Source organism: Ranitomeya imitator, chromosome 3 (assembly GCF_032444005.1).
Source record: "Ranitomeya imitator isolate aRanImi1 chromosome 3, aRanImi1.pri, whole genome shotgun sequence".
Taxonomy (NCBI): Eukaryota; Metazoa; Chordata; class Amphibia; order Anura; family Dendrobatidae; genus Ranitomeya; species Ranitomeya imitator.
The window spans coordinates 394,625,018-394,697,106 of record NC_091284.1 but is presented as its reverse complement, the minus strand read 5'-3'; positions in this window follow the sequence as shown (position 1 = coordinate 394,697,106).

Here is a 72,089-nt window from a genome sequence, read left to right as displayed (position 1 = left end):
AAATAACTAATAAACAAAGTATTTACACAACATACACATGGACAACCGTACATGTACATGGCAATAAGGGTGTTACTGTGGTGCGCATATTATAATGGAGAGTTATAGATACATGGTGGCACAGTGGGTGAGAGAGAGACAGAAGAAAGGGTACGTACCAGATACTGGGATAGAGGATGGATACTTATGGCTATATGCGCTGCCTCTAAAATAGAAATAGTGGCAAACCCGGTGAGATCCGGAAGTGTGGTGATATAGTAGGAACTAGAGGTATGTAAGAGCCTACCGATAAAGTCCCGGTTACAGCGCTAGTTCCAAAGGAAAGGGAATGTATCCTGGTGCAGCCTAGGATGGGATAGGGCAATCTTGTAGGAAACAGCATACAGGTATAGAGTCACAAAAGTGTAATATATAAGATGGTTTACCTTACAGATGGCCGGTTCCGCGGTATCCACCGCTGTGTAAGTGAGGAATATGGGGAGAAGGGCCAATTTAAATACCTGTGGGCGGGAAATCCGCCGGTGGTGTGAGTACCATGTGTGCTGCGGCGCGTCCACGAGGGGAGGCGGAAGTGACGCGCTGTAATGGACAGTGCATCTTAGCACTGTGCACCACGAGGGGATGGTGCAGAACGGGGGCTGGATGTGACGTACCGGAAGTGGGGCACCGGACGCGAACAGAAGGAGTCCCGTCGCCATGATTGATGAGGCAGGCTGCACTACATAGGAGCGCTGGGAGTATGGGGGAGAAAAAAAAAGAGGGACAAATATGCCATATGCTATAAGAAGATCGGACAAAACCGGATATGATGCACCGGAAGTGGGGCGCCGGGTGACAGAGAAAATAGTTCGGTCACCATATTGAGAGAGGCATACCATGATAAAAATGTCTTCTGTCAAATGTAGGGGATAGCATGGAGACAGGGGCATATAGTGCAATGCGGTGCGTGAGCACTAAGGGCCGAAATTCACTAACCCTAAACAAGATAGAAGCATTGGCAATATGTAAAGAAAAGGAAAGGGGAAAAAAGGGAGACAAGGAAGAATAATGATGAGTACGTAATCCCTAAGAACAATGATAACAGTAAAGCAGAAAAATATTTTAATGAGATATAGGCACGTGACAATAAGTGACCAGCTGTAAAATAAAAGAAAAGAAAAGGAGACAATGGGGGTGGACGTGATTAATCCGGAGCACAGTGACAATAGGTGGATAAGATGGTGCTCGTTATCCGTGGTGCCAATAAATCAATATAGACGGCTCTAAAAAGACAGAGAAAAGCAAATTAGTAACCATACATAGCAACAAATGTCAAACAAATGCTATAAGTTCATAATCACGATTAAGGCCTTTGGGGGCCAATGTTTCCAAAGTGTGAATCCAGAAGGCCTCTTTCCTGTGAAGTGAAGCGACTCTGTCACCACCCCTCCTCGGAGGTGGTGCACTATCAATAACCTGGTATCGCAATTGAGAAACTGAATGGCCTAATGAATGAAAGTGGTGTGGTATTGGCAAGAGTAGATTCTTACATCGAATTGTAGATTTATGGTTCGAAATCCTATCTCTTACTGACTGTGTAGTCTCACCCACGTATAACAACCCACACGGGCACTTGATCAGGTACACAACGTAAGAGGACTCACACATGAAAAACTGATTAATCCTAAAAGTCTTGCCTGATCTGGAGTGTTGGAAAGTATTTCCTTTAAGTACATTGTGACACTGTGCACAATGGAGGCATGGAAATGTGCCATTCTTTGGGCATGATAGAAACAATTGTCTACGCTGATCTGCCGACCCGATATCGGCTTTGACTAAACTGTCCCTAAAATTGGGTGGCCTTCTGAAACATGGTAGAAAAGGTGACCTGAACTCAGGTATATCCGGATGGGCTGTGGACAAGAGATGCCAATGTTGTCTGATGGCCTTGTGAAGGATGAAAGAGAAGGGGTGGTATGAGTGCACAAAGGGAATACGTTTACCCTGATCTCTGGTGGGGGGCCTAGTTGGAGGATCCCTAGATTGTGCTAGAACCCTTGGTGGATAACCCCTCTCTATGAATTTAGTGGTCATATTTTGGAGTCGTTTGTCACATAAGGTTCTGTCTGGTACTATACGCTTCACTCGTTGAAACTGTGAGATTGGTATGGAGCGTTTGGTAGATGGTGGGTGAAAGCTATGGTAATGTAACAAGCTATTTCTGTCCGTTGGTTTAGAAAAGAGGTCTGTAGTCAAGAAACCAGCTTGGTCTTTGAGTACCATGGTGTCCAAGAAATTAATAGAATGTGAATCATGACTAATCGTGAACTTGATGCCTGGCCAGGCTCCGTTAAGGAATTGGAAAAACTCCTGCAAGGACTCCAATGTGCCACCCCAAATGCAAAAAATATCATCTATAAAGCGTTTCCATAGGGAGACATTTCGGAACAAGGGATGTCTATAGATGATCGAAGTTTCAAATTCTGTCATATATGTATTAGCATACGGGGGTGCCACATTGGAGCCCATTGCGGTACCCCGCTTCTGTAGATAGAAGGTATCCTGGAAAAGGAAAAAGTTATTGTACAGAACAATAGTTAGTAATTCCACACATAGGTCGATCCACCGACTCAATCCTCTCTCCTCTTTCGATATACCTTGAAAAAATCTTGACTCCCATCACTCAGACATCACCCTCCTTCATTTTGGATACAGGGGAATTCTTAAAGTGTATTAGGGAGCTACAGAGGGTACCCGCGGACACCATTTTGGTCACATTAGACGTCAAGGACCTGTATACATCCATCCCCCATCTCAACGGCATTAACGCAGTGCACCATTCTCTTACCACTGCAGGCCTTACCACCAATCAGATCGACCTATGTGTGGAATTACTAACTATTGTTCTGTACAATAACTTTGTACATTTGACAGAGGACATTTTTATCATAGTATGCCTCTCTCAATATGGCGACCGAACTATTTTCTCCGTCACCCGGCGCCCCACTTCCGGTGCGTCACATCCGGTTTTGTCCGATCTTCTTATAGCATATGGCATATTTGTCCCTCTTTTTTTTCTCCCCCATACTCCCAGCGCTCCTATGTAGTGCAGCCTGCCTCCTCCATCATGGCGACGGGACTCCTTCTGTTCGCGTCCGGTGCCCCACTTCCGGTACGTCACATCCGGCCCCCGTTCTGCACCATCCCCTCGTGGTGCACAGTGCTAAGATGCACTGTCCATTACAGCGCGTCACTTCCGCCTCCCCTCGTGGCTAGGACGCGCCGCAGCACACATGGTACTCACACCACTGGCAGATTTCCCGCCCACAGGTATTTAAATTGGCCCTTCTCCCCATATTCCTCACTTACACAGCGGTGGATACCGCGGAACCGGCCATCTGTAAGGTAAACCATCTTATATATTACACTTTTGTGACTCTATACCTGTATGCTGTTTCCTACAAGATTGCCCTATCCCATCCTAGGCTGCACCAGGATACATTCCCTTTCCTTTGGAACTAGCGCTGTAGCCGGGACTTTATCGGTAGGCTCTTACATACCTCTAGTTCCTACTATATCACCACACTTCCGGATCTCACCGGGTTTGCCACTATTTCTTTTTTAGAGGCAGCGCATATAGCCATAAGTATCCATCCTCTATCCCAGTATCTGGTACGTACCCTTCCTTCTGTCTCTCTCTCACCCACTGTGCCACCATGTATCTATAACTCTCCATTATCATATGCGCACCACAGTAACACCCTTATTGCCATGTACATGTACGGTTGTCCATGTGTATGTTGTGTAAATACTTTGTTTATTAGTTATTTGTGTTGATGTTATCCTTATTACATGAATTGTTTTGATATATGTAATTTTCAGTTACTGACGAAGGTCCCTTTTGTGACCGAAACGTTTTTTGCTTGGGATACAATAAACTACCCATTTTCTTCTCACCACAAAGATGAGTGCTGGGTTTCTTACTTACTTGGTATTACGGTTTGGGAACCTGTTGTGAATTCTGTTGTCGGGCTCCCTCCTGTGGTCATGAATGGTACTTCGGCTGGTTCTGTCCATGGACTTCCTCTGGTGGGTGTTTCTGAGTTTCCTTCCACAGGTGATGAGGTTAATTCGTTAGCTGGCTGCTCTATTTAACTCCACTTAGATCTTTGCTCCATGCCACCTGTCAATGTTCCAGTATTGGTCTAGTTCACTCCTGGATCGTTCTTGTGACCTGTCTTCCCAGCAGAAGCTAAGTTCCTGCTTGTATTTTCTTTGGTTTGCTATTTTTCTGTCCAGCTTGCTATTTTTATTTTTGTCTTGCTTGCTGGAAGCTCTGGGACGCAGAGGGAGCGCCTCCGCACCGTGAGTCGGTGCGGAGGGTCTTTTTGCGCCCTCTGCGTGGTCTTTTTGTAGGTTTTTGTGCTGACCGCAAAGCAACCTTTCCTATCCTCAGTCTGTTCAGTAAGTTGGGCCTCACTTTGCTAAATCTATTTAATCTCTGTGTTTGTATTTTCATCTTATAATAATAATAATAATAATAATTTTTATTTATATAGCGCCAACATATTCCGCAGCGCTTTACAAATTATAGAGGGGACTTGTACAGACAATAGAAATTACAGCATAACAGAAATACAGTTCAAAACAGATACCAGGAGGAGTGAGGGCCCTGCTCGCAAGCTTACAAACTATGGGGAAAAGGGGAGACACGAGAGGTGGATGGTAACAATTGCTTTAGTTATTCGGACCAGCTATAGTGTAAGGCTCAGGTGTTCATGTAAAGCTGCAAAGTCCAATAGTAGAGAAAACACACATCCGCACTGCTCAAAGGTCCAACTCAGTGACCGTATTATAATATCGGTCTAGCACCACAGAAAGTGATACTGGCTGTATGAATCCTTTACACCTGAATCAACGGGGTGCTGCTGCCAGGAAAAATGTGTGCAGAATCCAAATGGCAAAAAAGAAAAAGTAGGCGCGCACTTACCCTGTTGCGGTGAATATCACTTTATTAGGACATATAAACAAACGGATAGCAGGGAGGGATAGAGTCAGCCACGGACAACGATCGTTTCGTGCTCTACGGCACTTCAACGGGTCCTCCCCGTTGAAGTGCCGTAGAGCACGAAACGATCGTTGTCCGTGGCTGACTCTATCCCTCCCTGCTATCCGTTTGTTTATATGTCCTAATAAAGTGATATTCACCGCAACAGGGTAAGTGCGCGCCTACTTTTTCTTTTTTGTTCATGTAAAGCTGCATGAACCAGTATGCAGCAGTACAGACACAGAGGGCTAATACTGCATAAAGTGTATGAGAACATGATGCGAGGAACCTTTTTTTTTATTATAAATAGGCCACACAGGGATCGTTAGGTTAATGCATTGAGGCGGTAGGCCAGTCTGAACAAATGAGTTTTTAGGGTACGCTTAAAACTGTGGGGATTGGGGATTAATCGTATTAACCTAGGTAGTGCATTCCAAAGAATCGGCGCAGCACATGTAAAGTCTTGGAGACGGGAGTGGGAGGTTCTGATTATTGAGGATGCTAACCTGAGGTCATTAGCGGAGCGGAGGGCACGGGTAGGGTGGTAGACTGATACCAGGGAGGAGATGTAGGGTGGTGCTGAGCCATGGAGTGCTTTGTGGATGAGGGTAGTAGTTTTGTACTGGATTCTGGAGTGGATGGGTAGCCAGTGTAATGACTGGCACAGGGTAGAGGCATCGGTGTAACGGTTGGTGAGGAATATGATCCTGGCTGCAGCATTCAGGACAGATTGGAGCGGGGAGAGTTTTGCAAGAGGGAGGCCGATTAGTAGAGAGTTACAATAGTCCAGACGAGAATGAATAAGTGAAACAGTCAGAGTTTTTGCAGAGTCGAAAGTAAGAAAAGGGCGAATTCTAGAAATGTTTTTGAGATGCAGGTAAGAAGAGCGAGCCAGTGATCGGATGTAGGGGGTGAATGAAAGGTCAGAATCAAGGATGACCCCAAGGCAGCGGGCATGTTGCTTTGGAGTAATGGTGGAACCGCACACGGAGATGGCAATGTCAGGCAAAGGTAGGTTAGTAGAGGGAGAGAACACGAGGAGTTCAGTTTTTGACAGGTTTAGTTTCAGATAGAGGGAGGACATGATGTTAGAGACGGCGGTAAGACAATCACTGGTGTTTTCTAAAAAGGTCGGTGTGATATCAGGAGCAGAAGTGTATAATTGGGTGTCGTCAGCATAGAGATGGTACTGGAAACCAAATCTACTGATTGTTTGTCCAATAGGGGCAGTATACAACGAGAAGAGTAGGGGGCCTAGGACTGATCCTTGAGGAACCCCAACAGTAAGGGGAAGGTGAGAGGAGGAGGAATCTTTACTCACAGTCATTATATGTGGGGGGCTGCCTTTTCCTTTGGGGAATTTCTCTGAGGCAAGGTAGGCTTTATTTTTCTATCTTCAGGGCTAGCTAGTTCCTTAGGCTGTGCCGAGTTGCATAGGGAGCGTTAGGAGCAATCCACGGCTATTTCTAGTGTGTGTGATAGGATTAGGGATTGCGGTCAGCAGAGTTCCCACGTCCAAGAGCTCGTCCTTATTATCAGTAACTATCAGGTCATTCCGTGTGCTCTTAACCACCAGGTCCATTATTGTCCTGACCACCAGGTCATAATAGTACAGGTGGCCCAAAGTACTAATGCATCTCAATAGAGGGATAAGAGAAGTTCTGAGACCATTTTTTTTTCTTTGCAGTGTGTTTTGTCTCTCTTTTCCCCTTTACCTCTGGGTGGTTCAGGACACAGGTGTAAATATGGACATTCAAGGTCTGTCCTCTTGGATGGATAATCTCACTACAAGGGTACAAAACATTCAAGATTTTTGGGTTCAGAATCTGATGTCAGAGCCTAGGATTCCAATTCCTGATTTGCTTTTTGGTGATAGATCTAAGTTCTTGAATTTGAAAAATAATTGTAAATTGTTTCTTGCCTTGAAACCTCGCTCCTCAGGTGACCCTGTTCAACAAGTAAAGATCATTATTTCTTTGTTACGTGGTGACCCTCAAGACTGGGCATTTTCCCTTGCGCCAGGAGATCCGGCATTGCGTGATGTTGATGCGTTTTTCCTGGTGCTTGGATTGCTTTATGACGAACCTAATTCAGTGGATCAGGCAGAGAAAATCTTGCTGGCTCTGTGTTAGGGTCAGGATGAAGCGGAGATATATTGTCAGAAGTTTAGAAAGTGGTCTGTGCTCACTCAGTGGAATGAATGTGCCCTGGCAGCAATTTTCAGAAAGGGTCTCTCAGAAGCCCTTAAGGATGTCATGGTGGGATTTCCCATGCCTGCTGGTCTGAATGAGTCTATGTCTTTGGCCATTCAGATCGATCGACGCTTGCGTGAGCGTAAAGCTGTGCACCATTTGGCGGTACTATCTGAGCATGGGCCTGAGCCTATGCAATGTGATAGGACTTTGACCAGAGCTGAACGGTAAGAACACAGACGTCGGAATGGGCTATGTTTTTACTGTGGTGATTCCACTCATGTTATCTCCGATTGTCCTAAGCGCACTAAGCGGTTCGCTAGGTCTGCCACCATTGGTACGGTACAGTCTAAATTTCTATTGTCCGTTACTCTGATTTGCTCTTTGTCATCCTATTCTGTTATGGCATTTGTGGATTCAGGCGCTGCCCTGAATTTGATGGACTTGGAGTATGCTAGGCACTGTGGTTTTTTCTTGGAGCCCTTGCAGTATCCTATTCCATTGAGAGGAATTTATGCTACGCCTTGGGCCAAGAATAAGCCTCAGTACTGGACCCAATTGACCATGTGCATGGCTCCTGCACATCAGGAGGATATCCGCTTTCTGGTGTTGCATAATCTGCATGATGTGGTCGTTTTGGGGTTGCCATGGCTACAGGTTCATAATCCAGTATAGGACTGGAAATCTATGTCTGTGTCCAGCTGGGGTTGCCAGGGGGTACATGGTGATGTTCCATTTTTGTCTATTTCGTCATCCACTCCTTCTGAAGTTCCAGAGTTTTTGTCGGATTATCGGGATGTATTTGATGAGCCCAAAGCCAGTGCCCTACCTCCTCATATGGATTGCGATTGTGCAATTAATTTGATTCCTGGTAGTAACTTTCCTAAGGGCCGATTGTTCAATTTATCTGTGCCAGAACACGCCGCTATGCGGAGTTATATAAAGGAATCCTTGGAGAAAGGCCATATTCACCCGTCGTCATCACCGATAGGAGCAGGGTTCTTTTTTGTGGCCAAGAAGGATGGTTCTTTGAGACCTTGTATTGATTACCGCCTTCTTAATAAAATTGTCTGATTTGTTTGCTTGTATTAAAGGGGCTAGTTGGTTCACCAGGATAGATCTTCGAGGGGCGTATAATCTTGTGCGTATTAAACAAGGCGATGAATGGAAAGCAGCATTTAATACGCCCGAGGGCCATTTTGAGTACCTGGTTATGCCATTCGGGCTTCCCAATGCTCCATCAGTATTTCAGTCCTTTATGCATGACATCTTCCGAGAGTACCTGGATAAATTCCTGATTGTGTATTTGGATGATATTTTGGTCTTTTCGGATGATTGGGAGTCTCATGTGAAGCAGGTCAGAATGGTGTTCCAGGTCCTTCGTGCGAATTCCTTGTTTGTGAAGGGGTCAAAGCGTCTCTTTGGAGTTCAGAAGGTTTCATTTTTGGGGTTCATTTTTTCCCCTTCTACTATCGAGATGGAGCCTGTTAAAGTCCAGGCCATTTACGATTGGACTCAGCCGACATCTGTGAAGAGCCTGCAAAAGTTCCTGGGCTTTGCTAATTTTTATCGGCACTTCATCGCTAATTTTTCTAGTGTTGCTAAACCGTTGACTGATTTGACCAAGAAGGGTGCTGATGTGGTCAATTGGTCTTCTGCAGCTGTAGAGGCTTTTCAGGAGTTGAAGCGTCGTTTTTCTTCTGCCCCTGTGTTGTGCCAGCCAGATGTTTCACTCCCGTTTCAGGTTGAGGTTGATGCTTCTGAGATTGGAGCAGGGGCTGTTTTGTCGCAAAGAAGTTCTGATGGCTCGGTGATGAAGCCATGTGCTTTCTTTTCTAGAAAGTTTTCGCCTGCTGAGCGTAATTATGATGTTGGTAATCGAGAGTTGTTGGCCATGAAGTGGGCATTCGAGGAGTGGCGTCATTGGCTTGAAGGAGCCAAGCATCGCGTGGTGGTCTTGACAGATCACAAGAATTTGACTTATCTTGAGTCTGCCAAATGGTTGAAACTGAGACAGGCTCGATGGTCGTTATTTTTCTCCCGTTTTGATTTTGTGGTTTCGTACCTTCCGGGCTCTAAGAATTGGAAGGCTGATGCCCTGTCAAGGAGTTTTGTGCCTGACTCTCCGGGTGTTCCTGAGCCGGCGGGTATTCTCAAAGAGGGGGTAATTTTGTCTGCCATCTCCCCTGATTTGCGGCGGGTGCTGCAAAAATTTCAGGCTGATAGACCTGACCGTTGCCCAGCGGAGAAACTGTTTGTCCCTGATAGATGGACTAGTAGAGTTATCTCTGAGATTCATTGTTCAGTGTTGGCTGGGCATCCGGGAATCTTTGGTACCAGAGATTTGGTGGCTAGATCCTTTTGGTGGCCGTCTTTGTCACGGGATGTGCGTTCTTTTGTGCAGTCCTGTGGGACTTGTGCTTGGGCTAAGCCCTGCTGTTCTCGTGCCAGTGGGTTGCTTTTGCCCTTGCCGGTCCCGAAGAGGCCCTGGACACATATTTCTATGGATTTTATTTCGGATCTCCCCGTCTCTCAAAAGATGTCGGTCATTTGGGTGGTTTGTGATCGCTTTTCTAAGATGGTCCATTTGGTACCTTTGTCTAAATTGCCTTCCTCCTCTGATTTGGTGCCATTTTTTTTCCAGCATGTGGTTCGTTTACATGGTATCCCGGAGAACATCGATTCTGACAGAGGTTCCCAGTTTGTTTCGAAGTTTTGGCGAGCCTTTTGTGCTAGGATGGGCATTGATTTGTCTTTTTCCTCGGCTTTTCATCCTCAGACAAATGGCCAAACCGAACGAACTAATCAAACTTTGGAAACATATCTGAGATGCTTTGTTTCTGCTGATCAGGATGATTGGGTGTCCTTTTTGCCGTTGGCTGAGTTCGCCCTTAATAATCGGGCCAGCTCGGCTACTTTGGTTTCGCCGTTTTTCTGCAATTCTGGTTTCCATCCTCGTTTCTCTTCAGGGCAGGTTGAGTCTTCGGACTGTCCTGGTGTAGATACTGTGGTGGATAGATTGCAGCAGATTTGGACTCATGTGGTGGACAATTTGACATTGTCCCAGGAGAAGGCTCAACGTTTCGCTAACCGCCGGCGCTGTGTGGGTCCCTGACTTCGTGTTGGGGATTTGGTTTGGTTGTCATCTCGTTATGTTCCTATGAAGGTTTCCTCTCCTAAGTTTAAGCCTCGTTTCATTGGTCCATATAAGATTTCTGAGGTTACCAATCCTGTGTCATTTCGTTTGGCCCTTCCTGCTTCTTTTGCCATCCATAATGTGTTCCATAGGTCGTTATTGCGGAGATACGTGGCGCCTGTGGTTCCATCCGTTGATCCTCCTGCCCCGGTGTTGGTTGAGGGGGAGTTGGAGTATGTGGTGGAGAAGATTTTGGATTCTCGTATTTCGAGACGGAAACTCCAGTACCTGGTCAAGTGGAAGGGTTATGGTCAGGAAGATAATTCCTGGGTTTTTGCCTCTGATGTTCATGCTGCCGATCTGGTTCGTGCCTTTCATTTGGCTCATCCTGGTCGGCCTGGGGGCTCTGGTGAGGGTTTGGTGACCCCTCCTCAAGGGGGGGGTACTGTTGTGAATTCTGTTGTCGGGCTCCCTCCTGTGGTCATGAATGGTACTTTGGCTGGTTCTGTCCATGGACTTCCTCTGGTGTTTCTGAGTTTCCTTCCACAGGTGACGAGGTTAATTCGTTAGCTGGCTGCTCTATTTAACTCCACTTACATCTTTGCTCCATGCCACCTGTCAATGTTCCAGTATTGGTCTAGTTCACTCCTGGATCGTTCTTGTGACCTGTCTTCCCAGCAGAAGCTAAGTTCCTGCTTGTATTTTCTTTGGTTTGCTATTTTTCTGTCCAGCTTGCTATTTTAATTTTTGTCTTGCTTGCTGGAAGCTCTGGGACGCAGAGGGAGCGCCTCCGCACCATGAGTCGGTGCGGAGGGTCTTTTTGCGCCCTCTGCGTGGTCTTTTTGTAGGTTTTTGTGCTGACCGCAAAGCAACCTTTCCTATCCTCAGTCTGTTCAGTAAGTCAGGCCTCACTTTGCTAAATCTATTTAATCTCTGTGTTTGTATTTTCATCTTTACTCACAGTCATTATATGTGGGGGGCTGCCTTTTCCTTTGGGGAATTTCTCTGAGGCAAGGTAGGCTTTATTTTTCTATCTTCAGGGCTAGCTAGTTCCTTAGGCTGTGCCGAGTTGCATAGGGAGCGTTAGGAGCAATCCACGGCTATTTCTAGTGTGTGTGATAGGATTAGGGATTGCGGTCAGCAGAGTTCCCACGTCCCAGAGCTCGTCCTTATTATCAGTAACTATCAGGTCATTCCGTGTGCTCTTAACCACCAGGTCCATTATTGTCCTGGCCACCAGGTCATAACAGGAACCTACCCATGCACCTCCGTAGGTTGTGCACACGTTGATTTATCATTCCCCTTTTTTGACAAGCTGCCAAGCTAAAGCAGACAATTGGGGGCTGGTATTCTCAGGCTGGTAAGAAGCTATAAATTTTGACCCCCCCAGCCTAAAATTACCAGTCTGCATCCTCCCATAAAAGGTGCATCTATTTGATGCACCAATTCTGGCGCTTTGCTGAGCAATTCTAACTTGCCTTGTGGGGGTGGCAAGTGGGGTTCATATGTGTATAGTTGATGTCAGCTTTGTATTGTCTGGTGACATCAAGCCCATGATGTAGTTACTTAGTTAGTGTTTGCCATAATGTCATCTGCATGAGAGCATGGCAAACACTTCTTATGATGGGTGGTAAAATTATTGCTGATGGACAAACAGCCACGGTTCCCACCCTGTCAAATGACAGCATGAGCCTGCAGCTGTGATTGGAGGTAAAAAGTTTACCACAGGTCACTGGCATTGTCTGATGGTACTACTGTTCCCTACACCAGCTGTAGCTAATAACAGTGAAAGCAGGTTGCGGCTGATGGGAGTATTCATTCAGCTGGGGCCTGCGATCTAATTAAATAATTTTTAAAAAAGGCATGGCTTCACCTGTAGTGATGAGCGAATATACTCACTACTCGAGATTTCCTGAGCATGCTCGTGCGACCTCCGAGTATTTTTTAGTGCACTAAAAAATACTCGGAGGTCACCAGAGCGTGCTCGGGAAATCTCTAGTAACAAGTATATTCGCTCATCACTACTCACTTGTATTTTTGATAACCAGCCAGGCAAAACTCACAGCTGGAGGCTGCAACCCTTAGCTGTCAGCTTTAGCAAGGCTGGTTATCAAGAATAAATAATTTAAAAAAATGGCATGTGCCTCCCCCATTTTTGACAACCAACCAAACTAAAGCAGACAGGTGGGGGCTGGTATTCTGAGGTTGGTAAGGGGCCACGGACATTGCCCCCCAGCCTAACCAGAGAAAGCACATCTATACTGGCGCTTTGTCCAGCTCTTCCTACTTGCACTGTAGTGGTGGCAAGTGGGGTTCATATTTGTGGGGTTGATGTCTCATTTGTATTGTCTTGTGACAGCAAGGCCATGGCTAAGTGATGAAGGAGCATTTATACAACACCTATCTATTACTCATCCTATAGTTACATGGTAAATAAACACACAGCAAGTATGAAATCTTTTATTTGAAATAAATCAAAACACACTCTTCCATTTTTATTTAAAAATAACAAACACAGTTAAACTCACCTAACGCCCATTCCAATGAAGCCCTCATCTTCTGCAATATAAAAAAATAAAAAACAACCATATCACTCACCTGTCCGAAATTCTGTCTCACACCATAATCCATGTCTGGGAATAAACAGTTTTCAACCTGGGTGGTACCAAGATGCTCTCTCATCAGTCAACACCTTTGACCTGAGATAAACTTTTTACCACTGGTAACAGTTGCTGGCTCATGCTGTCATCTGACAGCATGGGAACCGCAGCTCTCTTACCGCCGATCCAAGCCTGTGTTTGCTGCACTTTCATTCAAATGACTGGCAAACAACAGATGTTCAGACCCTCCATTCCTCTGAATGGAGTTCAGGTAGCGTTCTGGTACCCGAACCAAACTTCTTTTAGATGTTCGGCTGAATCAGCTGGACCCGGACATCCACTGGTTCTCCTATTTTTTACACACTGCAAGGCTGCGGTAGCACTGTACGTAGTGAAGAGGCAGTCACTTTAATGTGTTACTTCACACATAAAGGTGCATAGCATTTTACAGTACACGTCATCAAAGTTCAATACACACAGTTGCATCTCGTCTCAGGGCCCGTTTCATAGCACTACACATCATATAGCTTTAAGATTGCAGTCCCTAAGCTCAGCCGCCATTATGTGTGACCATGTTGCTTCATTCAATCCTAAAATCATCAGAGAAACAGGAGCCTCAGTAATCAGACATTTATTAACTATCCTGCAGATATCTGATAAATCTCTTTAGAGGGAACCTGTCATCAGATTCATTCTGCCTGAACTAATGCTGCTCAATTGCAGCCAGATATACACTACCGCTCCAATTTTTGGCGTCACCCAGACAATTTTTTGTTTTCCATGAAAACCCATACTTTTATTTATCAAATGAGTTGCCAAATGAATTTAAAATCTCGTCCAGACATTGACAAGGTTCAAAAAAAAAGATTTTTATTTGAAAGGATAATTTTCTCCATCAAAATTTGCTTTCGTCAAAGAATGCTCCCCTTGCAGCAATTATAGCATTGCAGACCTTTGGCATTCTAGTAGTTAATTTGCTGAGGTAATCTGGGGAAATTTTACCCCATGCTTCCAGAAGCCCCTCCCACAAGTTGGTTTGGCTTGTTGGGCCCTTTTTGTGTACCATACAGTCAAGCTGCTACCACAACAGCTCAATGGGGTTGAGATCTGGTCACTGCCCTGGCCACTCCATTACAGATAGAATACCAGCTGCCTGCTTCTTCCCTAAATAGTTCATGCATAATTTGGAGGTGTGCTTTGGGTCACTGTCCTGTTGTAGGAGGAAATTGGCTCCAATCAAGCGCTGTCCACAGGGTATGGCATGGCGCTGCAAAATGGAGTATTAGCCTTCTTTATTCAAAATCCCTTTTACCTTGTACAAATTTCTCACTTTACCAGCACCAAAGCAACCCCAGACCATCACATTACCTCCACCATGCTTGACAGATGGCATCAGGCACTCTTCCAGCAGCTTTTCAATTGTTCTGCATCTCACAAATGTTCTTTTGTGTGAACCAAACACCTCAAACTTGGATTTGTCTGTCCATAACACACCATTGTAGGAAAGTTCAGTTTCTTGGCAATTTCCCACATGGAATAGTCTTCATTTCTAAGAGCAAAAATAGACTGTCGAGTTTCACATGAAAGTTCTTTTTTTCTGGCCATTTTGAGAGTTTAATGGAACCAACAAATGTAATGATCCAGATTCTAGCTCAAAGGAAGGTCAGGTTTATAGATTCTCTAATCAGCCAAACTGTTCACTGCTGTGCTAACATAATTGCACAAGGGTTTTCAAGGGTATTCTAAACACCCATTAGCCTTCTTACATAATTAGCAAACACAAACTACCATAAGAACACTGGAGTGATGGTTGTTGGAAATGGGCCTCTATACACCTATGAAGATATTGCATTACAAACCAGACATTTGCAACTAGAATAGCCATTTCTGACATTAACAATGTATAGAGTATATTTCTGAATCATTGAATGTTAGCTTCATTGGAAAAAACTGTGTTTTTCTTTCGAACATAAGGAAATTTCTAAGTGATCCTAAACTTTTCCATGGTAATGTATTATACTTTAAAATGTTGCCACATTTCAACATAATTTAGGAAGCCAGCCAGGGGTTCTGTGCCTCTGCTGATTAGTCTGAGACAGGTCCCCGGCCAGATGACAGGTTTCCCCTTATTTGTGTACATAGGGGGAGACCTGTCATTCACAGGAATGGGGTATGGGAAAATACATCTGAAGAAATTTTTTTAAACTTTACTATTTGATGACTGACCCTTATTTTAATGCAGGATGTAAAGCCACATCTTAGGTTGCATAAATACTAATCTAATAATCTAATAATTGATTCTGATAGTCTCTACAGATATGACATATTAGGGTTATGCCTATTTTTGCTCTCAGTACAGATTGAAAGAACATGTTGAAGGTGAGTTTTTTAGCTCCTTTCACTTGGTGTTGATGCTGTTTGGCGGTCATTGTAGCGATGGTGCTGTGCCTGTGGGTCATAGGGGACTCCGCCTTGCATCGTGGGTGCTGTGTGGTACCAGGTTGGTCACCCTGTTGGTACATTACTGCAGGGGCAGTGGATGGTGCATGGCATTGAACCTTTAAGGTCAAGGACTCACTGAGAAGGTTGCAGTAATGTGGCAGTGGTTTTCAAACATTCTGATCAGAATATTAAAATAAAAACCACATGTTCATCTTCATAGATTTTTGCCTTGCCACAAGAAATTAATGTATTCATTTTGGATGTGAGAGCCATGTATTTCTCTTCAGCATAATATAACAATGATTATGATGTTTCTATGAAATAATAATTGGGATTACACACTGGCATATTAATATTCTTCCCCAAGGACTCGCTCACACGAGCGTATAAATTGGACGAGTGCAATGCAGGAAAGCATCGCATTGCTCCCTGACCAATGCTAGTGAAGGAGTTAGTGCTCATCTGTGAGTTTTTCCTCAGCTCTAATTTGACTGAGGAAAAGATAGCAGCATGCTGTGAGTGGATGTGAAAATCGGATCGCACTCTCCAATGCAAGTCAATGGGTGCGAGAAAAAATCAGACGGCACATAGACTCAAATAAAACCCGACATTTCATCTTCCAAGTATAGTAAATTCACAGACCAAATTGTCAGAATGGAATAGATAGAATAGATAGATAAATAGAATAGATACAGTGGCATGTGAAAGTATTCACTCTCCTTGGCATTTTTCATGTTTTGCTACCTCACAACCAAAAATGTCACAGTTTTTTTTAGGGTTTGCATCAGTTAATGTAAAGAACATGAAATTATCAACCAATATAGTCCAAAATAAGCTTGTGGTATATAATAAACATCTAGAATCCAAAAATATGCCCCCAAACTAACACATAGTAGGGGACATATAGCAATAACCACTATTATCAATGTGTTATAAAATTCACAAATTCAACAAGGTGCCTTTTTGTGTGAGGGAAGCAGTATCAGTCACTGCAGATATAACATCAACAACAAGTGTGCAAATAGTTTTAGCTGGATAGTGTCCAGTCATAAACAGCAGGTTTATCCACCATGGAAGTATATGGATTAAATTGCCACACTACCTGGTCCAATTTAAGGCAAGATGCCAGAAGACCAAAAGGTATAATTGCCTATGTTAAATATTTAGAATTGAGAGTCCTCGGTGGTTGGTACCTTTTAATGGCTAACTGAAAAGATGGTAACAAAGGAACTTGCCCCTCAGACTATGAAGGGTCATCACCACAGAACCAGACCCCAATCAGAGGACAATAGAACATTCCTTATCTAAGAACTGGTCCAATATTTATGGACATAACTGTTTATCACTTATGGTAATTCTGCTTCATGTCACCTGTCTTATCCATGTTGTTTTTTTTCTGTGCTATGTTGTGCATAAATATGTAATTTTTCAGAATTTCTTTTAGTCTTTGCCTGATGAAGAGACCTGTGTAGTCTTGAAAGCTTGCAATTTGTTACCATCTTTTCAGTTAGCCATTAAATGGTATCAACCACTGAGGACTCTCAATTCTAAATATTTTTCTATCTACTGGCTAACACGGTACAAAGATATATATCTTTCCTGTATGTTAAATGAATAATAAAGACCATAACATAACGTAGTGCAGGTAAAAGTTTGTAAAGAAGGCAGATTTACCTATAGCAGTAAGTGTTCAGGTGTGGAATCCAGCTTATTAATGCGGAGGTGATGGTGTTTCCCTCCACCCCAACGCACGTTTCTTGTATTCTTCTTCAGGGGTTGTGTACAAGGAAGGGGAAGTGACGATCCTGTTATGCCGCTGTCAGCCAATCAGAGTCTACAAGTTTGAACACAGAATCTTAATCGAATTAGGGTCTGGGCTTTGACTTTGACTCCAAAACATTTACACCTTTCTTCATAAATCCCATTAGTGTTGCTTTAGCAGTATGCTTTGAGTCATTGTCTTGTTGGATGGTGAACCTTTGTCCCAGCGTCAAATCACTGAGAGACTGAAATAGATTTTGCCTCAAGAATATCCCTGTATTTCGCTCTAATCTGCCTTCCCATGGATTACTCCATTTTCCCTGTTGCTGCTGCCGAAAAACATCCCCACAGCATGATGCTGCCACCACCATGTTTCACTGTGCGGATGGTGATGTCATGATGTTACAGCAAGGTATAAGATGCAGAGACAATTCAATCATATACTCATCATTGCTAAATAGATACAATATACAGTAGATAGACAAGGGTGCTCATCAATGTACAAAAAATACCCCTATATCCAGATAGATAGTGTGGTGTCATAGCCTGTTAAAGTGCATGTGCAGATGTAAATGGATTCCACTCAATGGAGCAGTGACTCCAAATGGAGCACATTGATGGCAATTACCGCAAGTATAATTGCATTTATTTACACTGTTCACAGCAAGGTTCCGGTAAACCGTGGCATGCACATATTACCTAGGTCAGTGCCGCTTCGATAGTGGAGTGCCGAGTGGCACGCCATCCCTCTTGAACCCCTGAATCCCTGTAGTGTGAGATCTATTTAGCAATGATGAGTATATGATTGAATTGTCTCTGCATCTTATACCTTGCTGTTTGGGTCTTGGTGTTTAGTTCTCAGTAAGTCATAACTGCACACTAACCAAATTAGGAAACCTGTTTGACATGTGAACATGACATATGTAGCCATGCATTATTAGTTGGCCGTGTATTTATGTACACTGCTTCAGTTGCCTTCCCTTTGTGTTTTTGTGGTTTGAGGCACCTTTTTATTTTAATTTCTTAATTTTAATTTTTTTGTAATTGTAAACACTTCTTGGTCCTTATGCTGTATTTTTACCGCAAGATCAGTATGGTTAAGAAAATTGTTGTGCATCTAATTCTCATCAAACTCATATAAGCTATGTTTCCCAGTTTCACCTTATCTAAAGGTTAGAAAGGAAATTTAACTTTTTCACTTTTCAATCACAGGAGGATTAAATAAAGACACCCATAGCGCCTATTCATCTGACAAAATGTATGTAAGAGCCTTAACTAATGGTTCTTTCTAACCTCAGTCCAGTTTTACTACAGCAAATATTTGCAGCAAGAGAGGAAGTGTCCATGGTGTGATTGATTATTCACAGTCAAAGATGGCCACAATGTTTTGCTTTCTGACTTAAGCTCAGGGAGTGAAAAAAATGAAAGGGTTATCTGCAATTTCATATAAAAATACAACAAAATGTGACATTTTCTTGGAAACTTCCAAATTTGGAACAAAATCAGTAGAGACAAGCAAATCAATATGATGCAAATACATTTGTGCTGAATATTAAGAAACTTACTTAGCCTGGTGAATTCAAACAATTTGCAATTTGATACACACAAAAATGGGTACGAGCATTTTACACGTTATAGATCAGTGCATCAGTCAAAGAAGGCTCACATAACTTTACTCGAGTCCAGATCGGTCTTCCCCTAGTGCCTTACAGCACTCATATCACATGGCGTAGCACTGCCAATTAGGAGGGACTATCATAGCCTGTATAAAATCAAAGGCAGGGTATGCAACAGCTATTCAATGGTGAACCTACTAGGCAGAGAAATTCGTAAAAGATAGAGAGATAGGGAGAGGAAGCCATAAAACACTGAATAAACATCACAGATAGTGTGTGAGAACACAGCAGTGAAGAACAGTTGCCATCAGTTTACCCATAGCCATGAAAGTTGAGGTCACTTTGACATTACTAAGCTTGTGTCTGTGCTAAAGATCTTGAAGGTGATTGGATACAGTCCTAGGAGTTCTCCATAGCGTATTTTTAAGGTAATTAGACCACATGCATTTTGCCTCTTATAACACAAAGCAACCTGTTCAGAAACACATACAGAATTAACCCCTTCATCCCTGGGTCTTTTTCAGTTTTTTGTTTTTTGAAATTTTTTTTTAGGTGGGGTTTTCCTCCCCTTTTTCCAAGAGTCAGTATTTTGTTTTATATTTCCGTCAATACAGGGCTTGTACTTTGTGGGACAAGTTGAACTTTTGAATGGCACCATTAATTTTACCACCAAGTGTAATGGAAAATGGGAAAAATATTCCAAATGCGGTAAAATTGCAAAAAAAAAGGTGCTATTCCACCCCATTGTTTTTTTTGTTTTTTTTCATGTACTATGTTCACTATATGCTAAAAACTGACCTAGAAATATGATTCCCCAGAGTACGAGTACACAGCTACCAATTATGTATAGTTCATTTTTTTTATTTAAGTGGTAAAAAAACTCAATTTGTACAAAAAAAAAAGCTTTTGTCACCATTTTCCGTTTTTCGGGATCTGGGGGGTTGTGTGAGGGCTTATATTTGTGTGCTCTGAGCTGTCTCCATTTAGGGGGAGATACAAAGTTTTGATCTCGTTTTATCGCATTTTATTGCAATGCTGACGCTACAAAAAAAACGTAATTCCGGTGTTTCACTTTTTTTTTCTCATTGCGCTGTTTACTGATTGGATTCATTTATTTTATAATTTGATAGATCGTACATTTGCCGCTGTTAAAAGCATATGGCAGCTGATCAAACCACCTGTCATGTATGTGGAAAGATGCGTTGAAGCCCGCATAAAAGTTATGGACATGACATATGGCATAAATATACGTCATATGTTGTAAAGGGGTTAAATGGCTTGAATATGCTCTACATACATATAAAATTGTTTTATAGTTTTTTTCCTTCATTAAATGCTGTACGAGTGTATTCTTCCCTAGAAACAGCAACTCTGTAGTATAGTCCAATACAGAGGAAGCACACAGAGCATAGATTCCACTGTAAAGGCTTCATGTCTCTCTGTCAGGTGCATGACACCTTAATCTATTTTTTTGTAAATGAAGTTTTCTTTTTTGGCTCAGACACTGCCTCCAGCATCAAATTGTAGGAAGCTTTTCTTTGGCCTCTGAGGAATTAACATATTCATCACTGAAGAGCAAATTCTGCCACTTTGATCTCTCCGAAAGTTAGACAGCCGCATGTCCACAAAATGACCTTTTCTTTTAATATCTCCTCACGAATCTTTGTTATAGTTTTATCAACTTGTCTCCTGCATTCTCTTAGGATACCTTCATTTCTCCTAAAATAATTATTTCCCGCTTTCTAAACTGTTATTTTTCAACTACACTGGTCTTCTATGAATTGCACACTTCTCTAAAAACTTTCCACAAATCGTTCTTTTACCAATTTGGCTATAAATATAATTGTCTCCTTGAGTTTTTCCTTTTGGTTTGTAGGCGTAAAGGCAAATAGCATAGGTTTATAGTATATAGAAAAAAAATATGGTTGAGATCATGGCCTTATTTTCCACAAATGCCATGTCAGAGCACATTACATATCCTACACTGAGTGCATTATAGCCAATAGCCAGTGAGGGAATAGCGACAGATAATATATCCTGTCATCTGAAATTGGCTGTCAGTAAAGCTACTTTGATCCTTTCCAGAGAATATCCTTCGGCAGAGAAACTGAGGAGGAGGTCTGGAAATCAAACACAAGCATAAAATAATCAAACACGCCGACTGTGACCTCCCATGGTAACTGTCCACACACTGCCGCAGGCGCTTCTTGTATCATGTGGCCTATAATGAAGTACACCTTTTGCCATAAAAAACTATCCAGTCCCAAAAAAAACACAAAATGACATTTTAACAAAAACAAAGTCAGATGTGAACTTAATATATCTAAGCAATTCTATTCAGAACAATTGCCTGGAGGAGAATGAAGCAGGGAATGATAAGATGCAAAGACATAAATTACAGACGCAAAGAGATAGATTGCAGAAGCAAGTTTTTGATGCCTTTGTGTTGTATGTATGTACTGTATGTATGTAATGTATGTATGTATGTAATATTCTAAACATGAAAATGTGGGCATTTGTGCTTCATTAAATAGCATTTTAGATTTTACGGTTGTCCCCTATATGGTCATTGTCGTTTCATCTTTCTACCACTGCATGCCTAAACCTCAGGTAGCTTCACACTAGGTCGAGACTTCTAGCACACCTAGGCCTGGGATGTCTCTGCACATGTGCAGGGACGTAGAGGGCTTTTAAGTGTCTGGAATACCCAGCCTAGTGTGTACATCATAAGGTCACTGCACATGGCGCGACATTACGCCTTAGGATTTTGCATGTTGCAGCGGTAAAAAAAGGTGCCAAGGACAGTACGGGGAAAAGTGAGCAGAAGAGTTGGCTGCAGAGGCGAGTACTATATTTTTTGTTTGTTTTTTTATCTTTTCATGGTGTTCTATGGTTCAACAAAGTAGTGTCAAGCCAACGTGTTGCTGAAGTTGTTCTCAGTGAATTAAAAAAAAAAATCTGCATTCTGGAGAATTTAATTCCACTTGAATAAATCTGCCAAACTATAGTTGTCAGTGCTTTATCATCACACACATGAAAACTTTGTACACTTTGTTTTTCAATCCCTCTCCTTTTTTAAGATATTGATTTGCAGTCAGTGAAAGGCTGGTCAACAACCATATACATTGTAACAAACTATCAAAGCGATTTGTGCAGTTGCTGTCCGGTTATGTAACACACAAGAATAAAACTGGATACTAGGGATGAACACACATCTGCTCATCTAGTCCTTTGTGGCAACAGGTCCTTGCTTCAGCATTCCCAGCCCCGCATCCTCTGTGCCTCGGATGCTTAGTAGGCTCTGCAACGTCACGACGTGTGTTGTACTCAAGATTGTCAACACACAATGATGTGTTTTCCCAGCCAGAAAAAGTACCTTTAGTATTTTTTTAAAAATACATACAACAATTACACTTGTATTATAAAAAGTGCTTAGCCCAGGCACAGAGAGATTTCTGTGTCGACAGAAGTTGTAAATATTTTTTTAACGTTAAACAAATCTCAAAAAATATTTTCGTTTAGCTGAATAATCCCTCTAATGACTGTCCTGTTCTCATGTTAAAAATAATCAGAAATTTTGTATGTGACATAAAGGTGCTTCTCACAAAATTAGAATATCATCAAAAAGTTAATATTTTTCAGTTCTTCAATACAAAAATTGAAAATCGTTTATTATATAGTGTCATTACAAACAGTGTGATCTATTTCAAGTGTTTATTACTGTTAATGTTGTTGAATATGGCTTACAGCCAATGAAAACCCAAAAGTCATTATTAGGGTTGAGCGACTTTTGTTTTTTTAGTGTCGGGTCGGGTTTCACGAAACCCGACTTTCTCAAAAGTCGGGTCAAGTGAAATCGGCCGATCCTATTAAAAAGTCGGTGTCGGGGTCGGCCGAAACACGAAACCCAATGCAGTGCAATGGGATACTAATGGTTCCCAGGGTCTGAAGGAGAGGAAACTCTCCTTCAGGCCCTGGGATCCATATTTATGTGTAAAATAAAGAATAAAAATAAAAAATAGGGATATACTCACCCTTGGACGCGCCCTGGTACTAACCGGCAGCCTTCCTTCCTAAGAATGAGCGCGTGAAGGACCTTCGATAACGTCGCGGCTTGTGATTGGTCACGTGACCGCTCATGTGACCACTCACGTGACCAATCACAAGCCGCGACGTCATCGAAGGTCCTTCACGCGCTCATTCTTAGGAATGGAAGCTGCCGGTTACAGAGGTTAGTACCAGGGCGCGTCCGAGGGTGAGTATATCCCTATTTTTAATTTTTATTCTTTATTTTACACATAAATATGGATTCCGATACCGCAAATATCGGCCGATATCCGATACTTGCGGTATCGGAATGAAATGCGACTTTTGCGCGAAGATCGCCGACCTCATGGCCGACCACACACAGGGATCGGGTCGGGTTTCATGAAACCCGACTTTATCAAAGGTCGGAGACTTCTGAAAATGGCCGACCTGTTTTGCTCAACCCTAGTCATTATCTCAGTAAATTAGAACACTTTATAACACAAGCTTGAAAAATGATTTTAAAATCCAAAATGCTGGACTACTGAAATATATTGTTAGGGCTAGCGGAAAGCATCGAGTAATGAGAGATGGATACGAGGTGCGTTCGCAGCCCAGGGTCCACTGTGCAGAGATACCTGCTGCTAAGTAATGGCGGATGGACACTGAGCTCACACGTGGGTTAAACTTCACCCTGTGTAAAATGAAAGCGAGCTCTGTTGCCTCACAGAGTCGTGCTGTACACAGAAAACTATTACCCTAACTAGGGTTGGGCTTGCTCTGGAATTCTTCTGTGCTAACCGAACACATGAAGGAACCAGATGCTAAGCCAAGGATAATTGCCCCCACTGACGCTAGCTGCCTGCCTGAATGTACAGCTGCAGAGCTAAACAGACTCTCCACATATGACTGAGTGGTAGAGTATCCACTGGCAACAGCCAAACACAATTGATACTAGCCCATGGCCGTGCGACCATGAAAACCTTTTATAGTTGTAGCTTCTTCAGGACCTTCCTAGTGGACGAATAGCAGCTGCAACAGGACCTGAGCATGTGACCCCGACCTCCAATGAGAGATCTTCTATTGGGCAAGCTCAGAAGGAGAAAAGCAGGACTTAGTCCCAGAAGCGTCAGCTCACCGCTGACCAGTACTGGCTACAATAGCTGAGCCTGCCTGGAAGGGCAGCAGTAACCAAGCGCGCAGTATCTGCCAGAGCCAGACGCTGGGACCAATGTCTCCGCTGAGCAGGCTCCACTGTGGCTGGAGAAGAATAGGAGACCGTAGCGGAGGTGGTTCGAGATTCCCCCTGTGCAGCGGCAGGAACTCGAGACCTAACATATATGTTCAGTAAATGCACTCAATACTTGGTTGGGGCTTCTTTTGCATCAATGTGGCGCGGCATGGAGGCGATCAGCCTGTGGCATTGCTGAGGTGTTAGAGAAGCCCAGGTTGCTTTGATAGCAACCTTCAGCTCATCTGCATTGTTGGGTCTACTGTCTCTCATCTTCGTCTTGACAATACCCTATAGATTCTCTATGGGGTTAAGGTCAGGCGAGTTTGCTGGCCAATCAAGCACAGTGATATTGTTGTTTTTAAACCAGGTATTGGTACTTTTGGCAGTGTGGACAGATGCTTAGTCCTGCTGGAGAATGAAATTTCCATCTACAAAAATCTTGTCGGCAGAGAGAAGCCTGAAGTGCTCTAAAATTTTCTGGTAGATGACTGCGCTGATTTTTGTCTTGATAAAACACAATGGACCTTCACCAGCAGATAACATAGCTCCCAAAACCATCACTAATTGCGGAAACGTCACACTAGACCTGAAGCAGCTTGGATTGTGTGTCTCTCCAGTCTCCCTCCAGACTCTGGAACCTTGATTTTGAAATGCAAAATTTACTTAATCTGAAAACCTTGATTTTGAAATGTAAAATTTACTTTCCTCTGAAAACAACACCTTGGACCACAGAGCAACAATGCTGTTCTTTTTCTACTTGGCCCAGGTAAAACGCTTCTGGCGTTGTCTATTGGTCATGAGTGGCTTGACACAAGGAATGCGACGCTTGTAGCCCATGTCCTGGGTACGTTAGTGTGTGGTGGCTCTTGAAGCAATGACTCCAGCAGCAGTCCACTCCTTGGGAATCTCTGCCAAATTTTTGAATGGCCTTTTTGAAAAAATCTTTTCAAGCTGCGGTTATCCCAGTTGCTGGTGCACATTTTCCTACCACACTTTTTCCTTCTACTCAACTTTCCATTAATATGCTTGGATAGAGCACTCTGTGAACAGCCAGCTTCTTTAGCAATGACCTTTTGTGGCTTACCCTCCTTCTAGAGTGTGTCAATGACTGCCTTCTGGACATCTGTTAAGTCAGCAGTTTTCCACATGATTCAGGAGCCTACTGAAACAGACTAAGGGACCTTTTCAGGTTATTTTTGGTTAATTATACTATTTTACTGAGATAATGACTTTTGGGGTTTCATTAGCTTTAAGCCATAATCATCAACATTAACAGTTATATACACTTGATATAGATCACTCTGTAATGACTCTATATAATATATGAGTTTCACTCTTTGTATTGAAGAACTAAAAAAATAGCTTTTGGTATTCTAATTTTGTGAGGAAAAACCTATACTCTTCTTGTCTTTTATTGCAAGAGTTATGCTAGTATAAAAATTATATTTTACTAAAGTTTCTGTACATTGTACAAAACTGCTCAATATGCACTCTATATAGTGATGTTCAGGTTCGACGAACATACAGTAAAAAGTTTGGTTTAGGTCCGAACGTGATCTCGAACTTAACCCTGGACCCCAACCCAATGGCTGTAAAATGGTCATAGTTAGGGCTAGGGGGCTTTAAATGGAAGCTAAATGGGGTTATGTGCAAGAAAATTGCCCTTCAAACAAATATGGATAGGGAAATGACTTAAAATAACACAGAATGAAAGCATGAAAAAATAATTATTTTGAACCAGGATGCAGAGGTCCAAGTGGAGGAGAAGCTGGAGGAGGTGGATGTGGCTGTATAGGTGGAAGAGGAAGGAGAGGAGGTATCCAAAACTGCTTTTGTGTCCATTTTCTTTGTTTTTGCTAGTGAACTGACTTAAATTAAAAGAAAAAACAATCTTGAACCAGGAGACGGAGGTCCGAATGGAGGAGGAGGTTGAACTGGAGGAGGCTGAGGTGTATGTTGAAAAGGCGTTGGAGGAGGTAGCCAACACTGGTTTTACTTTTTTTTGGGGGGGTACTCTCAAAACAGGCAGTGTAATAATTTGCTGGCCACTCTCTCTCAATATAAAGGCCATGTAATAATCTACACTTTTCTGGAGTGAAAAGATTCAGGAGAGCATCAAGTAGGGATGTGGCCTTGTTGCTGCAGATTGTGATGTATATCCTGCAGAGAGAGAGAGAGAGAGAGAGGACGTAGCTCACCTGTGCCTGCTATACGCCCAGATGAAATACCTTCCTCAGGTGCATGTGTAATTTCGTAGGCCCGAGTACCATTGGATGAATCGTGAGGACAGAACAAGTAGAGGTGGTTTTAAGTTGGATAGCTGAGAGTGCTTCAGTTCCTTTGCTTTGTCTTACACCCAATCCCCCACTAAAAGCGCATATTTTGCACCAGCGGCCCATGGGCATCTGTCTCCCACCTCGCTCCTTTGCAAATCAGTCAAGCAGTCTGAGCCCCAAGTCATACAGCAGTTACTTCTGATTTTTGATGACTCTCTTGGCTGTGGTTCCACGGACCATCCACCTACCCCTGCCCCACTAATGGAAGAGATTGAGTGCACTGATGCCCAACCACTTCTTCTGTTTGAGGTTGAGGTCGTGGTGTAATTTGCTGCTGCAGTGCAGTATAGTGCAACCTCCACCAGGGGGTGCTGGTGAGGGAAAAGGGGTTGTACACACAGCGCAGCAACACTGAACAACAACACCTGTGCCACAGGTAGTGAAAGAGAAGTCAGACAAGCCAAGGTCATACACAGAGAGGTCAGTGCAGTATACAGGGAGAGTCAGAGGAATAGTCGGAAACAAAGCAGAAGTCAGAGCCTACCAGTAACGTGGAAACCAAAACGTGAGCTGTAATAAGAAGTCGGGAAATAACCAGAGTCGAAACCAGTCGGGAAGCGTGGTATCAAAGGCGGAAAACAAGGGGTGAAGTCTAGAAATCAGATCGAGTCATACACGGGTGCAGGCAGTCAGAGGAACAAGGATCACTAATAGGAATACAGGTCAGGGGCTCCAGCCGGGACGCTTAAACTATAGCTAACACTGTCCCACAGGCTGCAGAGGACTGAAATAGCTCAGCCAGCTCCAAAAGGAGCCAGAGGGCATTAACTCCCGCATGATCAGTCAAGAGACAAGACAGCTTAAAACAAACTCAAGACTGGACCATGACACGTGGGATGAGTAGTGCAAAGTGCCAATTGACCACTGCAGCACATGTCTATGTCTGATGATGATGATAACGACAAACAGGTGCCAACTGCTGCAATCCGGCAAGGACGGCAGGGGTGAAAACAAGTGATGAGCGAATTTGTTCGGAAAATGATTGCCAAACATAAATTTGGCACGAATATGGTACATTCGGATTCGTGATTCGAAACACAAGCAACATTTTTGAAAATCTGGAACAATCTGAAACATTCCGTAAAAAGTGCGGTAAAATATTTGCGTTGCCACAAAAGTATTTTCAGCACTTTTGCCATGATGAGCCTGGGGCATGTGTTTGATGTGGGGAGAGGGTTTGCAGAGCTCAGAGGCACGGTGCGAACCCTCGAATGCTGGAGTATCGAAACACGATTTTACATAACCTTAGGAGAGGCTTTCTCCAAAAAAACAGTGAGGCACACAGTGTTCATCGCAGCTCTAGACTTCCAACCTTTGGCATGTCAGTTCACCAATGCCCAAACATTAGCAGCAGCAGCTGCAGTAGTGTAAGTAAAAGAAAAAATGTATGTAAGTCCTTTACCACCTTTTTTAGACCAGCTCATGCACCAGCACAATAGAGTCCAAGTCTGACACGTAGTGAACGAATAAAGAGGATGGTGCAGGAGTATCTAGAACTGAATATCAATACCATCAAGGAGGGTTTGGACCCTTTTACGTTTTGGTCTTCCAAAATGGATGAGTGGCCTGAGTTCACCTCACATGCCTTGGAGGTTTTACCATGCCCGGCAGCCAGCATTCTCTCAGTACATGTCTTCAGCACTGCTGGTGGTATCCTGACATAAAAGCACAGCAGGCTGTCCCCTGAAAGTGTACACTGCCTAACTTTCACTAATTTTTGTTAATATGTAGACTCATGGTTGTATCTCCTTCATGTGTGTTGCCTGTAGCAGTAGGCCTCCGAAATTGTCAGGCCTCAACTTCATTGGAGTTAACTACCCATGTTACTACTATCCTTAGATTTTTCTGACAATGATATTCTACTAAACTGATATTTGTGCCACCTGAGTATGGCTCAGCATGAAAGCAGGTTGAGCTGTTGTATGTGGTATCAGGGCTCCCAGCACAGCAGGCCTACACCGATCCCCCACCCAGCTCATCTTACTTTGACATTTAGTTGAAAGCTGTAAATGCTGGTGCAGACCACGATACCTCATGCATGGCTGATTGCTACAGTGCCATGCTACAATTTGTACTGTGGGTGAATTAAGGCCACTTTCCTGGTGTCTGTCCCTCATTTTATGTATTTTGGCAGCTTTTGGGGCCGTTATAAGGTGCTATGCATGCGTTTGTTTTTGCCTCCCATTGACCGTGATGGCATTCGGCTATGTTCTGTGAATATTCAACAAATAAATTGGCGAGTATTGCAAATTCGGCGATCGTAATCCTAACCAAACATTGAAATATTCGCTCATCTCTAGTGAGGACTGGGGGGAACATCATGCGGGGGATTATTATTTTTATTTATTTTTAGAAAACCATTGATTCCATGGTGCTGTACATGTGGAGTGCTACATGCAAATCACAAATAGCAATTACAATGAACAAACTAATACTAACAGACAGGTGCAGAGTTGAGAGGACCCTACCCTTGTTGTCTTATATGCTACAGGATAATGGGGAAGGAGACAGTAGGTTTGGAGGCTGCTACAGCTCTGGTGTTGGTGAGGTGGCAGCAGGCTATTTGCAGGCTTAAGCTGTTCTGAAGACATGGCTTTTCAAGTTCCCTTGAAATTTCTTAATATAGGGGATAATCGGACGTGTTGGGTCACAGAATTCTACAGGATGGGGAATACTCAGGAGAAGTCTTAAAGGCAATTGGATGAGGAATGTAAGATTGTGGAGTAGAGAAGGAGGTCTTGGGAGGACTGGAGATTACATGGTGGGAGATATCAGGAGATTAGTTCATAGATATATGGGTGAAACAGATTATGGACTGCTTTGTTGCTCTGTGTTAGTAGCTTGAAGTGGATACATTGTGAAATTGGGAGACAATGAAGGGATTTGAGGAGGGTAGAACAGAGGAGTAGCGAGGACAGAAGTGGATGAGTAGGGCAGCAGAGTTAAGGACAGACTGGAGAGTTGTGATTTTGCCATGGGGATGATGAGATCCTAGATCCCACATGGAGTCAAGGTTATCTGAGTGATGTGAGCAGTTTGGAGAAAGAGGTGGTGGTCATGCTGGCCCAGCTACACAGCAAAAGAAGGAGCAGGGAGCAGAAGCACCACGTTCGGCCCCTAGCCAGTATGTCAGCTGCTACTGGCCATCGCTCCAACAACCTCAGCACACCAAAGCCAGCTCAAAGGAGCTCCTTGACAATACAAGGGTGGTTTGCATGCTGTGCCATCAGAGACTGAAGCTATACAGAAATGTTCTTAACCTGTGCGCCACCGGCATGACGAGGCATCTGGATAGAAAACATGAGCCACACTGAAATTTCCACCTGAAAAACTAGGAGAGATTTGAGCCTCCTCCTTCTCCCTCTTCTGCTGCAGTCTCAGCCTCTTCCCTCCCCTCCTGAATGACAGGGCCACCTGGCTGATCACAAAGAGAGGAACATCTCCACACCATTCCATTGATGCATTCAGATGTACATCCAGTAAACACTGGATTACATATTCTAAATGTGGGCTCACAAGTGATTTCTAAAGGGCTAACAATGCATTGGGATCATGGGAAAATGTTGTGAATTCTGTGGCAGAGCTCCCTCTTGTGGTCACAAGTGGTACTTCGGCTGATTCTCTCTGGGAGCTTCCGTTTGTGGATGAAAGTGGTACTGCAGCTTCTGAGTTTCCTCCCTCAGGTGTTCTGGTGAGGTCGTTAGCTACTTCTCTACTTAACTCCACCTAATGCCTTGATCCATGCTTCCTGTCAATGTTCCAGTGTTGGACTTGTGTATCTCTGGATCATTCCTGTGGCCTGCTGCTCTGCATAGCTAAGTGCTTCTTTGCTATTTGTTGCTATTTTTTCTGTCCAGCTTGTCTATTTGTTTTGCTGGAAGCTCTGGGACGCAAAGGGTGTACCTCTGTGCCGTTAGTTCGGTACGGAGGGTCTTTTTGCCCCCTTTGCGTGGTTTTCTTTAGGGTTTTGTGTAGACCGCAAAGTTATCTTTCCTATCCTCGTTCTGTCTAGAATATCGGGCCTCACTTTGCTGAATCTATTTCATCCCTACGTTTGTCTTTTCATCTTACTCACAGTCATTATATGTGGGGGGCTGCCTTTTCCTTTGGGGGATTTCTCTGAGGCAAGGTAGGCTTATTTTTCTATCTTCAGGCTAGTTAGTTTCTCAGGCTGTGCCGAGTTGCATAGGTAGCGTTAGGCGCAATCCACGGCTGCCTCTAGTTGTGTTTGGAGAGGATCAGGAATTGCGGTCTACAGAGTTCCCACGTCTCAGAGCTCGTTCTATTATTTTGGGTTATTATAAATCACATCTTTGGAGATTAGAATAAAGGTAATCCCAAACAAGGTGGTACTTTTGTAATAAAATAGATTTTATTTGTAACAATTAAAATTTCTCATAACAAAAAGGTGCTCGAACCAAAAAAGAGGGACATAACAGCCATAGAGAGACATCCACTATATTGCTAAAGCACAACCAAATAAAGTGACTTTCCATGTGCCCTATATACGTTACCAGGCTAAGATGTTACTGAGGGGAACAAAAGGTGGATTGCCTAATGCTAATATCCATCATAGGAATGGCACAACAATGCCTAGTTTCTAACACCCTGTGGTGCGAATCTCCCCCCACTACTGATGCCAAGCCACTAATGAAGGTAATTATGATAATTACAAGTATTACCTATGGTGTGCTGTGTGGAGTCTCCTCGGCGTCCCTCTGCCTTGTTCCCCTCAGTAACATCTTAGCCTGGTAACGTATATAGGGCACATGGAAAGTCACTTTATCTCATCTCCAAAGATGTGATTTATATGTATTTATTGGTGGTCTTTATCTCCCAAGTGTAGGGATATATTGATTCTGGGGCATTTTTTGTGAATTATATTTTGGGTTATTGTCAGGTCACTGTATGTGCTCTGATCGCTATGTACATTGTGTTACTGAATTGCCTATCATAACAGTACAGGAAGCCAAAGTACTAATGTTTCTCAATAGAGGGAAAAAAGAAGTTCTGAGACCATTTTTTTTCCTTTGCACTGTGTTTTGTCTTTTTTTTTTTTCCCCTAGACATTTGGGTGGTTCAGGACACAGGTGTGGACATGGATATTCAGGGTCTGTGCTCTTCAATGGATAATCTCGTTATAAATGTACAAAAGATTCAAGACTTGGTGGTTCAGAAGCCTATGTTAGAACCAAGAATTCCTATTCCTGATTTGTTTTTTGGTGATAGAGTCAAGTTTGTGAATTTCAAAAATAATTGCAAACTGTTTTTGGCCTTGAAACCTCACTCCTCTGGTGACCGAGCTCAACAAGTGAGAATTATTATTTCTTTTTTGCGTGGTGACCCTCAAGACTGGGCATTTTCCCTTGCGCCAGGAGATCCTGCATTAAGTAATATTGATGCGTTTTTCCTGGCGCTCGGATTGCTGTACGATGAGCCTAATTCAGTGGATCAGGCAGAGAAAAATTTGCTGGCTTTGTGTCAGGATCAGGATGAGGTAGAGGTATACTGTCAGAAATTTAGAAAGTGGTCAGTACTCACTCAATGGAATGAAGCTGCGCTCGCAGCGATTTTCAGAAAGGGTCTCTCTGAAGCCCTTAAAGATGTCATGGTGGGATTTCCTATGCCTGATGGTCTGAATGAATCTATGTCTCTGGCCATTCAGATCGGTCGACGCTTGCGTGAGCGTAAAGCTGTGCACCATTTGGCGGTATTACCTAAGATTAAACCTAAGCCTATGCAGCGCGATAGGACTTTGTCCAGAGTTGAACGACATGAACACAGACGTCTGAATGGTCTGTGTTTCTACTGTGGTGATTCCACTCATGCCATCTCTGATTGTCCTAAGCGCTCTAAGCGGTTCGCTAGGTTTGCCACCATTGGTACGGTACAGTCAAAATTTCTTCTGTCCGTTACCTTGATATGCTCTTTGTCATCATATTCTGTAATGGCGTTTGTGGATTCAGGCACTGCCCTGAATTTGATGGACTTGGATTATGCTAAGCATTGTGGGTTTTTTTTGGAGCCCTTGCAGTGTCCTATTCCATTGAGAGGAATTGATGCTACGCCTTTAGCCAAGAATAAGCCTCAGTACTGGACCCAGCTGACCATGTGCATGGCTCCTGCACATCAGGAGGATATTCGCTTTCTGGTGTTGCATAATCTGCATGATGTGGTCGTGTTGGGGTTGCCATGGTTACAAGTCCATAATCCAGTATTAGATTGGAAATCCATGTCGGTGTCCAGCTGGGGTTGTCAGGGGGTACATGGTGATGTTCCATTTCTGTCAATTTCGTCATCCACCCCTTCTGAGGTCCCAGAGTTCTTGTCTGATTACCGGGATGTATTTGATGAGCCCAAGTCCGATACCCTACCTCCGCATAGGGATTGTGATTGTGCTATCAATTTGATTCCTGGTAGTAAATTCCCAAAAGGTCGATTGTTTAATTTATCCGTACCTGAGCACACCGCTATGCGCAGTTATGTGAAGGAATCCCTGGAGAAGGGGCATATTCGCCCGTCATCGTCGCCATTAGGAGCAGGGTTCTTTTTTGTAGCCAAGAAGGATGGTTCGCTGAGACCTTGTATAGATTACCGCCTTCTTAATAAGATCACGGTTAAATTTCAGTACCCCTTGCCATTGTTATCTGATCTGTTTGCTCGGATTAAGGGGGCTAGTTGGTTCACAAAGATAGATCTTCGTGGTGCGTATAATCTGGTGCGAATTAAGCAAGGCGATGAATGGAAAACTGCATTTAATACGCCCGAGGGTCATTTTGAGTATCTAGTGATGCCATTCGGACTTGCCAATGCTCCATCAGTGTTTCAGTCCTTTATGCATGACATCTTCCGAGAGTACCTGGATAAATTCCTGATTGTGTACTTGGATGACATTTTGATCTTCTCGGATGATTGGGAGTCTCATGTGAAGCAGGTCAGAACGGTGTTTCAGGTCCTGCGTGCTAATTCTTTGTTTGTGAAGGGATCAAAGTGTCTCTTTGGTGTGCAGAAGGTTTCATTTTTGGGGTTCATCTTTTCCCCTTCTACTATCGAGATGGATCCTGTTAAGGTCCAGGCCATCCATGATTGGACTCAGCCGACATCTCTGAAAAGTCTGCAAAAGTTCCTGGGCTTTGCTAATTTTTATCGTCGCTTCATCTGCAATTTCTCTAGTATTGCTAAACCATTGACCGATTTGACCAAGAAGGGTGCTGATTTGGTCAATTGGTCTTCTGCTGCTGTGGAAGCTTTTCAAGAGTTGAAGCGTCGTTTTTCTTCTGCCCCTGTGTTGTGTCAACCAGATGTTTCTCTTCCGTTCCAGGTCCAGGTTGATGCTTCTGAGATTGGAGCAGGGGCTGTTTTGTTGCAGAGAGGTTCTGATTGCTCAGTGATGAAACCATGCGCTTTCTTTTCCAGGAAGTTTTCGCCTACTGAGCAAAATTATGATGTGGGCAACCGAGAGTTGCTGGCCATGAAGTGGGCATTCGAGGAGTGGCGTCATTGGCTTGAAGGAGCTAAGCATCGCGTGGTGGTATTGACTGATCATAAGAACTTGACTTATCTCGAGTCTGCCAAGCGGTTGAATCCTAGACAGGCTCGTTGGTCGCTGTTTTTTGCCCGTTTCGACTTTGTGATTTCGTACCTTCCGGGCTCTAAAAATGTGAAGGCGGATGCTCTGTCTAGGAGTTTTGTGCCCGACTCTCCGGGTTTGTCTGAGCCGGTGGGTATCCTCAAGAAAGGAGTAATTGTGTCTGCCATCTCCCCTGATTTGCGGCGGGTGTTGCAAAAATTTCAGGCTAATAAACCTGATCGTTGCCCAGCGGAGAGACTGTTGGTCCCTGATAGGTGGACGAATAAAGTTATCTCTGAGGTTCATTGTTCGGTGTTGGCTGGTCATCCTGGAATCTTTGGTACCAGAGAGTTGGTGGCTAGATCCTTTTGGTGGCCATCTCTATCGCGGGATGTGCGTACTTTTGTGCAGTCCTGTGGGATTTGTGCTCGGGCTAAGCCCTGCTGTTCTCGTGCCAGTGGGTTGCTTTTGCCCTTGCCGGTCCCGAAGAGGCCTTGGACACATATCTCTATGGATTTTATTTCAGATCTTCCCGTTTCTCAAAAGATGTCAGTCATTTGGGTGGTCTGTGATCGCTTTTCTAAGATGGTCCATCTGGTACCCTTGTCTAAATTGCCTTCCTCCTCTGATTTGGTGCCATTGTTCTTCCAGCATGTGGTTCGTTTGCATGGCATTCCAGAGAATATCGTTTCTGACGGAGGTTCCCAGTTTGTTTCGAGGTTTTGGCGAGCCTTTTGTGGTAGGATGGGCATCGATTTGTCTTTTTCCTCGGCTTTCCATCCTCAGACTAATGGCCAGACCGAACGAACCAATCAGACCTTGGAAACATATCTGAGATGTTTTGTTTCTGCTGATCAGGATGACTGGGTGTCCTTTTTGCCGTTGGCTGAGTTCGCCCTTAATAACCGGGCCAGCTCGGCTACCTTGGTTTCGCCATTTTTCTGCAACTCTGGGTTCCATCCTCGTTTCTCTTCAGGACAGGTTGAGTCTTCGGACTGTCCTGGTGTGGATACTGTGGTGGACAGGTTGCAGCAGATTTGGACTCATGTAGTGGACAATTTGGCCTTGTCCCAGGAGAGGGCTCAACGTTTTGCTAATCGCAGACGCTGTGCGGGTCCCCGACTTCGTGTTGGGGATCTGGTTTGGTTATCTTCTCGTCATATTCCTATGAAGGTGTCCTCTCTTAAGTTTAAACCTCGTTTCATTGGTCCGTATAGGATTTCTGAGGTTCTTAATCCTGTGTCTTTTCGTCTGTTCCAGTGTTGGACTTGTGTATCTCTGGATCATTCCTGTGGCCTGCTGCTCTGCATAGCTAAGTGCTTCTTTGCTATTTGTTGCTATTTTTTCTGTCCAGCTTGTCTATTTGTTTTGCTGGAAGCTCTGGGACGCAAAGGGTGTACCTCTGTGCCGTCTTTTTGCCCCCTTTGCGTGGTTTTCTTTAGGGTTTTGTGTAGACCGCAAAGTTATCTTTCCTATCCTCGTTCTGTCTAGAATATCGGGCCTCACTTTGCTGAATCTATTTCATCCCTACGTTTGTCTTTTCATCTTACTCACAGTCATTATATGTGGGGGGCTGCCTTTTCCTTTGGGGGATTTCTCTGAGGCAAGGTAGGCTTATTTTTCTATCTTCAGGCTAGTTAGTTTCTCAGGCTGTGCAGAGTTGCATAGGTAGCGTTAGGCGCAATCCACGGCTGCCTCTAGTTGTATTTGGAGAGGATCAGGAATTGCGGTCTACAGAGTTCCCACGTCTCAGAGCTCGTTCTATTATTTTGGGTTATTGTCAGGTCACTGTATGTGCTCTGATCGCTATGTACATTGTGTTACTGAATTGCCTATCATAACAGGAAAAGCAGTGTGTGGTTCCTAGCTGACACTACTTTTACAGGCAGGTTAGCAGGTTATCCTTGTCCTGCACGAACATGTTGCGGACAAAATCAGGTGTGCACTGCACAATGCCATCAGTGTAGAGGTCCAAATAACCACCTATTCATGAACCAGCAAGCACGGAAAGGGATGTTATAGCTCTCTAACTGCTCACTACATAAATGTTTTGGTGGCTGGGCCTGAGGCAGAAAGCATTTTGGTGCATGTCCTACCACCACCGAGGATTGCTGGATGTTTTTTGATGTTTATCTGTCCATGTTGCCTCCTTCTCCTACTCAGCTTCCTACAATGCCTCATATAGTCAGCATAACACCTGCACCACCAACTTCAGCACACCCAGGGGGATATGACAGCAGGCTGTTCTGAAACTAATTTGTTATGGGAAAAATCCCACACTGCACAGGAGCTGTGAATGGGGATCAAAGAATAGACAGATAAGTAGTTGGTGTCACTGAACCCAAAAGGCAGTCAATGACACACTCCAGAAGGAGAGTAAGCCACAAAAGGTCATTGCTAAGGAAGCTGGCTGTTCACAGAGTGGTGAATCCAAGCATATTAAAGGAAAGTTAAGTAGAAGGAAAATGTGTGGTAGAAAAAGGTGTACAAGCAACCGTGATAACCGCAGCGTTAAAAGGATTGTTAAAAAAAGGCCATTCAAAAATTTGGGGCAGATTCACAAGGAGTGGACTGCTGCTGGAGTCATTGCTTCAAGAGCCACCACAAGTACCCAGGACATGGGCTGCAAGTGTCGCATTCCTTGTGTCAAGCCACTCATGACCAATAGACAACACTAGAAGCGCCTTACCTGGGCCAAGGAGAAAAATAACTAAATTGTTGCTCAGTGATCCATGGTGTTGTTTTCAGATGAAAATAAATTTTGCATTTCTCTTGGAAATCAAGGTCCCAGAGTCGGGAGGAAGTTTCCACAGTCAGTGATGGTTTGGGGAGCCATGTCATCTGCTGGTATAGGTCCACTGTGTTTTATCAAGACCAAAGTCAGCGCAGGAAATTTTAGAGCACTTCATGATTCCCACTGCGACATGCTTTTTGGATATGGAACTTTAGTTTTCCAGCAGAACTTGGCACCTGTTCACACTGCCAAAAGTACCAATACGTGGTTTAAAAACAACAGTATCACTGTGCTTGATTGGCCAGCAACGTGTCTGACCTTAACCCCATAGAGAATCTATGGGGTATTGTAAAGAGGAAGATGAGAGACACCAGACCCTACAATGCAGACGAGCAGAAGGCTGCTATCAAAGCAACCTGGGCTTCCATAACACCTCAGCAGTGCCACAGGCTGATCTCCTCCATGCCATGCCATATTGATGCAGTAATTGATGCCAAAGGAGCCCCGACCAAGTATTGAGTGCATTTACTGAACATACATTTCAGTACGCGAACATTTCGGATGTTAAAATCTTTTTTTCCAGCTGGTGTTATAAAGTATTCTAATTTACTGATATAATGACTTTTGATTTTCATTGGCTGTAAGCCATAATCCTCAACATTAACAGAAATAAACACTTGAAATACATTACTCTATTTGTAATGACTCTATATAATATATGAATTTCACTTTTTGTATTGAAGAACTGAAATAAATTAACTTTTTGATGATATTCCAATTATGTGATATGCACCTGTACACCTTTCGCTGTTTAATTATGCAGGGGATACTGAAAATATGTTTGGAACCTTAGCCTGAATTGTGACATCAAATTTGAAATCTCAAATGTGCATAAAATTCAGAAACTTTATTACTAGATAGATAAAAGAAATCATGTGGTAGTGAATGGCATACGGACAAAAGCTGTTTCCAGCCGTTTCTCGCTGTGAAGCAGCTGTTGTCCGTAAATAGGAATATGCCATTTACTACCATGTTGTTACTCTTATCGATCTGGTAGTAAAGTCTCTGAATTTTATGCACAGTGCTGCAATCTCTTTTCTTCTACAATTCTATTGGACTTTCGATATATTCATTGCTGAGCACCATCAAAAGTGAATGGGATAACTTTTTTGTGGCGTGCCGATATTTTTTGTTTTAATAGTCTAAAGGATATGACAACTCTTCACTGTACCCAACATCTATTACAGTTTTGATTTTGAGTTTAGAAATACATCAGCATGCCCTAAAAAAGGAAAAACTTGAATACATATCTTTAATTCTAGAATTTCATGATGTCCCCTCGCTATTTTGTCCAAATAATAGAAAAAAACAATAATTTTGAATTCATGCACCATTTAAAGTTGCAAATATTCTATCAGGTAGCAGATTGGATAAAAGAAGAACACAAATTGACACCTTAGTGAGGCAAAAAAGTCTGCAAAATTACTTGGATGATGACTAACTACTAAACTTTGGAAAGAGAAGAACTCTTCTAGCATTGGGGCTTGGGTTTGTTGTTGTACAGGTATATAAAAAAAAGTTTGGGCACCACTATTAATCTTAAGCTTAATGTTTTATAAAAAATGTTTTTTTTTGCAACAGCTATTTCAGTTTCATATATCTAATAACTGTTGGACACAGTAATGTTTCTGCCTTGAAATGAGGTTTATTGTACTAACAGAAAATGTGCAATCTGCTTTCAAACAAAATTTGACAGGTGCATAAGTATGGGCAACCTTATCATTTTCTTGTTTTAAATACTCCTACCTACTTTTTACTGACTTACTAAAGCACTTTTTTTTGTTTTCTAACCTTATTGAGCTTTGAACTTCATAGCCAGGTGTATGCAATCATGAAAAAAGCTACTTAAATTGGCCACTTGCAAGTTGTTCTCCTGTTTGAATCTCCCCTGAAGAGTGGCATCATGGGCTCCTCAAAACAACTGTCTAATGATCTGAAAACAAAGATTATTCAACATAGTTGTTCAGGGGAAGGATACAAAAAGCTGTCTCAGAGATTTAACCTGTCAATTTCCACTGTGAGGAACATAGTAAGGAAATGGAACAACACAGGTACAGTTCTTGTCAAGGCCAGAAGTGGCAGGCCAAGAAAAACATCAGAAAGGCAGAGAAGAAGAATGGTGAGATCAGTCAAGGACAGTCCTCAGACCACCTCCAGAGAGCTGCAGCATCAACTTGCTGCAGATGGTGTCACTGAGTATCGGTCAACTATACAACGCACTTTGCACAAGGAGAAGCTGTATGGGAGAATGATGCAAAAGCCGTTTCTGCAAGCACGCCACAAACAGAGTCAGCTGAGGTATGCAAAAGCACATTTGGAGAAGCCAATTTCTTTTTGGAAGAAGGTCCTGTGGACTGATGAAACCAAGATTGAGTTGTTTGGTCATACAAAAAGGCATTATGCATGGCGGCCAAAAAACACAGCATTCCAAGAAAAACACTTGCTACCCACAGTAAAATTTGGTGGAGGTTCCATCATGTTTTGGGGCTGTGTGGCCTATGCCGGCAACGGGAATCTTGTTAAAGTTGAGGGACGCATGGATTCTTCTCAGTATCAGCAGACTCTTGACAATAATGTTCATGAATCAGTGACAAAGTTGAAGTTACGCAGGGGATGGATCTTTCAGCAAGACAATGATCCAAAACACCCCTCCAAATCTACTCAGGCATTCATGCAGAGGAACAATTACACTGTTCTGGAATGGCCAACCCAGTCCCCAGACCTGAATATCATTGAACATCTGTGGGATCATTTGAAGAGGGCTGTCCATGCTCGGCGACCATCAAACTTAACTGAACTGGAATTGTTTTGTAAAGAGGAATGGTCAAAAATACCTTCATCCAGGATCCAGGAACTCATTAAAAGCTACAGGAAGCGACTAGAGGCTGTTATTTTTGCAAAAGAAGGATCTACTAAATATTAATGTCACTTTTCTGGTGGGGTGCCCATACTTATGCACCTGTCAAATTTTGTTTGAAAGCAGATTGCACATTTTCTGTTAGTACAATGAACCTCATTTCAAGGCAGAAACATTTCTGTGTCCAACAGTTATTAGATACATGAAACTGAATTAGCTGTTGCAAAAAAAACAATTTTTATAAAACATTAAGCTTAAGATTAATAGGGGTGCCCAAACTTTTTCATATAACTGTATTTTATGTGTGCCAAAAGATATATATTGGGAATGTGCAAGAGACGGTTCAAAAACAGCAATAATTATGAAATAGCTCATAAAAGCATATAATGAATACTTCTACATTATCCCTGAAATGTGATTCTTTCCATTCTAAGAACAGACAGGTCTTTTGTTTTTATTTTGTTTTGTCTCACCAAAAGAGCCACTCTATTTTAGTGTGATATCTTAAAATAAAATCTAAACATTATTGTTCCTGTTAATAATATAGTGTGAAACAACACTTTTTTCAAAAGTAAAGGGTTAAGACCACTCACCATTCACAAATTGACTGCAATACCAGCTTCCTTTACAATGCGGTGCAATTTTTCATAGAGATGATTTTAATAGTGGACGGCATCTTGTAAACCTATTTGTAGGAGGGTGGGTTAAAGATGATCCGTGTGCTCGCTCACATGTAAAGGACTTGTCCATTAAAGAAATTGCTTCATGCTTTATTGCATTAAACACATAGAAGGCCAAATCAACCAGCAATGCTTTCTGCTAAGTAATTATTTGTTTCTCTTCATAGATTCTCCCTTGGGGCATAGTGAACGGGGTAATGCAATTCTCTACAGAAACAATATAAAATATATATTGTACATATGATGTACTCAAGTACAGCAATAGTGTGAAATGTTCTGATAAAAGATTTAAGCTTGAAGAAAAGGGCCAATACAAAAGAAAAACACTTGTTTATTATCACATACTAGTTCAATAAATGGTTCATGCAAAGATCTGAAGGTGACCACTGCTCTCCTTAATGTCTAAAATACAGAATAGTGAATTTAAGAAACTGCCTGCATAACTTTAAACTTTGTTAAAAAGTGAAATAAGTACAACAATCCCATTTCTAGATAAAAAGCAAGTAATACTTTTTAAATCTTTTCTCTAGAACAGCAATACAATCATTTAATGCTGAATGCCAATGGATAAATGGGGTTATTTCCACCATCATCACTGTGGGACAGACATATGGCACATGAGCACAAGACGATAAATGTTGAATCAAGCTAAACATACATTACGGATTATATATTTTCTAAATAATTTGTCATAGAAATGAGCGAGCACTAAAATGCTCAGATTCTTGTTACTCCAATCAAGCAATTCCTAATGCTCAGATGTTCGTTTCGAGTAACGAGTATAATGGGAGACAATGGGAAAACCAAATATTTTTCCACTAGATCCTACAAGGTGGGTTGGAGAGTAGTGAAAATATTGAATTGGATTGAAAAAGTGCTGAGTGAAAAGCATGGTGAAAATCCCTGCAAGCATTTCTTACTCCCAGACCGCTACTGAGAACAATGGTGTCACCATTGTCCATTCCCAGCAGGGCTGAGCTGCGATGAGATCCACTGAGATCCCCGCTAGCACAGTGAGCGCTCATGGCTCACGGCTCACGGTGCTAGTGGGGATCTCACAGAAGTCACCGCCGCTCAGCCCGGCTGGGAATGGAGCTCAGTGACTTGAGGTTACCCCTATGACGTCAACCCCGGTCACTTACACTGCATTCCCAGCAGCTCATTCACCAGTGGCTTTCAGCCAGGATGGTCACTTCTTGGCACCGTCCAGGTTGAAAGCCAATTATCTCCTAGACATGGATTACTGCATGGGACACAACGATGGACAGGTAAAGTATATTGTTGTTTTATTATTTTGCTTTTATTACAGGAGATCGAGGGCTTATCTGGAATTAGACGTAATAATAAAAATGGAAAACTGTGTTTAGTGTTATTTCAAATACAAGATTCCAGATTGGTGTCAGTTGTGGGGGGTTTCCACTGTTTAGGAACATCAGGGGCTCTCCAAATGTTTTTTTCTATTAATACAGATGGCGTGGTTTTAACTGCAGCTATAAATCTAATTTCTAATTTTTAATCTTCATTTGCTCCATGTATAGACTGAAAAATAATTTTATGAATTTGCTTTTCTGACTTAGTGCAACTCATGCAACTTGCATCTCTGACAGCAACTCATTAAATCTCCCTTGCTGGGGGTATTATATGCAGAAAGGTGAGCTGAATGTGTGCTCCTGGACATCTTTTATGAACTAGTGATGATCACCCACTACCCCCATTTAATTCAAGAATCATACTGCATAGAAATACATCTCATCTTCAAAGTGGAGCCGGATCCTTTTTACCACATATCTCTAGGTCAGTTATATCATTTTGATACCTAGATTCATATCAGTACCATAGTGCAAGGCTATACAAGTGTTTTGCATTTTTGTAGTATTATGAGTATCATCTGCTTTGCTGTGAAGTCGTTCATGAAACAAAGGGTCACCTAATGGCCCTCTACAAATAATTTTAAGACCCACTCGGGAGCTCTGGGGAAGGGGGCTGCTGGGAAAATGCTTGAGTTTTCCATTACACTCGTTACTTGGATTGAGCACCTGAGCATTATTATTTTTGCTCGACTAGAATAACGAGTGCCTGAGCATTTTAGTGTTCACTCATTACTATTAAACATCTGTAAAATCAACTAGAAATTGGCAAGAGTTTTACATTTTCACTTTATTTTTGGGCATCTGCTGGATCCATTATTCAATTCTCCTTATTCTAAAAACTATGTTTTAGCTAACTTTATTTTGAAAAAAGAGATGCTGTAGGTGCCATCAGTAAAATTCATGCCCACAAAAATGATTTGGTGATGTACATAATTACTGTAAAGAAACATCACACACAGCAATTCTTGATATAGAAAAATATCCCGACAACCACAATATGGAATATCTATAGTATTTTTGTAGAAAAATAGAGGTTAGCCAATGCAAATGAAGATGAATCTGTTTAATAAAAATGTTCCCTATATACAGTATTGAAAAACAAGGCTTATTAAAAGCTGAAAAAATTCCAAAAGAATAAGCACAGCATGTTGTGAGAGTGATATATTCTCCATTCTTTACAAGGAAAACATGTGCTTTCTTTTCCAACATTTGTGACGAGTACTTATTGATTGTTTGCTAACAGGCATCGTCTCAAGTTCTGAAATGGGGAAAATTGCTTAATGTTTGTAAAAACAATTTATTATTCTTAACTTATTAAAAATCCTCTCCGCTCTCAAGAATGGAGAGATTGTTCATTTTATATAGAACAGCTCCTTGCCAAGGTTACCAGCCACCCTGCGGTGTTGAAGTGTTCGGTTACTTAGGCAAAAATCATGCGCCGCTTGCAGACAACATGCTTTAGAACTTGCTCATACTGCTCTGAAGTTGGTCAGATGGCTGAATCCAACTAGCCTCAGAGCTGCTATGCTTCTCCCATGCTGTCGAGGCAAAGCTGTTTCTGATAGCAGCCTGGGAAAATGCTCAGCTCGGACGAGCGATGTGACCATTCCACTGGTCTGAACTGTCACTGGCATTCCACCCCTTGAGGAAGCCACAAAGCAGAAGGGGCAGTGCGTTCCTGAAGAAACAATATGAGAAAACCTCTATAATTTCTGTAGTCAAATTTCATTTTTACATTTGAATTTTTCCAAAAGCCACAGCATTCCTGTTTTTCTGTCAACAAAGTCATATGATTGCTTTTTTTGGCTCTTGATTTGTAGTTTTGAATGACACCGTTCAAAGGGATAAAATGGTGGAAAAAATGCAGTTCTATTATTGAATTTTGGGTTTTGTTTCCCTAGTATCTCATATATGGTAAAAATCACCTACAAACTTGATTCTCCAGGTCAGTACATTTACAGCAATACCAAACTTACATGGAAGTCTGTTTTATATTTAAGTGGTGAAACAAAGTTATGAAGTTTCTTAAAAAAAAATAGTTTCGTCTGTGTTACCATTTTCCAAGACCTGTAACAATTTTATTTTTTCAATGGTGGAGTTGTATGAGGGTTCAGTTTTTTTTGCATCCTGAGCTCATGGTTTTACTGATACTGACTTGCGGTAGATATGTCATTATAATTGATTTTTATTTAATTTCTTAGTGTAGTGATAAAAATAAATGGTCTTGTGTTTTAATTTTTTTGTCTTTAAAATGTTTGCTGTATAGGTTAATTAAAGAGGTTGGTAAGTACCCTGACTCGGGTACCAGTTTTGCCATAAATACCTAATGATGATACCCCTAAATAATCAGATATACATTTTCTGCCAGTTTTCATTTTATTTTATGCCTTTGTGCTTCACTTCCTTTCCCGGGCATCAGCTCTGCTTTCCAAGTCATCACTTCCTCTTCAGAATCCTCTTCTCTCTTCTTACTACATTTCCCATCAGCCCTTGTGCTATGCTGCAAGCCAGCAGTGAGCACAGACCTGTAACTCCACCTAAACCACTCTCAATCCTCCTGCAATCCTCCCATCAAAGTTGTTATCTTCTTAATATTCTGTAGTCATAATATTATATAGCACTGTGTATTTACAATTGCTCAGTTTGCCCTTCTACCCTGCAAAATCTTCTCTTTTTTATGCTCTATGTAGAAACAAGAAGTCTCTTGTCTCTGATTTATCAGTTCCCTCTTCAACTCCTGATCTGGCTGCTCCTCCTCCCCCATGCCAGATATTTTTGCAGTTACTTGTGATTCATGCATCGAAAATCGACTTCCTGTTTCTCCATAGAGCTAAGAAGGATTCAGATAGTCAGTTTTTAATCACATGATGTCACAGACCTAATGGAAAACAGAATAGTTAACTGTGTAGTAGGACAAAATGAGCAATTGTAAGTACACAGTGCTATATAATATGATGATTGCAATATATTAAGAGGGACTGCTTTTTTAACAGTAAGCTATTGGCATCTGTACTCATTTAGACCCCCTGGCAAGAGGCATTTCCAAAGTCCATTGGAAGAAATTACTTGGCTGCCCAAAAGAGTGGGCTCCTCCATTAACAATTTCAATTACATATTTTAAGTCTGACACCAAAACATTTTGCTTTTGAGAGGCAACTTTGGAGATCTATCCACAACACTGATTAATTTAACAGTGTGATGTGCTACTGATCCCTACAAAATGAAAGCTGACAAATATTATGGCATCTAAAAGGGCAGCCAAGATTGCACACACTGCATGGTGAGCTAGTTGAAACATTCTATTACCGTGCGTCACCTCCGATCTACTCATTGTGAATGGGAATGCCAGATAAAGCTAACTACACTTGGCTAATCCTAAAAATGTACTGTACTAACAAGAAGAAAAATCCGCACTCACCGCCGGTCAATAGCCGAGACACTGGGTCATGGAATACTCCGTTATCGCGTGTATACTTGCCGTTGGGTCGGGTCCGGGTGCCTCTCATGAAACGAACAAACTTGTATCCAATGTACCACTGAAGAACTTGAAAGAAGGCACTCACCGCCCGATTTCCAATTTCCAGACTTTATTGTGGCATAAAAAACTTTTGCAGTAGCAGGATCTTATGGGAGAGCGTGGATGTCACGAGACGACGGACCGTTTCGCGCCGGTGCGCTTCTAAAATCCTAAAAATGTCCCATAGACAGTGACAGGCTGAGCATATGCAATGCTGCACCATTCAATATGGTGTTCTGCATTCTCTGTTTTCCAGGATCAGTGTGGGTACAAGCAGCCGGACCCCCCCCCCAGAAATTTGCAAGTTATTCCCTCTTCTACGGATAGAGATATCTCGCTATTTTGAGAATAACTCTTAGGCTAGTTTCACACATCAATTTTTTGCCGTCAGTCTCAATCCGGCGAATTTCTAAAAAAGTGGATCCGTCACAAATTGTGAAAAACTGATGTGACGGATGCTTTTTTCACCGGATCTGACTAGCTGATCCGGGTAGAGGCTGATCCCGGGGAGGAGAGCATGGTGGGCAGCACGGTGGCTCAGTGGATAGCACTACAGGGTTTCCTCCGGTTCGCTTTCACATACCAAAGACATACTGATAGGGAATTTAGATTGTGAGCCCCATTGGGGACAGCGATGATAATGTGTGCAACCTGTAAAGCGCTGCAGAATGTGTTAGCGCTATATAAAAATAAAGATTATTATATTATTATTATGAGAGAGAGAGAGACCAGAATGGAAAAGGCATGCTCAGTTAAAAAAAAAAACAGAATCCGTTGCTGGATTCCATCATTTGACGGATCCGGTTCCATTATAGCAAATGACAGATGGCGATGGATCCGTCACTGCCCGTTTTTTTGACGGATACAATTCGCTGCATTGTGCCTGATGGCAAAAAATTGATGTGTGAAAGTAGCCATAGATTTTAAGTGATGGATTTTCTTATGCATTTTATAAAGCACACTGTATTACTATGTCTATTACAAGATGTTATTTCAAGGACAAGGCACAATTATATTCCAGTTCTTCCCAAAATCATTCATTGTAGGTAAAAACTGATTAATAAAATTCCATGTTAAGAAGAGTTTATAGCAGAATAGTTATGTCCACATTTATATTCCTGACCTGCTTGAGACATGTAAATGTGTTCATAAGTGGTTGTTAAAATTATCTCTGCGGTGAAAAGTCACCTCCTGAATGAATTTGGACCAGGACATTCATTTAGCTGTACTGTACTTGATCTAAAAAAAAAATCTCGCATGATTGTCCAATTGTAATTACTTCAAAATCTCAGGGGATGGAGTCATAAGACCAGAGACTTTAGTATTTCAAGGTGGAAAGTATAAAATAAGTTAACCAAATAGTAACAATGATGACACAGGGCAAGTTGTGCTCTAGTCATATACTTCCCATCACATCAAAAGCCTCTGTTGTAAGTCAGTGGGATCCACTGAACGCCGGTAGGATCATTATGACAGATCAGAGATGGCACTTCCGTATTATAAAAAGAAGTCACAAATCAAGTGTCAACATAACCCAGCATACACTAATATACATATAATCTTGTATTACAGTGTTGCCAATTATTTTAAACAAGCAAGAATTCTTGGAACATGTCATGAAAACATTTTGCCCATATAAAATGTCTGTAATTAGATAGCTAGATTTCTAATAGCATAACTTGAAGAATATAAGCTCCAGCGCAACAAAGAAGGAAGTAAGTCTCCTGTGATGCAAAAAAAAAACTAGGTAGTGCATTATAATATGCAAATTGCCTCTTCTACAGCACCACCTGTTGGAAGCAGCAGGTTGCCTCAGTGGTTAACACTGTTGCCTTGCAGCGCTGAGATCCATCAACATCTGCAAGGAGTTTGTATGTTCTTCCTGTGCTTGCATGGGATTTCACCCTCACTCCAAAGACATACTGGTAGGGATTTAAAGGGAAACTGTCACCTGAATTTGGCGGGACCGGTTTTTGGTCATATGGGCGGAGTTTTCAGGTGTTTGATTCACCCTTTCCTTACCCGCTGGCTGCATGCTGGCCGCAATATTGGATTGAAGTTCATTCTTTGTCCTCCGTAGTACACGCCTGTGCAAGGCATTCTTGGGACCGGAGCTGTGTGCGAGGATCGGGAAAGGCCTGGGCTGGATCTGAGGGCCGCCAGAGGGTGAGTACATAACTATTTTTTATTTTAATTCATTTTTTAACAGGGATATGGTGCCCACATTGCTATATACTACGTGGGCTGTGTTATATACAATGTGGCTGTGCAATATACTACGTGGCTGTATTATATACTACATGGCCTGTGTTATACACTACGTGGGCTGTGTAATATACTACGGGGTTGTGTAATATACTGTGTGGGCTATGCAATATACTACCTGGGCTGTGCTATATACTAAGTGGGCTGTGCTACATACTACGTGGGCTTTGCTACATAATATGTGGCTGTGCTACATACTAAGTGGGCTGTGCTACATACTACGTGGGCTGTGCTACATAATACATGGCTGTTCAATATACTACGTGGCTGTGCAATATACTATGTGGTCTGTGCTACATACTACGTGGGCTGTGCTACATACTACGTTGCAGTGCAATAAACTACATGGCTGTGTTATACTACGTGGCTGTGCAATATACTACGTGGCTATGCTTTATACTATGTGGGCTGTGTTATACACTACGTGGCGGTGCAATTTACTACATGGCTGTGCAATATACTGCGTGCTTATGCTATATACTATGTGGGCTGTGTTATACACTATGTGGCTGTGCAATATACTACGTGTTTGTTCAATATACTACGTGGCTGTGCAATACACCACGTGAACTATGCTACATACTACGTGGGCTGTGTTATACACTATGTGGGCTGTGTTATACACTATGTGGGCTGTGTTATATACTGCGTGGGCTATTATATACTATGTGAGCTTTTATATGCTACATGGGCTGTGTTATATGCTGTGTGGGCTGTTATATACTACGTGACTGTGATATACTATGTGGGCTGTTATATACTACGTGGCTGTGCTATATACTACATGGCTGTGCTATAAAGTCTGTGGGCTGTGCTATATACTGCGTGGGCTGTGCTATATACTACATGGGCTGTGTTATATACTACATGGGCTGTGCTATATACTATGTGGCTGGGCAATATACTATGTGGCTGTGCGATATACTGCATGGGCTGTGCTACATACTATGTGGGCTGTGCTTCATACTACATGGCTGTGCAATAAACTACGTGGCTGTGTTATATACTACATGGCTGTGCAATATACTACGTGGCTGTGCAATATACTACGTGGCTGTGCTATACACTATTTCACTATGAGGGCTGTGTTATACACTACGTGGGCTGTGCTATATACTATGTGGCTGTGCAATATACTACATGGGCTGTGTAATATTCTATGTGACTCTGCAATATACTACGTGGGCTGTGCAATATACTACGTGGGCTGTGCTACACTACTACAGGGCTGTGCTACATACTATGTGGCAGTGCAATAAACTACATGGCTCTGTTATACTACGTGGCTGTGCAATATACTATGAGGCTGTGTTATATACTACGTGAGCTGTGCAATATACTACGTGGGCTGTGCTACATACTATGTGGCTGTGCACTATACTACGTGGCTGGGCAATAAACTACGTGGCTGTATTATATAATATGTGGCTGTACAATAACTACTATGTGGGCTGTGTAGTATACTATGTGGCTGTGCAATATACTACGTGGCTGTGCAATGTACTACGTGGGCTGTGCTACACTACTACGGGGCTGTGCTACATACTATGTGGCAGTGCAATAAACTACATGGCTGTGTTATACTACTTGGCTGTGCAATATACTACGAGGCTGTGTAATATACTATGTGGCTGTGCATTATACTACGTGGGCTGTGCAATATACTACGTGGGCTGTGCTACATACTACGTGGGCTGTGCTACATACTACATGGCTGTGCAATAAACTACGTGGCTGTGTTATATACTACGTGGCTGTACAATATACTACATGGGCTGTATAATACACTATGTGGGCTGTGCTATATATTACGTGGCTGTGCAATATACTACGTGAGCTGTGCAATATACTATGTGGCTGTGCAAAATACTATGTAGGCTGTGTAATATACTACGTGGCTGTGCTATATACTACGTGGGCTGTGTAATATACTACGTGGCTGTGCTATATACACTACATGAGCTGTGTTATATGCTATGTGGGCTGTTATATACTACGTGGCTGTGCTATATACTACATGAGCTGTGCAATATACTATGTGGCTGTGCAAAATACTATGTAGGCTGTGTAATATACTACGTGGCTGTGCTATATACTACGTGGGCTGTGTAATATACTACGTGGCTGTGCTATATACACTACATGAGCTGTGTTATATGCTATGTGTGCTGTGTTATATGCTACATGGGCTTTTATATATAGCCATGTAGTATGTAGCACAGCCCACATAGTATGTGTTATATACTATGTGGGCTGTTATATAGTACGTGGCTGTGCTATAAAGTCCATGGGCTGTGCTATATACTGCGTAGTATGTAGCACAGCCCACGTAGTATGTGTTATATACTATGTGGGCTGTTATATACTACGTGGCTGTGCTATAAAGTCCATGGGCTGTGCTATATACTGCGTGGGCTGTGCTATATACTTCGTGGGCTCTGCTATATACTATGTGGGCTGTGTTATATACTACGTGGGCTGTGCTATATACTACGTGGCTGTGCTATATATTACATGGCTGTGCTATATACTATGTAGGCTGTGCTATATAGTACGTGGCTGTGCAATATACTATGTGGCTGTGCTATATACTACGTGGGCTGTGCAATATACTACGTGGCTGTGCAATATACTACATGGGCTGTGCTACATACTACGTGGGCTGTGCTGCATACTATGTGGCTGTGCAATATACTACGTGGGCTGTGCTACATACTACATGGGCTGTGTTATACACTACATGGGCTGTGTTATACACTACATGGGCTGTGTTTTACACTACGTGGGCTGTGTTATATACTGCACGGGCTGTTATATACTATGTGAGCTGTGTTATATGCTACGTGGGCTGTGTTATATGCTATGTGGGCTGTTACATACAACGTGGCTGTGTTATCTGCTATGTAGGCTGTTAAATACTACATGGCTGTGCTATATACTACGTGGCTGTGCTATAAAGTCCATGTGCTGTGCTATATACTGCTTGGGCTGTGCTATATACTACATGGGCTGTGTTATATACTGCGTGGGCTGTGCTATATACTATGTTTGTTGTGCAATATACTACGTGGCTTTGCAATTTACTACGTGGCTGTGCTATATACTACATGGCTATGCTATATACTACGTGGCTGTGCTATATACTATGTTGGCTGTGTTATATGCTACGTGAGCTGTTATATGCTATGTGGGCTGTTATATACTATGTGGCTGTGCTATATACTGTGTGGGCTGTGCTATATACTACATGGGCTGTGTTTTATACTACGTGGGCTGTGCTATATAATACGTGTGTTGTGCAATATACTACGTGGCTGTGCAACTTACTACGTGGCTGTGATATATACTACGTGGCTGTGCTATATACTACATTGCTGTGCTATATAATACGTGGGCTGTGTTATATGCTACGTGAGCTGTTATATGCTACGTGGGCTGTTATATACTAAGTGGCTGTGTTATATGCTACGTGGGCTGTTATATACTACTTGGCAGTGCTATATACTACATGGCCGGCCGATGACAATCAGCGACAGGTGCACTCCGGCCGCGAATTGGCGCTGGATTTGAACCACACTTCGCTAATTGGTCGCGCGCGGCCAGCCGAATCCTGTGTATTCATTGTATTATTCTAAAATCTTCATAAATAAACTACATATATATTCAAGAATACCCGATGAGTTAAAATTGGGTTACCATCTAGTATATATATATATATATGTATATATATGTGTGTGTCTCACTTCTCACTGACATATATATATATATATATCTATATATATATATATATATGTGTATATATATATATATATAGACTGTATATATGTTTTCACGAATATTTGAGCCCATGGATCCATTATATGTCCATTTTGCAAGGTTGCTAGAAAAAAATCGCAGTACGGATGCCATACGGATTACATACAGAGGATGACATGCGTAAAATACGCAGCCACACCCTGCCTATGGATGACATACAGATCACATAGGGATCATTTCTGCGTATTATGCCTGTAAAAAACGGACCACATTTCCCTATGCTAAGTGTGACCCTGGCCTAAGGCTATGGTCATACCACTATAAAGTAAAATCAGAAATGGAAAGTTCAAATGGGGCCCCCCATGCCAACATTTTTACATTAATTACCCTCACTAACCTTCTATTTAATGCGCTATTGGGGATAGCATACAAGGTATTTATATATACAGTCCATGTTTTCATTCAGCAGCTGATCAGTGCACAGCTCAGTAAATGCTGCTGTACTTCAGATCTCCACAGATCTACAGGGTTTTTATAGGACACCAATAAATTCTTTAAAAAAATACAACAGTTTACTTACAGTACAGTACTAGGCAATCTAGTTTTAAATGCCAACGTGCCAAATGTTATCCCAAAAAAGATCTGACATAAACATGAGCATCGGCAAACATAACAATCACATTGCTGGAATGTCACCGATGTGGGATGTCAGCATGTAAATTATTTTTACTTTGCATGAGATACTTTAGCATTTAAAGGGAACCTGTCACCTACCTTTTTGCCTCCAAACCTATGACTACCTGTCTCTGCAGCTTCTCAGTGCATCCCTAATCATCCTTATCTGACCTCATACTGTTCTGTAATCGCTGAGAAAAATGATTTTATAACTTACATGTCCCTATACTAATTAGGGCGATGTCTTCGGAAGTGCAGACACTGGGCGTTCATGTCCTCCCTCTCTCCAATTCCAAGCGCACTCCCGGGCTTTTGAAATCTGTGTGCTTTTTCTTCCTGGTATGACGCTGCAGCATGCCATTTCTGGTCCTGTGCAGTGTGGGGGTGTATTGGGTGTACTGGTCGGCTCTGGAGCATGCGCATTGCACATTCTGAAGCTAGCGAGTACACCTAATACTCCCCCACAATGCACAGGACCGGAACTGACGTGGACGTGCATCATACCAGGAAGAAACAGCACACAGATTTCAAACGCCGGGAGTGCACTTGGAATTGGAGCGAGGGAGGACATGAACCCCCAGAGCTGAGAGGGCCCCTAAGCACTCCAGGCCCCATCGCAGCTGCTACCCCTGTGACCTTGGAAGCTATGTCCCTGCTTGGATTCTTCCTGAAGGATTGACGTTATTTGCGTCTCCAACCTCCATCAATATATTGTTGTAATTAATGTATAATCATATATTTAATCTTCATATATTTGTGACTCATTGTTAACTATTTATTTGTAATTTACATTATTTTTGATTGGGGCCTTTTATTACTGGATTACCGCAGTTGCTCACAAACCAATTTGTCTCTGTATTTGCTTGTTGGGATTTTTTGCATGTAAATTTTAACATTTTGTAATTAATACAGCTTATAAATCTTTTTAACCCCTTAGCGACCGCCGATACGCCTTTTAACGGCGGCCGCTAAGGGTACTTAAGCCACAGCGCCGTTAATTAACGGCGCTGTGGAAAAAGTACATAGCGCCCCCCAGAGGCCGATTTTCTCCGGGGTCTCGGCTGCCGGGGGTAGCCGAGACCCCAGAGAACATGATTCGGGTCGGTTTTCACCGACCCCGCTTTTGCGATCGCCGGTAATTAACCGTTTACCGGCGATCGCAAAAAAAAAAAAAAAACGCGATTAGTATTGTGTTTCTCTCCCCTCTAATGTGATCGGACATTAGAGGGGAGAGAAATAGGGTCCCCCGAGCCCCCCACGGTACCTTATGTACCGGAGAAGGTGCCCCCCCGGTCCCCGACCCTCCTCCTTCCTGCCCGGGCTCCAAAATGGCGGGCGCATGTGCAGATGCGCCCGCCAAAGCCTAGCTTCCCCCGGTGTATTGGGGTCTGTTTTTACAGACCCCCTGGAGCGATCGCAGACCCCCTGGAGCGATCGCAATCCCAGGGGTCTTTACAGACCCCCGGGATTGCGATCGCTGCAAATAGTTTGTAAAAAAAAAAAAATGCTTTGCATTTCTCTCTCCTCTGATGTGATCGCACATCAGAGGGGAGAGAAATAGAGCCCCCGAGCCCCCCACCATACCGCCTGCTCCTGTCCCCGGTCCTCAGTAGTGGTCCCCGGTCCTCAGTAGTGGTCCCCGGTCCCCAGCCCACTGCTCCTGGCCCCCCTTCTTCTTCTCTGCTGGAAGAAAATGGCGAGCGCATGCGCAGTGCGCCTGCCATGATCTGCCAGCAGAGACCCAGCAACCTATGAGAATTTTCTCATTGGCTGCTGGGTTTTGATTACTGTAATATGTCCAATTACAGTGATCAAAACCCCTAATATTTGATAAACATGGCAGCACTTGGGCTGTACCTTTCTCTTCTCTCCTTGTAGTTGTTCTAGGAGAGAAGAGAGAGAGACTACAGTTCAAGTGCTGCCCTGTCAGTGACAAAAAACATAATATCTGCCTCCGCCAGCATCCCATTTACCCACCCCCGTTCTCCGTAATCCCTGCATCACCAGCAGAGGATTATAAAAAAAAAAAAAAAAAGAAAAAAAAAATTTTTTGTTAGGGTTAGGGGTAGGGTTAGGGTTAGGGTTAGGGGAGGAATTAGATAAAATGGCTCGCAGAACTTTTAGCGTGGAGCAAGCTTACAGCCTGCTTTGCTCCGGCAGCTCCGGCAGCGAAACAGATTCTGCCCCTGAAGTTGAGCAGTTTTCAGACAGTGATGACGACTCTTCCTCCACGGGATCCCCCAGCCCGGTGGTAGCGGAGTCGGTCGTCACTGCTGAAGCTTCAGAGGCAGGACCAAGTACCGCAGTCCCCCCACCGCTGTGGTATAATGACACCTCATTTTCCCCTCAAATTCCCCCTTTTTCTGCAGTCCCTGGAATAAAAGTAGATGTCGCCAATTTTACCCCCATTGATTTTTTTGAAATTTTCATTAGCCCCGAAGTCCTGCAATTAATCGTCCACCAAACTAACCTATATGCCCGGCAATATATTTCCCAAAAACCCACTGCCTTTCATTCCCGTTCCTGGATCCCCACAAATGTCCCCGAAATTAAAAAATTCTTAGGCCTCACCCTGAATATGGGTATAGTAAAAAAACCCACTCTCCGCTCTTACTGGGCAACAAAAGCTGTCCACTGCACCCCTGTATTTGCAGCCATCATGTTCCGAGCCCGTTACGAAGCCCTGATGAGATTCCTCCACTTCAGTGACAATGCCCAAGCTCTCCCAAGAACTGACCCCAACTACGATCGGCTAAATAAATTAAGACCCCTAATTTCCCTCCTAAAAACTTCCTTTCTAAATTCCTATACCCCAGAGCAAAATATGGCAGTCGACGAGTCCTTGATGAGCTACAAGGGCCGTCTTTCATTCCGCCAATTTATTCCCTCCAAGAGAGCCAAATACGGCGTAAAATTATATAAAGCTTGCGAGAGCTCATCAGGGTACACGTCCACCTTCCTAATTTACGAAGGTAGGGACCGCCAAATAAACCCCCCAAACTGCCCCCAGACAATTGGTATCCCAGGCAAAATTGTCTGGGAGCTAATGACGCCCTTTCTCAATCAAGGGTACCACGTGTACACAGATAATTATTACACGAGTATCCCCCTATACAAATCCCTCCATGCTGCAAGTACAGGGGCCTGTGGGACAGTGAGGAAAAACAGAGTGGGGTTTCCGTCACAGTTGATGTCCAGACGTTTGGAGAGGGGGGCGTCATTTTCACTTGCAAGCGACCAACTACTTGCAGTGAAGTGGAAAGACAGGAAGGACGTCTATATGCTTTCCACACTGCATACGGACACCACTGTGATGGTCAGAGAGAGGGGTGCCACCAGGGACAAAGAAAAACCTGTCTGCGTCACAGAATATAATAGACATATGGGTGGCGTAGACCTGTCAGACCAGGTTCTGCAACCATACCTGGTCAAGAGGAAGACCAGGGCGTGGTATAAAAAGGTGGGAATCTATCTAATTCAGACTGCCACCTACAACAGTTTTGTCCTATACAAAAAATCTCAAGGACCACTAACTTTCCTGCACTTTCAGGAAAAAGTAGTAGAGAGCCTCATATTTGAGTCCATGGCACCGGGGGAAGCCTTCGACTCTGAGGATTCCCGGAGACTGTCAGAACGCCATTTTCCTCACCCTGTCCCTGTCACTCCCACCCAAAGGTATCCTCAAAAAAGGTGCCGAGTTTGCAGAAAGCATGGCAGGCGGAGTGATTCCCGATTTTATTGCCCCACATGCCCATCCCAACCAGGCCTTTGTATCTCCCCCTGTTTTGAGACCTACCACACCACCTACAATTATTAGTTTGTTTTTTTTTTCAATCATTTTTATTTTCTGCTTAGTGGCCCCAGTAGTACAATTTGGAACAATTGATAAATATTTTAATTAGTAGATCCCATTTTACCCCATTTCACAATTAATTCCAGAATTTGATCAATCCCATACCAAACTACTATCCCAACAAATTCTCATCCACGTACCCACGTCTGTACGCTCTAGAGTGTGGACCCCACAAATGTTCTTGCAAAGTCAGGTCATCTGAAAATTCTACGACTCGATCAATCCCATACCAAACTACTATTCCAACAAATTCTCGTCCACGTACCTATGTCAATAAGCGTTAGAATGTGGACCCCAGAAATGATCTTGAAAAGTGAGATTATCTGAAAATGAATTCTAGGACTTTATTACTCAAACATTTTTGACCATTTATCTAACTTTGACTGTTTTTATAACTGTCTTGCTACACAAAACTTTGGCTTCCATTTATATTACTTATATTTATGTTGATGATACGGGCATGATCATTTTATTGTAGGATTTCTAAAAAATGAGGAAGTTCCGTACTTATATACTATGGGCTTTACTTTATGGTTCTTGCCGAACCTCTGGTACCAGACAATACTTTCTATAGAGAACTGGTTGTTTTGTGCATATAGCGGTTCTGACCTTGGCGGGTGGGAGCTTGCTATGGTGTACCACGTCTATTGGCACATTCGTCTCTCATATAGGGATTGATGAAGCTAAAAGGACGTTGTACGACCAGTCTCTGAAAGTGTCTGCCATTCTAGCCCTGATGGTGTTCTTTCATCTTTGGAACAAACTCCGCTTTGCCACATAGTTGGCTGCATTTTCCTACACATTTTGCCCTTCATTCCAGTACAGTTTATTCTTCCTGCTACAATATACGCAAATGCGGGACAACTGTTTTGTTAGCAAGACCAATTTTATAGTCAGCCATTGTGTTTTAGGAGCATGCCTCCCTCTGTGAGTAATAATTCCTGGAAGGATTTTCTTTTTTGCTCAATGTCTCTAGAAGCTTTGAATGGGTCCTGGATCTTCAATTTCAAATAATGCCAAATTTGTCACATTGTGCCCCTTTCTGTCCAAGCCCTGCCATTTGTCCAAACAGAACTTTTTTACTACATATGGGATATTGCTGCACTCATAATAAAGTGGGTAACGAATTGTGGGGTCCACTTTTTGATGTTATTTCTGAAAAATCGAGACATTCAGGTCTAAAACAAGATTCTCGTGGAAAAAAATGAATTTTTTCAATATGACAACCTAATGTTATCAAACTCTGTGTCATACATGTGGGTTCAAATTGCTCAATATACCCCTGATTAAAATCTTTGAGGGGTGTAGTTTCCAAAACGGGGTCAGTTGTGGGGGGTTTCTGCTGTTAGGCACATCTACAAACCCAAAATGACGTCCGCTCTCACAATTAAGAGATTAAAAAGTCAAACGGCGCGCCTTCCCTTCCAAGCTCCGCAGTGCGCCCAAACAGAGGTTTACCCCCACATACAGGGTATCGACATACTCAGGACAAATTGCACAACAACTTTTGGGGTCTATTTTGTCTTGCTACCCTTGGGAAAATAAAAAATTGGGGGTGAAAAATCATTTTTGTGAAAAAAAAATGATTTTTAATTTTTTCGGCTCTACGTTATAAACTTGTGTGAAGCACTTGGGGGTTCAAAGTGTTGACCACACACCTAGATAAGTTCCTTAGGGGGTCTAGTTTCCAAAATGGTGTCACTTGTGGGGGGTTTCCACTGTTTAGGCACATCAGGGGCTCTCCAAACGCGACATGGTGTCCGATCTCAATTCCAGAGAATTCTATGTTGAAAAAGTCAAATGGCGCTCCTTCCCTTCTGAGCTCTACTGTGCACCCAAACAGAGGTTTACCCCCACATACGGGGTATCGACATACTCAGGACAAATTGCACAACAACTTTTGGGGTCTATTTTGTCTTGCTACCCTTGGGAAAATAAAAAATTGGGGGTGAAAAGATCATTTTTGTGAAAAAAAAATGATTTTTAATTTTTTCGGCTCTACGTTATAAACTTGTGTGAAGCACTTGGGGGTTCAAAGTGTTGACCACACACCTAGATAAGTTCCTTAGGGGGTCTAGTTTCCAAAATGGTGTCACTTGTGGGGGGTTTCCACTGTTTAGGCACATCAGGGGCTCTCCAAACGCGACATGGTGTCCGATCTCAATTCCAGAGAATTCTATGTTGAAAAAGTCAAATGGCGCTCCTTCCCTTCTGAGCTCTACTGTGCACCCAAACAGAGGTTTACCCCCACATACGGGGTATCGACATACTCAGGACAAATTGCACAACAACTTTTGGGGTCTATTTTGTCTTGCTACCCTTGGGAAAATAAAAAATTGGGGGTGAAAAGATCATTTTTGTGAAAAAAAAATGATTTTTAATTTTTTCGGCTCTACGTTATAAACTTGTGTGAAGCACTTGGGGGTTCAAAGTGTTGACCACACACCTAGATAAGTTCCTTAGGGGGTCTAGTTTCCAAAATGGTGTCACTTGTGGGGGGTTTCCACTGTTTAGGCACATCAGGGGCTCTCCAAACGCGACATGGTGTCCGATCTCAATTCCAGAGAATTCTATGTTGAAAAAGTCAAATGGCGCTCCTTCCCTTCTGAGCTCTACTGTGCACCCAAACAGAGGTTTACCCCCACATACGGGGTATCGACATACTCAGGACAAATTGCACAACAACTTTTGGGGTCTATTTTGTCTTGCTACCCTTGGGAAAATAAAAAATTGGGGGTGAAAAGATCATTTTTGTGAAAAAAAAATGATTTTTAATTTTTTCGGCTCTACGTTATAAACTTGTGTGAAGTACTTGGGGGTTCAAAGTGTTGACCACACACCTAGATAAGTTCCTTAGGGGGTCTAGTTTCCAAAATGGTGTCACTTGTGGGGGGTTTCCACTGTTTAGGCACATCAGGGGCTCTCCAAACGCGTCATGGTGTCCGATCTCAATTCCAGAGAATTCTATGTTGAAAAAGTCAAATGGCGCTCCTTCCCTTCTGAGCTCTACTGTGCACCCAAACAGAGGTTTACCCCCACATACGGGGTATCGACATACTCAGGACAAATTGCACAACAACTTTTGGGGTCTATTTTGTCTTGCTACCCTTGGGAAAATAAAAAATTGGGGGTGAAAAGATCATTTTTGTGAAAAAAAAATGATTTTTAATTTTTTTGGCTCTACGTTATAAACTTGTGTGAAGCACTTGGGGGTTCAAAGTGTTAACCACACACCTAGATAAGTTCCTTAGGGGGTCTAGTTTCCAAAATGGTGTCACTTGTGGGGGGTTTCCACTGTTTAGGCACATCAGGGGCTCTCCAAACGCGACATGGTGTCCGATCTCAATTCCAGGGAATTCTATGTTGAAAAAGCCAAATGGCGCTCCTTCCCTCCTGAGCTCTACTGTGCACCCAAATAGTGGTCCCTCCCCACATATGGGGTATCGGCATTCTCCGGACAAATTGCACAACAAATGATGTGGTTCATTTTCTTTTTTTACACATGTGAAAATAAAAAAAATTGATTCTGAAGTAAAATATTTGTGAAAAAAAGTAAAATGTTCATTTTTTCCTTCCACATTGCTTCAGTTCCTGTGCAGCAACTGAAGGGTTAATAAACTTCTTGAATGTGGTTTTGCGCACCTTGAGGGGTGCAGTTTTTAGAATGGTGTCAATTTTGGGCATTTTCTGCTACATAGACCCCTCAAACTGACTTCAAATGTGAGGTGGTCCCTAAAAAAAATGGTTTTGTAAATTTTGCTGTAAAAATAAGAAATTGCTGGTCAAATTTTAACCCTTATAACTCCCTAATAATTTTTTTTTTTTTCCAAAATTGTGCTGATGTAAAGTAGACATATGGGAAATGTTATTTATTGACCATTTTGTGTGACATATCTCTCTGATGTAAGGGCATAAAAATTCAAAGTTTGAAAATTGCAAAATTTTCAAAATTTTCGCATATTTCCGTTTTTTTAATAAATAAACGCAAGTAATATCGAAGAAATGTTACCACTAACATGAAGTGCAATATGTCACGAAAAAACAATCTCAGAATCAGCGGGATCCGTTGAAGCGTTCCAGAGTTATAACCTCATAAAGTGACAGTGGTCAGAATTGTAAAAATTGGCCTGGTCATTAAGTACCAAATTGGCTCTGTCACTAAGGGGTTAAACCAGTTACTGTTTTGACCTTAGTCCTGGCACATATTTTGTATTGGTTTTCTTTATGTCTCTTGTGCCTGTTTGGGACACCTTACTCTCTTCTGGGATTGCAAATTTTTGCTTGATCTGATCAAACTCTGATAAAAGTTTGATCACAGTGTGATCTCATTTTCTCATAAAAAAATGTCTCCATCTTCTCCATTCTGTTAATCGATGAAAATTATGTCATCTGAGCGCATTCCGATGTGTTCCACTGACTCATATACTTTTACTAGCATGGCCGAATGCAGTCCGATATATGGATAGAAATTATGTATGCTGCTATTTTTTCCTTGGACACACTCGATCCGAGGAAAAAAATCAGACCTGTGCTTGTCCCCATAGAACAAAATTATTCTGAGTGCAATCCATATTTTGCCGGATCGCACCTCGTCAGAAAATACGGTAATATAGTGAAATATGCATGGTATGCCATATTATCTGATAGAATGGAAAATTAAGTGAAAAGGATGTATACAGAGCTGTTCAGACAGAAATCATCATCATAGCATCACTTGAGTACTGGAAATGAAAAAAAATATTTTTTCCATGTTGTATTAGCTATTGCAAGAAAATAAAATGCATTCTACTTTCGGGATACATTTGCAAATTCCTTTTGAATTTGATGGTAGAATACAGTACTGTGTTAATGAGATGTTTGCGCTTCTGGTTTACTGTTTATAAAATGCCCACATGTATCATCCATTTGTGATGCTGTATTCAATTTGCACAAAAGTCAGCCAAACTGGAAGTGACTATTGTATTCTTTAAATATTCTTTAACCTCAAATTTTACTCTGCTATATATCTTTGAAGGAATTCTGATCTATTTCTGTGCTGCCTATTCAACTTTACATTGCCAGTTCCTATACAGTGTATATCTATTCCCAGCAACTGCTTCAGCTGGAATTTGCCCGGATTCGAAGATTATAAACAGATCATCTTCTTATACTTCTCCTCCCTTAGAGCCCATCAATGTAGCACCGATTATCTTTCATTATATATATTATGAATTACATTAAATGACAAATTATACACTCTTAATGTACAGCACTGAGTGCTCTTATTGTTAAAACAATGAAAGGATTTCAAGGCCTAAGGGATGAATATTTATGAACTGAGTATTTTTTTTTTAAAGGCAATTAGCACCGATGCTACCTAAGTTGGAATTGAAGAAACACCAAAGGCACAACGCTTTTTTGAGAAAATAGCAAATTTTTATTATAATAAACGTAAAACTCCACAACGGAAATAAAAATATATGAAAAAAACAAATTTAGGAGAAGGACAAGTACAGGAAAAGAAAGGGTGGGTATGGCTAAAAGTAATGGGCATATCACAAACATAGAGGAATGTGAAGCGATGGCCAGGGACCACCACAGTGCAGGGAGACTACCGTACACAAGATGAGGTGCAAACAACAAAGGATACATTTATTGGAAGGCAAGGAATGAAGTGGATGAGGAAGGTGCAAACAGGGGTATGCATTGGCAAAAGATAATTTACAAGAGTTGTATTCTTTAGCTGGGCCGTCAAATAGCACGGTGCTCCAACTATTACAGACTCAATATATGTCATACATGCAAATGCAAACAATAAACAAAGAATGATGCTACTCTACATATAACCTCCCTGACCTCTACTAAGCAGGCCACATGGCTGACGTGTTCTGTCTGTTGAAGCCTACACTAGGCCCTGACATGTACACAAAACAAGAACAAACTCACGGTGATGTTGGGGACTCAGATCCAGTCCTGGGGGCCCCCAACAGTCTAGTACAGTGGTGCGCACAGCTCTCTGCCAGCTCTGTGAAACGTGGTCTTCTCCTTGCTTCTGGGTCCTGGAGGTGCTCCTGGAAACTGTATATCCCTTTCTCAGTATCTTTGTGGCTTCTCAAACTAGCACAGGACAGCCACCCTTGCTGCACCCGAAGAATCTATCCAATTTCACGAGTCCACTCCGTCCAAGGCTGTGGTACCTTTTTTATAGGTACATGCTTAGCACATATGTTCTCTGCAGCAGCTCCTGCTCACATACTCCCAAGGCACAACACCTCTTCTTAAAAAGAGCTCACATTTGGTGGAAAAACCACGACCCCCCAGGAAGAAGTGACAAGCGAAATGCACGTCGGGGTTTTCTCCTCCTAGCAACTTCCACAACGCAGGTAAAAGACAGCATGGTGTCACCGCCTTTATATTTTAGACTCTGGTACTGAATAGGACCATGATCTGCTCAGATTGACTTAACAATCATGCACATGCAGCTTAGTATAAGCCTTATCTATGCTCTGTGGGACATTGTCATTCAGACATTACGCACCTGGATATGTTCACAGGTCATGCACTTGCACTTTAGCACCATATGGACCCTTTTTCTGTGATACATTTTAACAATCCAGGGCTTGCTGTTGCACCTGTCTTTTATGTCTAAGAACCACTAAATACTTTGACCTACTTGAGGTATATTGTTCTTTTGACTTTATATGTGGCTATCTTGATTACTACTTATTTTGTGGATTGCTTGGAGCTCACTCTGCCTTTTTGAATAAAATATCTTAATTTTACTTTTGGTCTTGTACTTCCCCTTTTTTTCTGGATATATCTATTTTAGGAAGTTTACCAAACTATTGTTTTGGCCTTTAATTTTGGGTATTTGTACACAAGATGAGGTGCAAACAACAAAGGGTAAATTTATTGGAAGGCAAGGAATGAAGTGGATGAGGAAAGTGCAAGCAGGGGTATGCACTGGCAAAAGATAATTTACAAGAGTTGTATTTTTTAGCTGGACCATCAAATAGCACGGTGCTCCAACTATTACAGACTCAATATATGTCACACATGCAAATGCAAACAATAAACCAAGAATGATGCAACTCTAGATATACCCTCCCTGGCCTCTACTAAGCAGGCCACACAGCTGACATGTTCTGTCTATTGAAGCCTACACTAGGCCCTGACATGTGCACAAAACAGGAACAAACTCACGGTGATGTTGGGGACTCAGATCCAGTCCTGGGGGGCCCCCAACAGTCTAGTACGGTGGTAAGCACGGCTCTCTGCCAGCTCCGTGAAACATCATCTTCTAATTGCTTCTGGATCCTGGAGGTGCTCCTGGAAACTGTAAATCCCTTTCTCGGTATCTTCGTGGCTTCTCAAACTAGCACAGGACAGCCACCCTTGCTGCACCCGAAGAGTCCATCCAATTTCACGAGTCCACTCCGTCCCAGGCTGTGGGACCTTTTTTTACAGGTACAAGCTTAGCACATACGTTCTCTGCAACAGCTCCTGCTCACACACTCCCAAAGCACAACTCTTCCCCTTAGCACAGGGCAGTTCATTTACACAGTCTATTGCAGGGGGAAGCAAAACATTCCATCACAGTAGACAAGGGGGTGTTGTCTCTTAAAGTGTCAGCATGCCAGGTGCAAATGGTAGTATAAGGATAACATGACAAAAATAGGTATACATAAAGAGTAAATAATGAAAGAACATCAGAGAATAATATAAATGCTCTGTCCATAGATAAAATCTGTGCACCATCAAGTAAATTAAAGTAGTTTAATGATAATAATAAGGTGAAAAATATATATTAAATAAATATGGATAATGGATGGCCCACACTAGAAACAGAGCAGATATAAGATAAACAGACAATACATACAGTGGGTATGGAAAGTATTCAAACCTCTTCAAATTTTTCACTCTTTGTTTCATTGCAGCCATTTGGTAAATTAAAAAAAAGTTATTTTTTTCTCATTAATGTACACTCCGCATCCCATCTTGACTAAAAAATAACAAAAATGTAGACATTTTTTCATATTTATTAAAAAAGAAAAACTGAAATATCCCATGGTCATAAGTATTCAGACTCTTTGCTCAGACACTCATATTTAAGTCACATGCTGTCCATTTCCTTGTGATCCTCCTTGAGATGGTTCTACTCCTTCATTGGAGTCCAGCTGTGTTTAATTAAACTGATAGGATTTGATTTGGAAAGGCACACACCTGTCTATATAAGACCTCACAGCTCACAGTGCATATCAGACCACATGAGAATCATGAGGTCAAAGGAACTGGCCAAGGAGCCCAGAGACAGAATTATTGGAAGGCACAGATTTGTCCAAGGTTGCAACAGAATTTCTGCTGTACTCAAGGTTCCTAAGAGCACAGTGGTCTCCATAATCCTTAAATGGAAGAAGTTTGGGACCACTAGAAGGCTTTCTAGACCTGGCCGTCCAGCCAAACTGAGCAATCGTGGGAGAAGAGCCTTGGTGAGAGAGGTAAAGAAGAATCCCAAGATCACTGTGGCTGAGCTCCAGAGATGCAGTAGGGAGATGGGAGAAAGTTCCACAAAGTCAACTATCACCGCAGCCCTCCACCAGTCGGGCCTTTATGGTAGAGGGTTCAGATGGAAGCCTCTCCTCAATGCAAGACATCTGAAAGCCCACGTAGTGTTTGCTAAAAAACACATGAAGGGCTCCCAGACTATGAGAATTAAGATTCCCTGGTCTGATGAGATGAAGATAGACCTTTTTGGTGATAATTCTAAGCAGTATGTGTGGAGAAAACCAGGCACTGCTCATCACCTGCCCAATACAATGCCAACAGTGAAACATGGTGGTGGCAGCATCATGCTATGGGGGTGCAGGGACAAGACAAATGGTTGCCATTGAAGGAAACATGAATGCGGCCAAGTACAGAGATATAGATATCCTGGATGAAAACCTCTTCCAGAGTGCTCTGGACTTCAGACTTGGCTGAAGGTTCACCTTCCAACAAGACAACTACCCTAAGCACACAGCTAAAATAACAAAGGAGTGGCTTCAGAACAACTCAGTGACCATTCTTGACTAGCCCAGCTAGAGCCCTGACATAAACCCAATTGAGCTTCTCTGGAGAGACCTGAAAATGGCTGCCCACCAACGTTCACCATCCAACCTGGCGGAACTGGAGAGGAAGAATGACAGAGGATCCCCAAATCCAGGTGTGAAAAAAACTTGTTGCACCATCCCCAAGGAGACTCATGGCTGTATTAGCTCAAAATGGTGCTTTTAGTCAATACTAAGCAAAGGGTCTGAATACTTATAATAATGTGATATTTCAGTTTTACTTTTTTAATAAATTTGCATTCAAGATGGGGTGCAGAGTGCACGTTAATGAGAAAAAAATGAACTTTTTTGACTTTTACCATATGGCTGCAATGAAACAAAGAGTAACAAATTTAAAGGGGGTCTGAATACTTTCGGTACCCACTGTGCAGACTTGCTATCAGAACCACAGTGCACTCGCCATAGTATTTACCAATAAAGCCGGAAGCGAGGGACCCACCACACCGAATGCGCGTTTCGCTTGTGGAAAGCTTCGTTCTGGGGTCAGAGATGAATATTTATGAAATGAGTATAGTTTTTAAAAGGTGATTAGTACTGGTGCTACCTAAGTTGGAATTGTATAAATGGAAAGATGCTCCTCTCATCCTGCGCTCTCCTGCCCTCTCCTTGTTGTAAGATTAAAGGTACCGTCACACTGAACGATATCGCTAGCGATCCGTGACGTTGCAGCGTCCTGGCTAGCGATATCGTTCAGTTTCACACGCAGCAGCGATCAGGATCCTGCTGTGATGTCGTTGGTCGCTGCAGAAAGTCCAGCACTTTATTTTGTCGCTGGACCTCCTGCAGACATCGCTGAATCGGCGTGTGTGACGCCGATTCAGCAATGTCTTCACTGGTAACCAGGGTAAACATCGGGTTACTAAGCGCAGGGCCGCGCTTAGTAACCCAATGTTTACCCTGGTTACCAGCGTAAAAGTAAAAAAAACAAACACTACATACTTACCTTCCGCTGTCTGTCCCCGGCGCTGTGCTCTGCACTCCTCCTGCACTGGCTGTGAGCGCCGGCCAGCCGGAAAGCACAGCGGTGACGTCACCACTCTGCTTTCCTGCCGCTGTGCTCACAGCCAGTGCAGGAAAGCACAGCGCCGGGGACAGACAGAGGAAGGTAAGTATGTAGTGTTTGTTTTTTTTACTTTTACGCTGGTAACCAGGGTAAACATCGGGTTACTAAGCGCGGCCCTGCGCTTAGTAACCCGATGTTTACCCTGGTTACCAGCATCGTTGGTCGCTGGAGAGCTGTCTGTGTGACAGCTCTCCAGCGACCAAACAGCGACGCTGCAGCACATAGTGTGACGGTACCTTTAGACCTTATAATGGCTTGGGCACAGAGATAAGAATTACTAAAGGCACAGAGATTAGGATTACTAAACTAATGCAATGTATAGGGCTCAGAACTGCTGAAACAACAAGGAATTCCATCCTCAGATAACTTACCTTTTCGACATAACTTGTATCTCCGGTCAGGAAACATTTTAGGAACTTTTTGGAAGTATTCAAAGAAACAAACCAGATTATTTTCTAATATACCAGAGTAAAAAGAAAATAAATTTCCTTCCCCCATTCCTGTATGTCTTCTGTCAGCCATATTACTGTATATATGTGTATGTTTGCAGGACATTCTTGACATATGTGATTTTCTGCTGTCACTCAAATTATATACGTACATGTTCTTATTTGATGCTTGACATAATGGATATTCTAGAACATTGCTGAAAGCATTTTGAATTACTAATAATCCATGGAGTGCAATATATATTCATCATATGGTCAGTTAAATTGACCACTATGGTTAGTAGTGTTACATTGCAGGATAATTTGTTAGAGACCAGTCTCAAAATGTAGTTAATATACTGTGAATATGTGTCATGTTGTCCTATAAAATATTAATGTCTTATATCCTATACACACTATACACACTACAGGGCGTAGAAAAGATATTAAGTATATTTATTAAGGCTCATATTATTGTTAATATTGTGAAAGGAATTTGCTAAACAATGGGTATTAGTGATGGTATATGTGAGTGGTAAAATTATGTGAACCTTTCCTTCGTTATCAGTTGTGGCCTGGCAAAAATTATGGAATCACCGGTCTTGGAGGATGTTCATTCAGTTGTTTAATTTTGTAGAAAAAAAGCAGATCACAGACATGGCACAAAACTAAAGTCATTTCAAATGGCAACTTTCTGGCCTTAAGAAACACTAAATCAAGCACAAAAAATGTGGTAGTCAGTAATGGTTACTTTTTTAACCAAGCATAGGGAAAAAAATGTGGAATCACTCAATTCTGAGGAAAAAATTTTGGAATCATGAAAAACAAACAAACAAAAAAACACTCCAAAACATCACTAGTATTTTATTGCGCCACCTCTGATTTTTGTAACAGCTTGCAGTCTCTGGGGCATGGACTTAATGAGTGTCAAACAGTACTCTTCATCAATCTGGCTCCAACTTTCTCTGATTGGTGTTGCCAGATCAGCTTTGCAGGTTGGAGCCTTGTCAGGGACCATTTTCTTCAACTTCCACCAAAGATTTTCAATTGGATTGAGATCTGGACTATTTGTACGCCATGACATTGACCATATGTGTCTTTTTTCAAGGAATGTTTGCACAGTTTTTGCTCTATGGCAGGATGCATTATCATCTTGAAAAATGATTTCATCATCCCCAAACATCCTTTCAATTGATGGGATAAGAAAAGTGTCCAAAATATCAACATAAACTTGTGCATTTATTGAAGATGTAATGACAGTCATCATCCCAGTGCCTTTACCTGACATGCAGCCCCATATCATCAATGACTGTGGAAATTTGCATGTTCTCTTCATGCAGTCATCTTTATAAATCTCATTGGAACGGCACCAAGCAAAAGTTCCAGCATCATCACCTTGCCTAATGCAGATTTGCGATTCATCACTGAATATGACTTGCATCCAGTCATCCACAGTCCACTATTGCTTTTCCTTAGCCCATTGTAACCTTGTTTTTTTCTGTTTAGGTGTTAATGATGGCTTTTGTTTAGCTTTTCTGTGTGTAAGTCCCATTTCCTTTAGGTGGTTTCTTACAGTTCTGTCACAGACGTTGACTCCAGTTTCCATCCATTTGTTCCTCATTTCTTTTGTTGTGCATTTCCTGTTTTGGAGACATATTACCTTAAGTTTCCGGTATTGACGCTTTGATGTCTTCCTTGGTCTACCAGTATGTTTGCCTTTAACAACCTTCCCATGTTGTTTGTATTTGGTCCAGATTTTAGACACAGCTGTGAACAACCAACATCTCTTGCAACATTGCATGATAATTTACCCTCTTTTTAGAATTTGATAATCCTCTCCTTTGTTTCAATTGACATCTCTTGTATTGGAGTCACCATAGGAGGCTAGAAGCTGCCATAGCGCGATCGCCTCTGCTACATAGAGGTAATGCTCAGATCACCTCTTTGCAGCAGAATTACAGGCTTGCTATGAGTGTCGACCACAGGGTGGCGCTCATAGCAATCTGCCATCAACAATCATAGATGTCTTGAGGAGACCTCTGGTTGTGATAGCAATGCAGCGATGACCCCTGATCACGTGATGGGGTCGTCACTGCACGTATTTCTGGACCAGCGTCCGGAAGTGCATTCAAGTGCCCGCTGTCAGAGTTTGACATTTAAAGGGAACCTGTCACCCCGTTTTTTCAGATTGAGATAAAAATACTGTTAAATAGGGCCTGCGCTGTGCGTTACAATAGTGTATGTAGTGTACCCTGATTCCCCACCTATGCTGCGAAATAACTTACCAAAGTCGCCGTTTTCGCCTGTCAATCAGGCTGGTCAGGTCGGGTGGGCGTGGTCACAGTGCTGTTTCTTCCTCAGCTTTCCGTTGGTGGCGTAGTGGTGTGCGCATGTCGAAGTGACGATTCCACTGCGCGCACGTGAAGAAGCAGCACGCGATCTGCGCTATTACCCCTTGTCATCGGTGGGGGCGGCCATCTTCCTGGGGCCGCGCGTGCGCAGATGGAGTGCTCTGCTGCACGGGGCTTCAGGAAAATGGCCACGGGATGCCGCGCGTGCGCAGAAGAGATCGCGGTGGCCATTTTCCCAAAGCCGACATGCGCACACCATTACGCCACCAACGTAAAGCTGAGGAAGAAACAGCGCTGTGCCCACGCCCACCCGACCTGACCAGCCTGATTGACAGGCGAAAACGGCGACTTTGGTAATGTATTTCGCAGCATAGGTGGGGAATCAGGGTACACTACATACACTATTGTAACGCACAGCGCAGGCCCTATTTAACAGTATTTTTATCTCAATCTGAAAAAACGGGGTGACAGGTTCCCTTTAACTACTTAATAGGCATGGGCTGATCGCGATTCTGCTTGCGCCTGTTGCGTGCACGTGTCAGTTGTTAAAAACAGCTGACATGTCGCGGCTTTGAGGTGAGCTCACCGCCGGAGCCACCTCAAAGCGGGGGAAACTGCCAGCTGATGTACTATTCTGTCGGCTGGCAGTAAGGGGTTAAGAAACAACAGTTTATAGTCTACATTATGACATCCGAGACACTATATATATTTGCATCGATGTCAGTAGCAAAAGCAATTGTTCAGAAGTGTTTTGCAGATGACTTTTGTTTATAATCCGTGTCTCAAATAAGATTCCAGCAATAGTCATCCAACATTGACGTACTCAACTTTTCCTGGTACCTTTTCTCCATTAGCGCAATGTCTTGGTGAAATCTCTAATGGCACCAAGATTGGTTTGAAAAAAGTTCAAGTGAGAATGTAGAAAATGCACTTTTAGTGACGTATTGCATTTCATCAAATCATATGCTGTGAGCATGTTGTCCACGAGTTGTTCAAAGTTCGGTGCCCTGCTGTTGCCAAGGAAGTTGAAGGTCACATCTTTAAAGGATCTCCATGCCACTTGTTCAGCACCTTGCAAAAGACCATTAAAGCTACTGTCATTCATTATATCTCTGATCTGTGGGCCAATAAAAATACCTTCTTAAATCTTTGCATCACTTATTCTTGGAAATTTCTGTCGCAAGTAAAAAAAAAAGGCTTCCGATTCTTTGTTAATTGCTTTGACAAAATTCTTCATAAGCCCAAGTTTAGTATGCAAAGGAGGGAGAAATATTTTTGCTGCATCAACGAGAGGATTATGTTTAACATTCTTCTGTCTAGCAACCAGGTTTTTGTGAAGTGGTCAGTCCTTTCTGAAATAGTGCATTTCTCGTGCACGACTGTCCCACTCACAAATAAACAACATTACTTGGTATATCCAAGCTGCAGTCCAAGAAGTGCAACAACTTTTAGATCACCACATATATTCCAGTTATAAGCTCTATAATTATGTGGGTCAACAGTAACTCCATATTCTCATACGTTTCTTTCACGTGTACGGCATGTCTAATAGGTATAGAAGGATAGATATTTCCGTTGTGTAGTAAAACACTCTTCAGACTTAAAACTGACGAGTCAATGAACAGTCGCCATTCCTTCAGGTCATGTTCGCATCCAAGAGCCCAAAACAACCCCAAGACGTCGTTGCAAAAGGTTAAACTGTCGACATGGTTGAAAAATTGATTAAGGTCTTCTGACGACTGCGAAAAACAGAAACTCTTATTCCTGGTAATAAGAGATTCTATTCTTGTAGCCTTGATCCCAATATTTCTGCCTGCCTCTTTGACAATTTCAAATCTCTGACCAAGTCACTCAGATCAACTTGACTGAACAGATGTGGATTAGATGTAGAAGGCTCAAAGTCTGGATCTGCAGCAGTTTCATTTTCTACTGACATAGTTAGTTTATGTTCGTCGTCCGCCATTGTCCATACTTTGGGCGGCTTTGGAACATGAAAACTTTCATCGTGTGGCACTGGTTTTATGGCTAACAGAAGATTAGGATATTCTATTGATTTCTTGTTCTTTGCTAAATATCCTGTTACATTTGTAAGGCAGAAGTAGCAATCTGTTACATGATCTCTCTGCTCTCTCCATATTGTTGAACAGCGAATGGCATTGAAGGTCGTGATCCATTCAACAATACTCTAAGTCTACGTTCACATTTGCGGTGTGCGCCGCAGCGTCGTCGCCGCAACGCACAACGCAAACAAAAACGCAGCAAAACGCATGCACAATGCTGCGTTTTGCGCCGCATGCGTTCAACGCATGCGGCGCAAAACGCAGTGTTTTTTGGAAACGCAGTTGCGTTTTGACCAAAAAACGCAGCGTTTTTCGACACATGCGTTTTTTGTGCAGTGAGTCATTCTTCATCCCCCCCCATATATATATATATATATATATATATATATATATATATATATATATAGTTTTTTTTAGTGTCTAGACAAAGTCTAGACAATGTTTTGCATTTTTTATTGGAAAACGCATGCATCGTACAACGCACCACGACGCAAGTACTTGCGTCGTCTGCGTTGTCAATACAAGTCAATGGGGAAAAAGGCGCATCGACGACGCAAACACGACGCAAACACGATGCATGCGTTTTTTAAAAGGTCGGCGCCGCCCGAAAAATGCAACATGTTGCGCTTGCCGCGCCCTGACAGGTGCGCCCTAACTCCGCATGCGGCGTACAACGCACCAAAACGCATTACAACGCATGTACATGCGGCCCCATGCGGCGCCAATGTTAAAGATAGGGCCGCACGACGCATGCGTTTTGTTGCGGCGGCGACGCTGCGGCGCACACTGCAAATGTGAACGTAGCCTAAGGCTTCTAGAACAAGATGCACAGCATATATGAGGTGCCCACTGTTTTCCAGTTGAACATTCAAAGTATAGTTCACATGCTTTCTTAAGCAGAAATTATCACTGCTGTTGAGACACTGACTCGGCATTTCAAAATAAATCTTAAGCTTTTAAAGTGAAAAGTATTCAGGCGAATGGCATATATTATTATTATTATTATTATTATTATTAATGGCCATGTAAAAGTGGAACTGAACTTAGTGGTCATAAGTCAGTTTAGAGGAGCCCTGAAGATCCAAGTTATAAACTCTGTTGAAGGGGCTTTATTATGGGTACTCAGTTTTCTCAGTATGCAGCCAGAAAGCGAGTGAGTAAGGTCCCGCACACACATCAGTCTTTTGCCATCAGTGTCAATCTGACAAATGTTGAAAAAAAACGGATCCAGCGAATGTTGCCGCCGGTTCTGTTTTTTTCTCATAGACTTGTATTAGCGATGGATGGCCTCACGTTTCTTTTGTCATTGGCCGGATTCAGCTGGAGAAAACAGACATAGTAACATTTTTTGTGTCTGTCGAAAAAACGGACAGCGATGGATCCGTAGCCGTCCAT